Below are 70,137 nucleotides of genomic sequence, written 5' to 3'. Positions count from 1 at the left end.
TACCTTTTTTTTTTTTTAGTATTTCTTGCATTTAGTGGAACCTGGGTTTAATGCTGGTTTGACTGAGAAATAGGATAACAATACTTTAACAAAAAAAGAGAAAAGAACTCCAGGACAGGGGGAACCAATGTAGCGTCCTCCAGCTGTTATTGATTCACAACTCCCAGCATCACAAATGGTCAGAGATGATGGAAGTTGCGGCCTACAACATCCAGGTGGCATCATGTTAGCTACCCCTGCTCTGGTGCTACAGGAGGGAACCCCACCCCCACCCCAATTTCCTAGGTAGCTTGGACCAGAGTGGGATTGCTCTTGTGGCTATCTAAACATGACACCCACAATAGCAAAAACCAACAGAACCAGGCAGAGGGCCTTCTCGGTAGTGGCACCTGCCCTGTGGAAGGCCCTCCCATCAGAAGTCAAAGAGTTAAATAACTACGTGACATTTAGAAGACACCTGAAGGCAGCTCAGTTCAGGGAAGTTTTTAATGTGTGACATTTTAACGTATTTTAAATCTTTGTTGGAAGCCGCCCAGAGTGGCTGGGGAAACGCAGCCAGATGGGCGGGGTACAAATAATAATTATTATTATTATTATTATTATTATTATTATTATTATTATTATTACCTGCGGAGGTCTCCCCTTCTTTGAGATCCTGGAGAAATGGATTGTGTTCTTCTTCCCAACAGGAACGGAGGTCTGATTCTTTCAAGGAAATAGACAGTGTTAGATACCTTTGGTCACAAAACATCTTTTATCTACGAGTTCAAAGCCAAGGAAAGGGATTATGTATTGAGATGCTATAAACATGCACCACATAACTAGGAGGGGCCAGTGTGGTCCCTGCTATTACAAAGTGTGGGGTTATGATGCATTATGTTATTTACCCCATAATGTTATGCCCATAAGAAGTTCACACACACAAGAAGAATAAAGGAAGGCTGGTTAACTACTTGAAATGCAAGTGTAAATGGTTGATACCAGGGAAATGCAACATGGTTTGATTTCAGAAGACAAAACTTCCCCAAAATGAGGAGGCTGGTAAAAAAAAGGAAGTACATTTCCGAGCACAATTCAAAGTGTTGGTGCTGACCTTTAAAGCCCTAAACCAGTCCAGTATACCTGAAGGAGCGTCTCCACCCCCATCGTTCTGCCCAGACACTGAGGTCCAGCGCCGAGGACCTTCTGGAGGTTCCCTCGTTGCAAGAGGCCAAGTTGCAGGGAACCAGGCAGAGGGCCTTCTTGGTGGTGGCACCCGCCCTGTGGAACGCCCTCCCATCAGATGTCAAAGAGAAAAACAGCTACCAGATTTTTAGAAGACATCTCAAGGCAGCCCTGTTTAGGGAGGGTTTTTAATCTATATATATAAAAATGTAAAAATCTTGAAATTGACGGCCACTATGTTCTCCGTAACCGCTTGACCGATCGTCCTGAAATTTTGACACAGTGATCCAGGCCACTCCCCAAGGGTTGTAGAGGACATGAAAAACCTCAAATCACACACCTCAGCAGGATTTGAGCCGCTTTCCACCAAGTCAAACAGCGCCCTCAAGTGGAATTCCTCCCACAGTACACCCCCACCCTTCCTGTGAAATCTAAGCCACACCCACAAACCAAATGACATCATCATCAACCAAGCAAATCAAACCCCCAAGACGGCCATTATCACACCAACCACTAGGCTTTCGTTTTATGGAGGCCCCTGACAGGCCGGGGGGGGGAACCCACAACAACACACTTGGGGGCACGGCAAGGGGTTTTTACTTTACCATTTAGCACCACTACCCCCCACAAAAACCCCCACCAAAAACCCAACATTTCCAAGTGGAGGTTGGGGCCTGCCTGGGGGGTGGGGTGGCACAGACCGCAGCACGGCCTTTGATTTTTGTAGGCCCCAGCACGGCAAGGGGTTTTTACTTTACCATTTAGCAACACTACCCCCCCCCCCAAAATCCACAAGACAACAAAAATAATACCATCCTTCAAAACGTCATGATATACGCCGGTCATGGAGGGGGGGGGACAAACTGAATAGATCATGGATTGGGACACGTGGGGGCAGTCACAGGGATTAGGCACAATAACGCGCCACACCCACAAACCCCATCTCTGCCACGAGATCCTGTAAAACAGGAGGTCAAGGCTCCATTTTACATACTAGGCCTCAGGTCTACAGCCCTTTAATTACTATCCCAAATGGAGCCCTTGGGTGGGAGGTGGGGGGAGGAGGAGCCCAAATAGGTCATGGGCTGATGTAGGGTGGGGGGGCAACACACTTGGGGGCACAGCAAGGGGTTTTTACTTTACCATTTAGCAACACTACCCCCCCCCAAATCCACAAGACAACAAAAATAAATACCATCCTTCAAAACATCATGAGATACGCCAGTCATGGAGAGGGGGGACGACAAACTGAATAGGTCATAGATCGGGACACATGGGGGCAGTCACAGGGATTAGGCACAATAACGCACCACACCCACAAACCCCGCCTCCGCCACGAGATCCTGTAAAACAGGAGGCCTTGCAACCACCAAAACAGCTATTCCACCCCAAGCCCAAAGCCTCTCCCGGCGGCTGCATTAATAAACGCCTGGCAGCATTAGGCAGCCGTTCATCATTTCTCCTAACATGCACTTGGGGGCACAGTAAGGGGTTTTCACTTTATAATTTAGTGGGCGTTCTGTCACATGCGAGGCTCCGGTGGCCATTTTAAGTAAGGGCAGTTGTGCCCCTTTCAACCTAGGCTTTACCGTGTTTCTCCAAAAATAAGACACCGTCTTATACCTATTCCTAAAATAACCCCACATTGGCTTATTTTCAGGGGATGACTTATTTTTTATTACGTGTCCAGCCTTGCCTCTTCCTTGGGGCACTCCAGAACTGTGCTTATCACTATGTCTAATTTTCGGGGTATGGCTTATACTGCGCAAATGCTTAAAAATCCTGCTATGGCTTATTTTATGGGTATGTCTTATTTTAGGAGAAACAACTGATTGTAAGCCTCTGTGTCTTTTTTAAAAACAACAACAACCATGCACTTTCTCTCCCCAGATATTTGTAGTGGCCACCCCCCCCACCCCATTTACAATCCCCTACCTTCTCCTTGCCACTTCCTGGGTTTTTTATGGAACTGATAATGTGGCCCTGTTTTTAACCCTTTTGTTACTTTGTGAATATGCTGACCGAGGCCCCCTTTAGATTTGGAGGCCCGCGCCAAGTGGCCCATATGACCCCCCTCCTTCTGTCTGGGCCTGTCTGTTGCTACGGGGCTATGGGGCTTCGCTATTTGACCCCCCCCCCCGGGTTGGGATTCTTTAAGTAGTTCTCTGGGTCCCAGGGCGCATCATCACCCCCGATCCTTAATCTAAATATATAGAAATGTTCACGATGCGTGCGCAGGGGCCAATGTATGGAGACACAGGGGGGAGGGGACAACAGAGGGCTCAGACAAAAGTAAATACTGGGAAATGGAACCCAGAAACTGACAGCTCATTCTCCAAGGCTGGGGGCCAATGTAGGAAGATACCGGGGGTAGGGGCCAACACTCCCCAGGGACAACAGAGGAAAGGGTATCCTACCGAAACACAGGGATGAGCCAGGGTGGAGGGAGGAGGGGCAGGATACGTCATGGATCGGGACAGGGTGGGATGGGGGATCACAGGAAAGAACCACAGCAACGCGTGGCCGGGTCAGCTAGTGTTTAATAGATTATTTTATTTTAATATTTTGTGGAAGCCGCCCAGAGTGGCTGGGGAAGCCCAGCCAAATGGGCGGGATATAAATAAATTATTATTATTATTAATCATTCCACTTGATTTTATACTGTAGATCAGGAAAGGTACCGGGACGGCAAAGAAGACACCGGGACGGTTAATCAGCAGAGGCAAAGAAGCAGTGAGAGACTAGAAGGCTTCCTTTGAAAAACTGAAATGTTGTCCAAATGAAGAGAACAAAAAGGAACAAAAACTATGGCAAGAAAAGATGCTAGCAGACATAAAAGCTTGCTAGAAAAGACACCGAGGAACGAATAGCTAGAAACGTATCAAGGCCAACGACAAGAAGTGATTTAAACATGATTTAAGTTATTTATATATCACTAGCAGGAAACCAGAGAGTCAAAGGAGTTGTGAAGGAGGAATCAGAGATTGCAGAGAAGCTGAACAAATTATATCACAACAGAGGACCGGACCTGAATTAACCTTTGCAGGAGGCAAAGTCTAGAGAAGTAAGGCAGATAGTGAGACATGAAGTTCTGGGCCTAATAAAATAAAACTCAAGGGGTGGTCAGCTTTCTTTGTCATGACCATGTCCTGTGGAGTGTTGCACTGCTGGAAGATAAAGGTACTGCCCATTTTAGCTGTCTGTCAACACCTCTGTTCTGGAGGCAGCTGAAACCAGCATGGGGCCATATTGTGCTTCTTCAAGTGTGTTCTGAACAGTTAATACCTTGCTCGGTGCTAGCGAGAAGCTTATGCACATGGCCAACGTGCAACGGCTTGGAATTTCTGTGGCGGATTCATTTTGTTGTTGTTTAGTCGTTTAGTCGCGTCCGACTCTTCGTGACCCCATGGACCATAGCACGCCAGGCACTCCTGTCTTGCACTGCCTCCCGCAGCTTGGTCAAACTCATGTTTGTAGCTTCAAGAACACTGTCCAACCATCTCGTCCTCTGTCGTCCCCTTCTCCTAGTGCCCTCAATCTTTCCCAACATCAGGGTCTTTTCCAGGGAGTCTTCTCTTCTCATGAGGTGGCCAAAGTATTGGAGCCTCAGCTTCACGATCTGTCCTTCAGAATGGATAGGTTTGGTCTTATTGCAGTCCATGGGACTCTCAAGAGTCTCCTCCAGTACCATAATTCAAAAGCGGATTCATTTACTACGTATTATTCTCTGCTGGACCTTGCTATCTGATTTATCATCTGAGCACCTGATCAGCTCAGAGATTAATGGGGCTCCTTATTTTTCTCTGAGCAACACTTCAAAACAGATGTCAGAGGAATGAAGTAATGCTTTGAAAGAAAATATAATGAAAATGATGTACAGATGGTATTTTACGCCAGTAAAATTAGCTAAAATGTACAAAATAAATAATAAATGTTGGAAATGTAAAGAAAAAAGAAGGAATGTTTTCTCACATGTGGTGGGAATGTAAGAAAGTAAAAAAGTTTCAGGGAAATGATATATAATGAGTTGAAAAAGATGTTGAAATATACATTTATTTAAAAACCAGAAGCTTTTTTACTTGGTATTACAGGAGAGGACATTAATAGACAAGATAAAAAAACTGTTTTTGTATGCGACTACGGCAGCAAGAGTATTGTTGGCGCAGAGATGGAAACAAGAAGAACTACCAATGATACAAGAATGGCAGATGAAGTTGATGGATTACGCAGAATTGGATAAGATGACAGGGAGAATTCGAAACTGTCGGAACCAGAAGTTCTTGAAGGATTGGACTAAATATGAGAAATATTTGAAAAACAATAGTAATCAACAAATTACGCTTGTAGCTTTGCGGGAAGTTTTGTAAGGAGAAATGTATGAAATATTACAGGGATAAATTAGGAAAATGAAAATAGATGAGTGATTATTAAAAGTAATAGTGAAAGAAGGAATACAAAATGAAGTTAAAAAGTTTGGAAATCTTGAGACGTGGTTTATGGAAGTCCAAAAATATTATATAAGAAATGAATGAATGTTAAATGATTTATGGGAAATATATGTAAAAACTTAATAAAAATATTATATATAAAAAATAGATGTCAGCATAGTCAGATGAATGTATCACACATATTTTTATAAAACAATAATACATTTAATAATAATAATAATAATAATAATAATAATAATAATATTTTTATTTATACCCCGCCCTCCCCGGCCAGGGCCGGGCTCAGGGAGGCTAACACCAAATATGAATTACAATAAAACGTAATAGAAACAACCACCACCACCAAACAGTTAATTAAAATACAGCTTAAAATACAGCCTCATTTTAGTAGTAGCCCATAAATCAAGACCCTAAAGGGAGGAAACATCAGATATTCACCCGAGCCAGCTACCCATGCTGGTCCTACATGGGCCAGCAAAAAAGCCAAGGGAAAATTTATATATCAAATCCCATATAAGGGGTCAGAGTGAGTCTATGCCGAAGGCCCAGCAGAACAGCTCCATCTTGCAGGCCCTGCGGAAAGATGCCAAATCCCGCAGGGCCCTAGTCTCTTGTGACAGACCGTTCCACTACGTCGGGGCCAGTGCTGAAAAGGCCCTAGTTGAAGCCAATCTACACTCAAATGTAATTTAAAACGATGTTTTAAAAAGAAAAACAAATAAATAAAATAGATCGCTGGATCCAGTAGGCATCCATTCCAAGAGTTCACAAAGAACTTAAATTGCTGATCTTGTATCGAAAAAATGTAACTTGTCCCTTCATCAGCCTCCGTACCCGACGACCAGGATAGCTCAGTTGGTTAGAGCGTGGAGCTGATAACACCAAGCTTGCAGGTTCAGTCCCTGCATGGGATATCTGCGTATTCCTGCATTGCTGGGGGTTGGACCAATCAAGAGGCAGCAATGCTTCTCAATGCCAGTTGCTGGAAACCATAGAAGGGGAAAGTTTCTCTTGTGTTCATATCCCGCTTGCGGGTTCCCCACAGGCATCTGTTGGCCACTATGAAAAGAGGATGCTGGCCCAATGGACCACTGCACTGGCCTGATCCAACAGGCTATTCTTATGTTCTTCCTACACTGCATTATTAAATGGCACAAAGAGCGAATTCACGCCTCCAACGTCTAACAGCCAAGAGGAATAAAAAATGCATCCTTACCTAGAGAGGCCACCATCTCATAATTCTCCTCCATGACTTCCTTGTGCAGAGCTCTTTGGCCGGGATCCAGCAGAGCCCACTCCTCCTCCGTGAAAAACACAGCCACCTCCTCAAAGGTCAAGAGGGCCTGGAAGAAGAGGAAGAAAACAGAGCTTCTCCTTAGATCTCCATCATCCTCACTCAACACAGAGGGAAGCTGAGTTGTCCCATCTGTGCCTCTTCCCTCCTCCCTCCTCCCGTTGCTCTTTTGCTACCTGAGGAAGCTGCCTGGCCCCTCTTTCCATTCCATCTTTAAGAAGAGACCGTTCAGAGGGTGTCTTGGAGGCCATTGCGTTGACAGTGGAAAGGACAGAGGAGGAGGAGGTGTAAACTGGGCCACTTCTGGGGGATCTCTCAGGTGTTGCTGCGATGCACTTCAAATCAGGGAGCAGTTCTCAAGTGGTACCTGCAGGAGAGACAGGGAACAGGTGCCATGTCAACCTATGTACAGGAGGTTTATAGTATTATAAGCTGTTTCAGCCCTTAAGGGAACATTCAACATATCCAGATACACAAGTTAGTAAAGTTTTAGGGTCAAATTCAAAAACACATGTTGTTGTTGTTTAGTCGTTTAGTCGTGTCCGACTCTTCGTGCCCCCATGGACCAGAGCACGCCAGGCACTCCTGTCTTCCACTGCCTCCCGCAGTTTGTTCAGACTCATGTTCGTAGCTTCGAGAACACTGTCCAACCATCTCATCCTCTGTCGTCCCCTTCTCCTTGTGCCCTCCATCTTTCCCAACATCAGGGTCTTTTCCAGGGAGCCTCAGCTTCACGATCTGTCCTTCCAGGGAGCACTCAGGGCTGATTTCCTTCAGAATGGATAGGTTTGATCTTCTTGCAGTCCATAGGACTCTCAAGTCTCCTCCAGCACCATAATTCAAAAACATCAATTCTTTGGCGATCAGCCTTCTTGATGGTCCAGCTCTCACTTCCATACATCACTACTGGGAAAACCATAGCTTTAACTATACGGACCTTTGTCGGCAAGGTGATGTCTCTGCTTTTTAAGATGCTGTCTAAGTTTGTCATTGCTTTTTTGTCATTTTTTTTAACAATAACCTTTCAAAAACACATAAAGGTTGGTTATTGTTAATAATATAATAATACTCTGCCCATCTGGCTGGCTTTCCCCAGGCCTCGCGCTGGACTTCAGTGTCCAGGCTGAACGATGGGGGTGGAGAAGGTCCTTCAGGTCTACAGGGTCGTTTAGGGCTTTAAAGGTCAGCACCAACACTTTGAATTGTGCTCAGAAACTTACTGGGAGCCAATGTAGATCTCTCAGGACCAGTGTTATGTGGTCCCGGCGGCCGCTCCCAGTCACCAGTCTAGTTGCCACATTCTAGATGAGTTGTACAGTCATACCTCGGTTTGCGACCGCAATCCGTTCCGCAGAGCCGGTCACTCCCCGAATCGGTCACTCCCCGATGCACGCTTCTGCACGTGCGCAAAGCACCGATAGAGCGCTTCTGCGCACACACACGCTGCGCAGATCGCTTCTGCGCATCCAAGCGTTGCGGAACCCAGATGTAAACACTTCCGGGTCCGCGGTGGTTGGAAACCGAAGCGGTCGCAAACCGAGGTTTGACTGTAGTTTCCAAGCCACCTTCAAAGGTAGCCCCACATAGAGCGCATTGCAGTAATCCAAGCGGAAGATAGCCAGGGCATGCACCACTCTGTGGACACAGTCTGTGGGCACGTAGGGTCTCAGCCTGCGTACCAGATGGAGCTGATAGACAGCTGCCCTGGACACAGAATTGACCTGTGCCTCCATGGACAGCTGTGAGTCCAGAATGACTCCCAGGCTGCGCACCTGGTCCTTCAGGGGCACAGTTACCCCATTCAGGACCAGGGAGTCCTCCACACCTTCCCGCCTCCTGTCCCCCACAAACAGTACACCAGTCTTGTCAGGATTCAACCTCAATCTGTTAGCTGCCATCCATCCTCCAACCTCTTCCAGACACTCATATATCTATAGACCCCGCTTTTCGTTTCCTCCAAACAGCCATCTGGCAAACCATTTCCTGACCTTTGCAAACATTTCTGATAAAGAAAAAAGGCAACCTTGTAAATTATTGCCGGTCTCTGGTTGGAAGAAAACTGATATCCGGAGGGAACCAGGTTGCAGAAGCTCCATATAAGCTGGTGTGTGAGGTGGGAAGCTTGAGAGCACTATCAGGTCAAACCAGGACAGGGGGAAGGAGATGCAAAGTTTGGTGATGTTGGCTCCCTAGGCCAAAATCGAGTCCTCGCCATCCAGCACTCAGGAATCTCCCCAAGCCAAACACCCTCTCCATTGCTGCCCTGAGTCCCTGCTGATGGCATTTTTGTGGCCGGAAAGGATCCTTTGAATAAATATACCTACTGGACAAAGCTCAGTCGCATCCCTAGCTCCACCCACTTTTGTCTCTGGCCTTGCCCACCAATGGAAGTGGCCCCTGGAAGGCTGCCAAGGGAGCGAATGTGGCCCTCTGGCTGGAGAATGCTCCCCTCTCCTGTTCCAACCACTACATTTTACTCTGCCTATCATCCTGGCCCACCTTACAGGGTTGTTGTGCGAGCACTGCCCAAGTGGTAGGCTTTAGAACCCCTTTAACACTAAGAGGTTCCCCCTGTCAATCTGGATGTTTTTCAAGGCAGGGGAGGAGGGCAGATGAGAATGAGGCTGGCAGCCCCAGCAGAGAAATACCCTCAGCATCCCTGAGCTGATCCAATCCTGCAAGAGAGTCCAGATCACACACACACACACACACACACACACACACACACACACACACACACCTGGAGGCTTTGATCTCCCCCTCCAACAAACTCCCAAGAGGATATCTGGATAATATCCCCTTTTCGGAAAGAAAAAGCATCAAAACCTGCTGGTGGTGATGGGGATGCATGTTCTCCCCCTAATGAGCTGGACAGGGGGCATTTATTTGATTCATCCAGCCTTGAGACTATTTAGAAGGCTTTTAAGTCCCAAATCCTGTTCTGGTCAGACCTCACCTGGAGTACTGTGTCCATTTCTGGGCACCACAGTTCAAGAAGGATACTGACCAGCTGGAACGTGTCCAGAGGAGGACAACCAAAATGGTCAAAGGCCTGGAAACGATGCCTTATGAGGAATGGCTTAGGTAGCTGGGTATGTTTAGCCTGGAGAAGAGAAGGTTAAGGGGCGATATGATAGCCATGTTCAAATATATAAAAGGATGTCATATAGAGGAGGGAGAAAGGTTGTTTTCTGTTGCTCCAGAGAAGCGGACACGGAGCAATGGATTCAAACTACAAGAAAGAAGATTCCACCTAAACATTAAGAAGAACTTCCTGACAGTAAGAGCTGTTCGACAGTGGAATTTGCTGCCAAGGAGAGTGGTGGAGTCTCCTTCTTTGGAGGTCTTTAAGCGGAGGCTTGACAGCCATATGTCAAGAATGCTTTGATGGTGTTTCCTGCTTGGCAGGGGGTTGGACTGCCCTTGTGGTCTCTTCCAACTCTATGATTCTATGATCCATTTCATATCCCTGCACCAAATGCAAGGAAATTTGGAAGTCCCAGAATCCATCCCTCTGTTCAAACATGGATTGAGAAGAGGTTGTGTTTAAGTGGGGGTTAAAGACTGTTATCACCTGGTTCAATAGCCCAGTCAGCTTCCATGGACTGGGGGGAAGGGCCATTTTCGTGTTTGTGTCAGACAGCAAAATGCCTTCAGCCCCCCCAAGGAGACTGGGTTGCTCTGTGCCTGGATAGCTCAGTTGGTGAAAGTGTGGTGCTGATAATACCAAGGTTGCAGGTTCGATCCCCGGCCAGGACAGCTGCATATTCCGGCATTGCAGGTGATTGGCACCAAAAGACCCTCCGGACCCTTTCCTAGCCTACAATTCTACAAAAGGGGATTTTGGAATGTCAGGGGTGCCAACTTGAATAAAATATTTGCGGGGCAGGAAGGAATGACTATGGAACAACTAGGTTATGCAGGCAGCAACAGAGGATAACTAGAATGAATAAACCATGGAAGGGCGGGGAGGGAAGTTGATGATGTGTTGTTTTCTGCTGCTGAATGTGAAGGTGGAAACTTGTAAAAGTGAAAATTATTATAATATATTCTGAAGGAAATCAGCCCTGAGTGCTCACTGGAAGGACAGATCCCGAAGCAGAGGCTCCAATACTTTGGGCACCTCATGAGAAGAGAAGAATCCTTGGAAAAGACCTTGATGTTGGGAAAGATGGAGGGCACTAGGAGAAGGGGACGACGGAGGACGAGATGGTTGGACAGTGTTCTCGAAGCTACGAACATGAGTTTGACCAAACTACGGGAGGCAGTGCAAGACAGGAGTGCCTGGCGTGCTATGGTCCATGGGGTCACGAAGAGTCGGACACGACTAAACGACTGAACAACAACAACAGCAACAACAACATATATTGGAGGAGCAGGGAAGCCCCACTTTGCACAATCACATGACACAGTGCACACACCCACCCCACACCAGGCATCCCCAAACTGCGGCCCTCCAGAGGTTTTGGCCTACAACTCCCATGATCCCTAGCTAACAGGACCAGTGGTCGGGGAAGATGGGAATTGTAGTCCAAAACATCTGGAGGGCTGAAGTTTGGGGATGCCTGCCCCACACCATTTGAATGGCAATGCCCATCAATTTGGGGTGGTGGTGGTAGCGGCCCCCTCAAATCTTTTAGGGGGGGGGCATGGAAGGGACCTCCCTCCTCCTAGGACCTGGCTCCTCTGGGGTGGGGTGGAGAGACCACACTTTGCAACTGGATGGCCTGGATCAACGTCCCAGGGGGGTGGGCGCTCCTCCCTGCTTTTCTCCCATTCTCGCCCCTCCCTCCCAGCAATGCAAAATTACCCCCAAATATGTTGCACCTCTTTCCCTTCTTCCTGCTCCTTTGCAGGCCTGCTTCTCTTCCGGGAAAAGCGGGCTGAGACCCCCTCCCCGCCTCTCCACCCGCTGCCTCTCTAGTAGCCGGAGGTCATTGAGCCAAAGGGAGGGGGGAGATCTCCCTCTCCCTGCGAGCAGAAACCGGTGGCGCCACCACTGCCAGCTCCCATCCGCAAATCACATGCTGGGAGGGGCGGCTCTACCCCTTCGTAGCTCTACGGGTCGCCGCGTTCGAAAAGGAACCCGAAGTGTCGCTGCTATCTATGGCTTCCAAAGCTTCAGGGAGCGCTGTTCGAAGGCAGTTTCCAAGAGGGGTGGGGGGGCGGTCCTCTAAGGCGAGAGATTTTAAGAATGGGGAAGAGAGGCTTCAGAGGATACCCCTCCACTCTTTTTCCTGGTAGGGGGAGGCCGGTTCCTGGGGAGGACAAAGAGGAAAAGCGCAGAGGTACCACTGTACAGTTGTATCTCTCCTCCCCCTTTCCACTTTAGCTGTCCTTAGTTTGCTAAGGGAGCTTAGGCTATGTTAGGAGGCTGTAAACAAACTGCAGCTCCCTAAAATGAGTGTGCTTTAACTATATGGCATGTGCGATGCTTGAGAGCTTCAAGGAGCCCTCTCCCTTCCAGTGGTTCCCACTGACTGGTATTCAGAAGCATTGCTGCTGAGCTATTGGTCACTTTTGACCAAGCGAAGATGCCTAGTAGGTGCAGAGTGGGCGCCTGACAAGTTGGATCTTAGCTGGAGCTGACAATGTACAGTGTCCATTTTCAGCTTTGTAATCTTGTAAAAAAGGAAGGCACCTAGACATTCTGTTAGTGCGACTATAATCTAGGATTAAGGTGGCCACATTGCAAATAGCTTTTCTATCTGTTTCTAACACTGTCATGGTGGCTGAGCTTTCCCTCAAGTGGCTGGGAATCAGAAGTGGAGAGAGTGCTGCTGCTGCTGCGATAATTATTTATTCCATTTATACCTCCACCTTCCTTCCAAAGGAGCCTTGGTTTTCCAGCTTTGCTCAGGGCAGGGTGGTTGTTTTTCCTGCCAAGGTTTTTGAGGAGGGGCCTCGGCCAGGTCCAGGCCAAAGGGCTCTGCAGAAGGAAGTGAGGTTGGCGAGCAAGAGGAACACGGTCTCTTTGGGTAAAGCTTCCTCTCCTTCTTCGATACGGCTGAAATGTTTGGATTCCTCTTAGTATCATTAGTTACCAGGAAGGATGTTTTGCTAAGGAGGAAAGATGTGACCATTGGGGGTCTGGCTTGGCCATTCTGCCTAAGCTAAGACCTTCCTTTGCTACACTCTTCTGGTCTGACTAGGATTCAGGGTTCAAGCTTCGCTCTCCCCATTGTTAGGACGGGGAAACACCTGCCTGCTTCACTGTTTAATTTGATATCACTATTTGGTCATGTATATCTCAGGCCCAGTCCTAGGCACAACTCAGAATTATTACCCTTGGATCCCTCCTTCCTGCTATAGAACTTAATCTGCCTGCAACCTTTGCTTTCACTGTTGCCTCTAGCGCGCGCGCACGCGCACACACACACACACACACGCACACACACACAGGACGGAAAGCTGCCCACCAAGTATTGATCCTGGCAACCAGGAACTTGAGTCTTCTGGGGGCTCTAAATGAAGGAAGGCAACAGGTGTGTTGGTTCTAAATTATAGTGCAATTCTTTCCCCTTTCAGACTAGATTTAGAGGCTGCAGACAAGATAAATGCACATGATAAAGAGGAATTCTTCTAGTGCCAAACATTTTGTTATTGGGCTTTTCTCTCTGGCCAGCTACTAGGGGGTGGAGAACATTTTCTCAGGATTGGCCTCATCGGAGCAGGGGCACGCAGCTGTCTAAATCTCCACCTTGCCATAGTCTCGTTGCTGAGCTTCAATGTTCAGAGCTCAGTGGAGTGAGACCAGCCAACTCGAAGAGACTCTGAGATGCCAGCATCCAAAGTCAGGTCCAGACCTAGGGTCATAGAATCATAAGAGTTGGGAGAGACCACAAGGGCCATCCAGTCCAACCCCCTGCCAAGCAGGAAACACCATCAAAGCATTCTTGACATATGCCTGTCAAGCCTCTGCTTAAAGACCTCCAAAGAAGGAGACTCCACCACACTCCTCGGTAGCAAATTCCACTGCCGAACAGCTCTTACTGTCAGGAAGTTCTTCCTAATGTTTAGGTGGAATCTTCTTTCTTGTAGTTTGAATCCATTGCTCCGTGTCCGCTTCTCTGGAGCAGCAGAAAACAACCTTTCTCCCTCCTCCATATGACATCCTTTTATATATTTGAACATGGCTATCATATCACCCCTTAACCTTCTCTTCTCCAGGCTAAACATACCCAGCTCCCTAAGCCGTTCCTCATAAGGCATCGTTTCCAGGCCTTTGACCATTTTGGTTGCCCTCTTCTGGACACGTTCCAGCTCGTCAGTATCCCTCTTGAACTGTGGTGCCCAGAACTGGACACAGTACTCCAGGTGAGGTCTAACCAGAGCAGAATACAGTGGTACTATTACTTCCCTTGATCTAGATGCTATACTCCTATAGATGCAGCCCAGAATTGTATTGGCTTTTTTAGCTGCTGCATCACACCGTTGACTCATGTCAAGTTTGTGGTCTACCAAGACTCCTAGATCCTTTTCACATGTACTGCTCTCAAGCCAGGTGTCTCCCATCCTGTATTTGTGCCTTTCATTTTTTTTTTTTGCCCAAGTGTAGTACTGTTAAAAGGGAGAAATGTAAAATACTACACTTGGGCAAAAAATTTGGTCGGACGAACAGCAACCCACATGGTCAGATGGTCCAGGGAATCCAATGATCCTAGTGATAAGGGTCAAAGTGAGCAGGAAGCAGCAAGGTAGGGCCAGGAACTATAAGCGTTGTTTTCAGCATCTGACGGCTGGTTGATGCTCTGCTTAAGAAGGACGAAGCCAGCTGCTTCTCCTCTGCTTCTCCTTCTCCTCTGAGACCTTGAAGGCTGATCAGCTGCCGGTGGAGTCACTCTGCCTTCTCCTCTTTCAGACGATTTGAGCCAGTTTCCTGCCTCCTGGAAAGCTGTATTCTTGTCTTCAGAGGGCATGGAAATAGGAAAGAGAAGAACTCTGGAGGTGATGAATGAAGAGAAGCAGGTCATTGGTTCTGACCCCCTGATCAGATCATTGGTCCCTGCCTTGAACTCCTAACACATTCCCCTTCTTCCTTCTTTCCCCCAAAGAGGCAAAGGACAGGAGAAAGTGTTGTCTGTGGTGTCATCAGAAACAGGCAAGCAGAAACCAGGAGAAGAGGCATCCGGGAATAGAAAAGGAATGATAAGGACAGAGAGAAACAAGTCAGGGAAGAAATCGTGTGCTCTTCAGGGTGCTGATACTTATGAACGCTCAATCCCACAGAAAAATAACTAAGGGAAAGAAAAGGTGAAGTATCCAGTAGGGAGGGAAATATCGAAAAAGAAGTCAGTTGACTTCCCTATAAAATTCCATCAATGCCCCTATAGTTTTCAGTGCTTTAGATTTTACTGTATGGCGTCCTGGTCTAAGAACCATGTATGCCTACCAAAAACCACAATATTGGTCTTAGAGTAGTTTATGGATAAAACGTCCCTGCTTGCAATACACACCAAGCACGTTCAACAGATTTTTTTCAGACCCAGCCAGGGGAGGGAGTAAAGCACCAGATTATGAATTTCAGTAGGGACAAATGTAAGGTTCTACACTTAGGCCTTTGCTTTTACCTGAGAAGGAGCATGTGTGTCCCATATACCCCCTTTTTTAACATACCCCAAATCTCAGTACAGTATTCTGATGTGTGCGGATCATAGAATCTTAGAACTGGAAGGGACCCAACAGTCATCTAGTCCAACCCTCTGCAATGAACGTTTCTTTATCACATACACAGCCCAAGAAGGCAACGACAAGAATCCACCAACAGCATACAAATTGATATGGCTAACCTGATTCATAAACACCCACCCACCCCTCTCACACATGGAAACAAAGATCACCACAGCCAATCACAAAGAAACCACCATACCCTGAGCCAACTCCAACCTCTCTCACCACCAAAGAAACACAAGCGAATAGTAAAGAAAATAAGTGATGCTGACACAAAACCCCACATACATGAAGTAGAAGCATTGCCACCTGGCCCTGACCCCCCACCCACCATGCCCCCCCTCCACCTTTCCCTTTTCTTCCTAATGCAACACTAATGTCTCCACAAATGAAACTGATCTGTAGGAAATGTATCTTGGAAAAAAAAGACATTGCACACACTTTTGTCAACCAAGAAATCTTTAATAAAACATGTTAAAACAAAACAAAACAGATGGTTGTTTGAGCTGTTTGGAGGCTTGAGGGTGAGCTGGTTTGTAGCTGTGTGCTCTGCTAGAGCCCACGGTCCGAGGAGGAGAAGCTACTGCTGAGAGGAAGCCACGTTGGAGGAGGAAGTTGAGGGAAGGAGAAACCAGCATCATATATACTTAGCCGATTGCAGCTTCCAGGAGCTTGTGAACGGGAGGGGGATTTGTGAAGGCGTTTGGTGGGGGATTTGAGGGCGAGGCTTGCAGCGCTGTCTCAGAATGTGTATGGGGCATAGGAAGGTGAGGGATCTGCTACAAGGACTTGCCATACCTGTGCCACGTTTATCTTCCTGCCCGAGAATGTGCAAAAGCACACCTGCAACAAGCGCAAATTGGTTGCCTTGTTGGAAGAGAAGGTACAGCAATTTGAGGCCCACCTAGTTGCCAGACTTTGAGCTTCGGGCCAAGATGTGGAGTCCCTTGACAGAGCTGAGTGGACTGTGCTGGAACACCAACTCGGATAGGTGCCCCTACAGAGGTGGAAGATCACCCATTGCAGGAGACAAGACGCTGGAGGTATGCACAAAATCAGTTCCATGGCCTCACCTCAGACACCGTTTCTGGGCCAGAGGAGCTAGGACAGCAACTGCTGACCTCAGAATACACCAAAGTGGCTCCAAAAGGTCGTGCCCAGAATGATTTCTGCCACACACACTAGAGGAGGAGATGACTGACTTAGAGGACTCATTCTAAACCCTTCAGATGCTCCAACAACTCATATATTCTAAAACTTTGAACAAAAAATCCCAGGAAACATTATCAAATACTTTCTCAGCGTCTAAAAACATTAGAGCTGCTTGTTTTTGTTCAAGGGTTGCCAACTCCCAAGAGACTGTGATCTACTCACAGTTAAAAACTGGCAGTGATCTACTTCCTTTTTAGTGGTTCAGGACAAAGTTGTTGAACTTTTTTTAGAGAGGGGGGAAAGCCACATTTTTAGGGGTGCAGGGCAAAAATGATGAGGTTCTTTTAGGGCAGCCAAACTTGTTGAGCTTCTTTGGGGGGGAGCCAGTGATCTGCCACAGACGTCCAGTGATCTACTGGTAGATCACAATCTACGTGTTGGATGTGCCTGTATTTTGTTGATGTGGGAGCAGCCATAGTGAATACAATTCTGCCACTCTGCAGAGGTGAAAGAGAATTCCTTCTGATTCACAATACCGCCACACACAGCCTTCAACGTCTAACAAGGGACTCTGGGCAGGAAGCTGAAGGGCTTTTGGGCACATGTGGTGTGTTCATAATTTCTTCCTGTTGAGGGTTGTAGCCCAGGGAGAGAGGAAAATACTGGAAATAAACCACTGGTCATGCAAGTGGTGCTGTCAGGAAGGGTTTGACTTAAGCAAAAATCCCACCAAGACTTTGGTTGCAGAAGTCCTGGAAGGTGGCCATCACAGTCACCCTACTTGAAAACCTCTGGTGGGATTTGAAAAGGGCGGTTTCAGCATGCAAACCCAAGAATATTACTGAACTGGAGGCCATTGCTCATGAGGAATGGCCTAAGATTCTTCAGCTGCCAGAAGCTGCTGTTTGACTATGCATCTCGTTTGCAGGTCACAGGAGCAAAAAGCTGCTCTACTAAGTCCTAAAGATTCTTGCCATGAAGTGTTTGAATAAGAGTATAAGTTTGAATAAGGCAGTATAAGTTGCACTGTCAGCGGAATTTGGGGAAACCATTAGAAGCATCCGTTGTGTAGAGTTTTTTTCAATTGCCTTTCTTTGTTGGAACTCAAATTCTTCCAATAAATTCACCCATTGCCTTGCTGACTATTTCATTTCCCAGAAGATGGAAGGAGCAACAAGGAGAGATCGTCTATCTTGGAACGGATGCTCACCAACAGAGAGGAACTGGTTGAAGTACTGGGAAACTTGGAAGTGATCATGTCCTCCTGGGTTTCATGATACACAAGTGTAGTCAGACATGCACTCTGGACTTTAAGGAGGCCCATTTCCAAAAGCTTAAGGAGCTCCCATGGTCAGAAATACTCCAAGAGGAAGGGAGTCTAAAGTGGATGGGAGTTTCTTAAAGGTGAAATACTGAATGCCCAAATGCAGACAATCCAAACAAGACAGAAACGTGGGAGGCGTCTTAAAGAAACTGGTATGGCTTAGAGATCAGCTGAGAATTAACAAGGGCATGTATAAGAAATGGAAGCTGCAGGGTGAATGTCAGGCGGGCTAAAGCTCAGGCTTGCAAGAGAGCTAAACATAATAATAAAGGTTTCTTCCGCTATGTTCAAAGCAAGAGGAAGAACAAGCAAGTGGTAGGTCCTCCATGTGGAGGAGACTGAGAAATATTATTGAGTGACGAAGGGAAGGCAGAGCTGCTCAACACCAACTTTGCCTCTGTCTTCACCCCAAAAGAAAGCAGCGCCAAACCTGGTGACAACAAAATAAGCAAAGGAAGGAGCTGCAGCCCAAAATAGAAAGAAGTGGTTCTATGATTTTATAATTCTATGGTTTCTTCTTTGTGTGGATTCTTCGATGCCTAGTAAGATCACCATTCCCACTGAAGCTCTTTCCGCACTCTGTGCATTTAAACGGTTTCTCCCCTGTGTGTGTTCTTTGATGTAAAGTAAGGTGAGCACTTTGACTAAAGCTCTTTCCACACTCCTTGCACAGGAACGGTTTTTCCTTTGTGTGGATTCTTTTATGCTTAGTAAGGTCACCAACCCCACAGAAGCTTTTTCCACACTCCGTACATTTAAACGGTTTCTCCCCCGTGTGTGTTCTTTGATGTAAAATAAGGTGAGCATTATGAAGAAACCGTTTTCCACACTCCTTGCATAGGAACGGTTTTTCCCTTGTGTGGATTATTTGATGCTTGATAAGGCCACCACCCCCAGTGAAACTCTTTCCGCACTCCAGACACTGAAACGGTTTCTCCCCTGTGTATGTTCTCTGATGAAAAGTAAGGTGAGCTCTTTGAGTAAAGCTCTTTCCACACTCCATGCATTTGAAGGGTTTCTCCCTTGTGTGGATTCTGAGATGCTTAGAAAGGTCACCGCTTCCAGTGAAGCCTTTTCCACACTCGGTACACCGAAACGGTTTCTCCCCTGTATGTGTTCTTTCATGTAAAGTAAGGTGAGCGCTCTGACTAAAGCATTTTCCACACTCCACGCATCTGAACGGTTTCTCCCTTGTGTGGATTCTCTGATGTTTAGAAAGGTCACCACTTCCAGTGAAACTTTTTCCGCACTCGGTACATTTGAATGGTTTCTCCCCTGTGTGGATTCTCTGATGCATGCTAAGGCTTCCGCCATGGCTGAAGCTCTTTCCACACACCGTACATTTAAATGGTTTCACCTCTCCATGAATCCCATGAGCTCGGCAATGCATTTTTAATTGTGATTTATATCTAAATATTTCACCACACTCTGTACATTTGTTTTCTTTGTGATCTTCCTTTGAGATGAGGAGTTCATGGACATCAGGGTCCTGAGAACTGGGGGGTTTCTTTTTCGCTTTCTTTGACCTGTTTCTTTCACGATATGGGGTTTCTATTTGATTTACAGACATTTCTTTTGATGCTTCGTGCTCTGAGTTTTCTGACGATGTCTCCCCACAATTCTCATTGTTCTGCCCACTGCCTGTTTCAGGGGAGGGAGAAAAAGGAAATGTCACTCAAACGGCAAGCAGAGTTCTCGTTATGGATTGAGCCCAGTTCTCTGCTTCTCTGATTTCGCCATTTTCAGAATGGCTGGGGCAACACAGCCAGATAATAATAATAATAATAATAATAATAATAATAATAACCACCAGAAGGCCCTCGGTACTGGACCTCAGTGTCCGGGCAGAATGATGGGGGTGGAGACGCTCCTTCAGGTATACTGGACCGAGGCCCTTTAGGGCTTTAAAGGTCAGCACCAACACTTTGAACTGTGCTCGGAAACGTACTGGGAGCCCATGTAGATCTTTCAAGACCGGTGTTATGTGGTTATGTGGTCTTGGCGGTTGTTCCCAGTGGGGTAAAAATAAAATCATCATCATCATTATTATTATTATTAAGCATCTTCCATTTCTTCTCTTCATGCCCAGCTGAATCTGAGGTTAGCTTCTGAATATCCTACAGTCTCAAGACAACAGCACAAGCCCCTTCCTGCTCTATCTCCCACCTGCTTTCACTAAGCACAGGTGTGTCTCTTTGCCTTCCTCCTTTGATGCAACTGGGGTTGGAGTTGGGGGAGATAAGACATGAACAAGGCTGGGGAAGAGATCAAGCAGGGAACCAACCTTGGCTATGGTTTTGGCTGCGGTCAAAAGACACTTGTAAATCTGCCAGGTACTCAGCCAGTACATCTTGTTTTCCTTTGATAATTGATAAAGCTTACAAAAAAAAAATCTCATTCAAAGGGAAATCGGAGCATCTCTTTCTCTTTTTATTTGGGAGGAACATATCACCTGTTGCTCACTGTCCAATTTGATTCAGGTAATTAGGATTTCTGGACCCAGGGTGGTGCTGTGGGTTAAACCACAGAGTCTAGGGCTTGCTGATCAGAAGGTCGGCAGTTCGAATCCCTGCAGTGGGGTGAGCTCCCGTTGCTCGGTCCCAGCTCCTGCCCACCTAGCAGTTCGAAAGCACATCAAAGTGCAAGTAGATAATAGGGACCGCTCCGGCGGGAAGGTAAACGGCGTTTCCGTGCGCTGCTCTGGTTTGCCAGAAGCAGCTTTGTCATGCTGACCACATGGCCCGGAAGCTGTCTGCGGACAAACGCCGGCTCCCTCGGCCTATAGAGCGAGATGAGCGCCGCAACCCCAGAGTTGGACACGACTGGACCTGATGGTCAGGGGCCCCTTTATCTTTACCTAATTAGGATTTAGATCAGGGTTACTCAGCCCTGCATCACTAGTCATTATTTTTTAGAATAGGAATGCTGATATTTTATCAGGTTTTTATGTCATTAACCTCACTGATCTCCTTTTCTGATGAAGTTTGATTAAGTTATATGGAAGAAATGTATTTTCCACGTGCTGGAATGCTCACCCTTGTACACTGGACTGATACGACTAACTTCCTCAATGTGGCAGAAGTTAAAGGAGGAATCAAGCTGAAAAAGTTAACCGTCAGCTCGGTTTCTGCTGCGCAGAAATCAGGTGTAGATTTGTCCTCCAATCAGAGCATAATTGTCACACCTTCAGATCCCCGAGTGAAAACACAACCTACCGGCTGATGTCTCCCCTTCTTTGTCATCCTGGAGAAGCTGCTCTTGCCTTTCTTCCCAGTACGAACTGTGGTCTGATTCTTTCAAGGAAAGAGAGAGCGGTTACTTTGGACCGCAAAACATCCAGCCATTCCCAGTCAAGCAAAGCCTACGACCTCAAACCCAAGGAGGACAATTCCGATCCCTTATTGACTAGCAAAAGGGCTCAGCATAAAACATCTGTTGCAGGGATGACGCTGCAGAACTTAGCGAAGCGAGCTGTCTTGATTTGGACTACAGCAGCTCAAAACACAGAAAGCAAAAACCAGCCCTTCTTCCTCATCCACAGCAAGCCAAGGCTGTGGGGTACCGTACTTTAATTCAAGCCACTGCAACATTTGTGTGCTCATAGAATTGTAGAGTTGGAAGGGACCTCGAGCGTCATTTAGTCCAATGCAGGAATCTTTTGCCTGATGTGGGACTCAAACCCATGACCCTGAGATTTAAGAGCCCCATGCTCTACCGCAGGCACCCCCAAACTCAACTCCCATCATCCCTAGCTAACAGGACCAGTGGTCAAGGATGATGGGAATTGTAGTCCCAAAACATCTGGAGGGCCGAGTTTGGGGATGCCTGCTCTACCGACTGAGCTAATGGAGGTGAGGGAAAATACTTTCGGAAGCCGAACGTCTGACGGGGCTTCTGAACGTTTTGGAGGCCGAACAGACTTCCGGAACGAAATCCATTTGACTTCTGGGGTACCACTGTAATAGTATTAATAATAAATCTTGAGGTTACATGCGAAAGCGGAAGTTTTGCAACTGTTTGCTCTTAAGCAAGCATCCCCAAACTGCGGCCCTCCAGATGTTTTGGCCTACAACTCCCATGATCCCTAGCTAACAGGACCAGTGGTCAGGGAAGATGGGAATTGTAGTCCAAAACACCTGGAGGGCCAAAGTTTGGGGGTGCCTGCTATTAAGGCTCCGCCAAATGTATCAGTTTTCTCTGGGAACCACAGGTGGGCAAGATGTTATTAACGCTAAGATCTTGCTTGTGGGCTTCCCCGCAGACATTTCCTTGGGATGAACAGGATACTACCAGGAACAGGACACTGGGCTGGACCAGTTACTCCTCCACTGCATGCAGAAATATGTTTCCGTACCCAGAGAGGTCACTGCCTCGTAAATCTCCTCCATGACTTCCCTGTTCAGAGCTCTTTGGCTTGGATCCAGCAGAGCACACTCCTCCTCCGTGAAATGCACGGCCACCTCCTCAAAGGTGACCAGACCCTGGAAGAAGAAGGTATAGCTTCTCTTAGATCCCTTCCATACTCGACACAGAGGGAGGCAGAGTTGCCTCTTCCCTCGTCCCGTTGCTCTTTCCCTACCTGTGGGCGCTGCATGGCCCCTCTTTCCACTCCTCCCCTAAGCGAAGAAGGTCCAGGTTGCGCCTATGACGCCACTTCGCTGCCTTTGGAAGGAGATGGAGGATAAGGAGGCAGAAACTGGGCTGCACTTCAACCAAGGGAGTAGCTCTCAAGTGGTCCCTGCAGGGGAGGGGGGAAATTTCATCCTTTATATGGGAGCAGGGTGGATTTGATTTAAATCACTAGTCAGTACCTCGGTTTAAGTACACAATTGGTTCCGGAAGTCTGTACTTAACCTGAAGCGTGCGTAAGCTGAAGCGAACTTTCCCATTGAAAGTAATGAAAGTGGATTAATCCGTTCCAGACGGGTCCGCGGAATACTCAACCTGAAGCGTACTTAACCCGAGGTATGAGTGTAATTGGTTCCGGAAGTCCATACTTAAACTGAAGCGTACTTAACCTTAAGCGAACTTTCCAATGGAAAGTACAGTGGTACCTCTACTTACGAATAACTCTACTTACGAATGTTTCTACTTACAAATGGAGCTCCGTCCGCCATCTTGGATGCGGTTTAGATAGGTTTCTTTCTACTTACGAATTTTTATATAGGGTTGCTTCGACTTACGAATTTTTTCTCCCAATGCATTCCTATGGGATTCGACTTACAATTTTTTTCGACTTACAATTTTTTTCGACTTACAATTCCCCCCCCCCCCCGAAATGTGCGTTCGGAATGCATTAAATTCGTAAGTAGAGGTACCACTGTAATGGAAAGTGGATTAATCTGTTCCAGATGGGTCCGCAGAGTACTTAAACTGAAAATACTCAAACTGAGGTGTACTTAAACCAAGGTATGACTGTAATAATAATAATAATAATAATAATAATAATAATAATAATAATAAATTTTATTTATACCCCGCCCTCCCCAGCCAAGACTGGGCTCAGGGCAGCTAACACGGGATAAAAACTAACTAGCTGTACTCAGCCACGCGTTGCTGCAGCTTAGTCTGTGACATTGAAAGGAAGGGAAAAGGAAAGTGGAAGTTCCCCCGGCTGTCACCATGTTTCCCCGAGCCTTGAGCAGTACCGGCACCCCCATCTGTCCCCTCCCCCTCCCCCTCCTCCTCCTACTTCATCATGGATGCCCCCTGTCCCTGCCTGTCCGCTGTGCCGTTCCCATGTCGTCGGTGGTCGAAGCTTCGGGGTTGGGCTGCCTCTCGTGTCGTCGGCAGGTCCAGTGGAGGCAGCGTCTGTGACCGGGGGGTCGGCGGCTGTGGGGCCCAGGCCCAGTCTGGCTCTGGAGGCGGCATTGTTGGTGTCGGATGTGGGATCGGGGCCCGGCCTGACTCTGGAGACAGCAGCGGCGCCGGGTTGCCTCTCCTGCTGTCAATGGTGTGGGCGGAGGGGAGTTGTAGGCCTGGCCTCGGTCTGCAGGTGATGTTGGTGGCAGCGGACGTGGGATCGGGGCCCGGCCTGGCTCTCGAGGCAGCGGCTGGAGCGGCGGTGGGGCCCAGCCTGGTGAGGTAGGAGGAGGAGGGGGTGTGCGATGTGTGTGGCGTCTGTTGCTTTGACGTCCACTCGAAGGCGCTATATTTTAAACAGAAAATCATGTTTATACCTGTCTCAGGTATGAAATATATATACTCTGAGTTTATGCAAACAGTTTATGCAAACAGCATGCACACGAAAGCTCATACCTATGGCAAACCTAGTTGGTCTCTAAGGTGCTACTGGAAGGATTTTTTAATTTTGTTTTGACTGTGTCAGACCAACACGGCTACCTACCTGTACCTAGTGTATTGGACTGGAACGTTGTGTCCCAATTTCAATGGAATCGGGTAAGCGTTTCGGGGAAAGGTCATGAGCTACAAACATGGACCTTTTACATTTATATATATATATATAGATTGATTAAAATACAGCTTAGAAACAAGATTAAATAAACATTAAAATGCAGCCTCATTTCAATAGGAACTCAAATCAAAAACTGTTTGGGGAAGAAAATGTCAGATCTTCATCAGGTCAACTATCCAGACTGATCCTACATAGGCCTGAAAAAACCAGGGAAGACCCCAAATATGAGCTCCATCACAGAAGGAAAAAGGAAAAAGGAAAAAAGAGAGAGGGGGAGGGGGTTAAGTTGGTTCCAGGCCAAAGGCTATGCAGAACAACTCTGTCTTACAAGTAAGACTTGATTTAAATCTTTTTTTGCAGACAGACTCATTCTTGGTGGTATAATCTTAATATTTACAACCAGATAAAGGTTTCATTTTTGGAATAATAAATTCTCAGAGTAGTTTTTACAGTTATATCAAAAATTACTGATTTGGTTATACTATTAGAAATACATAGACTGATAATTATGATATTATTGTGAGGTTTAATAAGTTACCTGTTTATATTTGAACTTTACTGCTGTACTTTATTGGAAGGAGAAAAATAACCATTTCCTTAATAGCAATTTAAACAATTTATTTAACTAAATCAATAACATTATAGCCTATGTATCCATGTTTTAACATTAACTGATGTGGTAAACAATTTTTTTTAAAAAAGAAAAACATAGACATGAAAAACTTAAAACAAATCCTTATGTCCTGATGAATAGCCTTTGGACTATAATGGAACTTAAATAGAAAACTATCTTTAGAAAAAGTTTTTCCCTCCAAAAGCATTTTATTTTAAAGATGCAATTTAAATTTTAAAAAAATTCAAACTACGACCCCGAGATTAAGCAGCACAAACAATTACGGTAATTATTGAGGCCTAGGGGGCTGGGCCCACACTCACCAGCCCCACTGAAGAGGCTACTCATTGAGGCCGGAGGAACATCGCCCGGCTATTGTTTTATTGATTTAATATGCTGTAAACCGCTTTGAGCTTTTTTATTAAAAATATAAAGCGGTATATAAATATTTGTTTTTCTTATTTATTGAATTTGCATACTGCCCTAAATCTGCAGGTCTCGGGGCAGGTACAGCATAAAACCACAAAATACAATACAAAAACAAAAAACAATCCAATAACCTCCCCAACATATTTCAACAGGAACTTTGGAACTTCCTGCCTATGGATATCAGAGAGGCGCCTTCCCTGCCCGGAAGTGGTCTGCAGACAAACACCGGCTCCCTCGGCCTATAGAGCGAGATGAGTAAAGGTAAAGGTAAAGGGGACCCCTGACCATTAGGTCCCGTTGTGGCCGACTCTGGGGTTGCGGCGCTCATCTTGCATTATTGGCCGAGGGAGCCGGCGTACAGCTTCCAGGTCATGTGGCCAGCATGACAAAGCCGCTTCTGGCGAACCACAGCAGTGCACGGAAACGCCGTTTACCTTCCCGCTGTAGCGGTACCTATTTATCTACTTGCACTCTGACGTGCTTTCGAACTGCTAGGTTGGCAGGAGCTGGGACCGAGCAACGGGAGCTCACCCCGTTGCAGGGATTCGAACCGCTGACCTTCTGATCGGCAAGCCCTAGGCTCAGTGGTTTAACCCACAGCGCCACTTGCGTCCCAAGAGGTTTATAAATTCTGTTAATTCAGGCACGTCCAACAGGTCGGACGGGTGTGGTAGATCACTGGTAGATTACAGTCTCCCCCCAAAACAGCTCAACAACTTTGGCTCCCCTAAAAAAAAAAAGCTTAACATTTTTGCCCGGCACCCCAAAAAATGGGGCTTTCTCCCTAAAAAGCTCAACTTTGACCTGAACCCAAAAAAAGGGGGTAGATCACTGCCAGTTTATAACTCTGTGAGTAGATTGCAGTTTCTTTGGAGTTGGCCACTCCTGTGTTAAATGTAGAAATCTCCTCCAGCCCCTGCCTTGACTCATCAAGGAATCTCACTTGGCCAGTTTGTCATTGTCTTATTACTCACCCGCTATTATCTCCTCCAAAGGCTGTTTCTATTCTTTTGAGTTGGGGGCTACAAAAGCAGAGGGGGGGAATCCTCTGCTTCCTTCCTCTGTAACAAAGATTTAACTCCCCCACCCCCACCAAGCAAGGCCTGGGTTGATATCTACAGAGAGGTGAAAGCAGCTCCAGAGAGGATCTGTTGCAGAGTTGGAAGGGGGGGCACCTCTGCAGGAAATCTAAAGCATGCATGGCAGAGGGCAGAATCTATGCGGATTCCCAGAGGGAAAAGCGGGGTGGGGTGGGGTGCGTGACGACACTTCCCTGCAATGGCCCAGCACCCAATTCTCACAGAAGCCAACCAGGTGCCTGTGGGAGACAAGCAAGCAGGATTCGAACACAAGGCCACTCTCCCCTCCTGCTGTTTCCAACAATTCAGAGCACACCGTCCCAGGCTGGCAGCCCATTGATATGCCTTACCTTCCCATGAGTTTGTCTCAATTCTCTTTCAAAGCTACCCAAGGGTGGCCCATTAATGCCAAGATTTTTGTTTTTTGGGGGGCACAGAACCTCAGTTTGCTATGTGTTTTTAATTGATTTATAGGACAGACCCTGGCTATGTCCAGGAAATTCCGGAAGTATGGCAGCCCTACTAGGGAACAGATAAAAATTGTTTATGCAAGCTACCCCGGTTGCAATTAAAATTAATGGAATATGCAGAAATGGCAAAACTCACTAGAAGGATAAGAAATCAAGGAAAGATACTTTTTAAAAATAGAACGGGGGAAAATTATCGACTGTTTGACGGCACATTGTAAACAAATTAAAACATCAGCAGGACTGATATAAACACGTGCAGTAAGAGACAAGGGAAAGGGAATAAGGGGAAATCTGCAAATATGTTTGAATCGGATATGCAGTGATAAAAAGATCCTCCGCAGAGAGGTGGGGAGGGAAATCGAGGGGAAGGTAAATTAAATTTGTAAAGATTCCGTTTTTTCTTGTTTTGTAAAAGCTGTAAATGGAAAAAATATTAACAAAATGAAATTAAGAGTTTCATGCTCTACCTACTGAACTAAATAAAAATAATAAAAACAAATTATTTGTACCCCGCAAATCTGGCTGGGTTTCCCCAGCCACTCTGGGTGGCCTCCAACAAAATATTAAAATACAATAATCTATTAAACATTAAAAGCATTAATGTTTTAATGTTTAATAGATTAATGTTTCCAGCAACTGGCATTCAATGTGGGGCACCAGAGCACACCCTCCCAGGCTGGCAGGCCATTAATAGCCTTACCTTCCCATAAGTTTGTCTCAATTCTCTTTCAAAGCCACCCAAGGGTGGCCCATTGCTGCCCTCCCCCCCGGGGGGGGGGAAGCGAGTTTCACAGCCTGACTCTGCACTGCATGTAGCTAATCAAAGAACCCTAAAGTTGGGAGGGTCCACCCCCCCAGGGTCATCTAGTCCAACCCCCTGCAATGCAAGAATAGTTAGCCTGGGGGTGAGGATCGAACACGCAACCTTGGCCTTATCAGCACCACCCTCTAAGCAACTGCGATGCTTTAGCCGAGATTCGTGCATTGCAGCGGGTCAGACTAGATGGCCCTTGGAGGACCCTATCGTTTTTATGATTACTGAAACTTCCAACTTGCAGCTTTTTTTGGGGGGGGGATCCACCAGTTCAAGCATTGCGGGAGAGGGAGAAAAACGTTTCCCCTCCATGCCATGCTTGGTTCTACAAACTTCTCTAAGCTGCAAAGTCCCAAGACGTGGCAACCTTTCTTCATACCCCCTCCCCCCCAAAAAATTCCCCTCCCTCCTCCTCCTCCTCCCCCGGCTGCCCGGTTTGCAAATATCCCCAACCACCCAAAGTATCTCTCCCCAAAATATGTTGCACCTTTCTGAATTCTTCCCTCTGCAGCCACCTCGCCTCCTTGCCAAGGTCTCTCCTCCTCACGTGGCTGCAGAGACCGACAAAGATAGCGCCCCTCCCGCCTCCTCTGAAACTTCCTGCCTCTCTAGGAAGCCGAGCTCCTTGTCCCACGTGGGGGGAGGCGGGGCAATGGGTCCCCAATAGACACGGAAGCTCATACCAATGACATAGAATCCTAGAATTGGAAGGGACCCCCAAAGTCATTTAGTCCAACCCCCCTGCAATTCCACCCAACACTGGGCTTGAAACTACAGGTTGCCATATTTCAAAAAGGTGATATTCTGGATACATGGGTGTACTGTAGCCAAGATTTTTGTGGGGGGGTGGGTGGGGGTGGCGCAGAACCTCAGTTTGCTATGTGTTTTTTAATTGATTTATAGGACGGACCCTGGCTATGTCCAGGAAATTCCAGGAAAAAAATGTTTATGTAAGCTACCTCGGTTGCAATTAAAATTAACGGAATATGCAGAAATGGCAAAACTCACTGTGAGGATAAGAAATCCAGGAGAGAGACTTTTTAAAAAATAGAATGGGAAAAAATTATCGACTGTTTGATGGCACATTGTAAACAAATTAAAACATCAGCAGGTCACGCGCAGTAAGAAACAAGGGAAAGGGAATAAGGGGAAATCTGCAAATATGTTTGAATCGGATATGCAGTGATAAAAAGATCCTCCGCAGAGAGGTGGGGAGGGAAATCGAGGGGAAGGTAAAATAAATTTGTAAAGATTCTGTTTTTCTTGTTTTGTAAAAGCTGTAAATGGGGGGGGGGATTAACAAAAATGAAATTAAGAGTCTCATGCTCTACCATGTGAACTAAATAAAAATAAAAATATACTCTGGCTTCTGCTCAGATTGTATAAATCTTTCGCCTTTTACTAAAGATTTCTGTGGGGAGGAGCGTTTATGAGTTCGTAAATAATTTTTTGAGGTCCTGCTTCGGTAGGAAAAAAAAAACCTAAATAAAAACAATAAAAACAAATTATTTGTACTCCGCAAATCTGGCTGGGTTTCTCCAGCCACTCTGGGTGGCTTCCAACAAAATATTAAAAATATGATAAAACATCAAACATTAAAAGTTTCCCTAAATCTCTTTAAGTATATAAGTAACTGGCAAGGTCTGTTACTGCAACCTGTTTGAAATAGCTCACCTACGGTACCTTAATATACAAGAATAACAACAACAACAACAATTTCAGTAAAACAACAACAACAACAATTTTTACACCCCACCCAACCGGCTGGGTTTCCCCAACCACTCTGGGCAATAATAATAAAAATCAAACGTTAATAGGAGTCTGTCCTGTTGCTGCCATGTGTGCCAAAGGATAATGTACACAAAACAGGATGCCCAGCTAAGCTATCAAGGCCGGATGACTGTTTTGTCTGATGCTAGCAGTCTGACGCAAAGAGCAGCAAGATAGTCAAGGCTGCCTGAGTCAGCATGTGTTTATGCATAAGACCTGACACAGGAAGATCCTTATATGTACTTGTGACCCCCTTGCGTGCGTAACCCCCTTGCGTGCGCACATTTACAGGGAGGGGGAAAGGAGCCCAAAGAAGTGTATAAGAAGCTTTGCAATTTGTGTTTCTCTACTCTTGTCGTGAGCTGATCACCTTGAGTCTCTTATTAATAAGAATTAAATTCTTTCTCTGAATTCAACCCCGGTGTCGTTATTGACTATCTCTGTCCTGCCTCGGCGCAACTTAAAGGACCCTTAGTAGTTGATAAGGCTACAGAGAACTTATTTCTTTACTTGTCCTCTTGAATCTTCCAACATTCAACTCGATCTAGTGCCAAAGTTCTAAAACCTTCCCCAAACCCAATTTCTCCTTTGACCCTTTGCACTTTTCCAGGTCTCCGTAGCAGTTGAAGACTACAAAGGAGGAGGTAGAGCTTCCCTTTGAGTAGAGAGCAAAGATGGTGGAACAAAACTCAGCTGGCCTTGAAGCAGGAGGGAGGCCCTGATGCCTCTGAGACTGGGAGCAGTGGAGGATTCTGGGAAGGACCTGTGCAGAAGATCCCAAGTTCGGGAGAAGCTGGCACAGATGTTCGCCGCCAGCGGTTCAGGGAGTTTGGCTACCAGGAGGCCGAGAGGCCCCGAGAGGTTTGCAGCCGACTCCACATTCTCTGTCATCAGTGGCTGAAGCCGAAGAGGCGCACCAAGGCTCAGATGCTGGACCTGGTGGTCCTGGAGCAGTTCCTGGCTGTCCTCCCCCCGGAGATGGAGAGCTGGGTCAGGGAGTGCGGAGCCGAGACCAGTTCCCAGGCAGTGGCCCTGGTAGAAGGTCTCATCCTGAGCCAGGAAGATGCCAGAAAGCAGGAAGAGGAGGAGCAGGTGAGAGAGAGACTTTATCCTGGTACTGTTTTATCCTAGTACAGTGGAATCTCGGTTTATGAACACCTCGGTTTACGAAATTTCAGTTTACGAACGCCGCGGACCCATCTGGAACGGATTAATCCACTTTCCATTACTTTCAATGGGAAAGTTCGCTTCAGTTTATAAACCAATTATGAACCACAGTTTATGAACCAACCAGTTTTCCGGAACCAATTACACCCATGCTTTGGGTTAAGTACGCTTCAAGTTGAGTACTCCGCGGACCCGTCTGGAACGGTTTAATCCACTTTCCATTACTTTCAATGGGAAAGTTCGCTTCAGTTTATGAACGCTTCAGTTTATGAACAGACTTCCGGAACCAATTGTGTTCATAAACCGAGGTACCACTGTACTGCAAAACAGCAGAAAAAAATGACCAAGAAAATCCTGTAATCCCTACTCCCACAACTTTTGACTGCCCCATTCCTAAAGGCTCTTCCCCTTATTTATGCCAAAAATCATGTGACATTTAAACTTACAGTAATTTTTTAGTTGCTAATAGCATTTTAGTGATTTATGTTGTAAACCACCCTGAGATCTTTGGATGGAGGGCGCTATGCAAATTTCATAAATAAATGATATGAATAAATAATTGTTCTACTGATGATTTGTCAACAGTAAGATTTATACTGTACTTGGTATCTACGTTTCTGTGCACAATAATTCAAAGTGTTGGTGCTGACCTTTAAAGCCCTAAATAACCTTGCGGACTGTGGATTGGTGGGAGCCGGAAAAGAGAGAAGCCCCAGGAATTTGTGTCTCAAGCGGGTGTTGTCCCCTCCAAACAAGGCAGAAAGCTTACACGTACCAGGCGTGGGCCTGGCACGAAGAAAGCCTTTAGGCTCTCTACCTTGATATTGTAGATAAAGAAGGCTGATCGCCGAAGAATTGATGCTTTTGAATTATGGTGCTGGAGGAGACTCTTGAGAGTCCCATGGACTGCAAGAAGATCAAACCTATCCATTGTGAAGGAAATCAGCCCTGAGTGCTCACTGGAAGGACGGATCCTGAAGCTGAGGCTCCAATACTTTGGCCACCTCATGAGAAGAGAAGACTCCCTGGAAAAGACCCTGATGTTGGGAAAGATGGAGGGCACTAGGAGAAGGGGACGACAGAGGACGAGATGGTTGGACAGTGTTCTCGAAGCTACGAACATGAGTCTGACCAAACTGCGGGAGGCAGTGGAAGACAGGAGTGCCTGGCGTGATATGGTCCATGAGGTCATGAGGAGTCGGACACGACTAAACGACTAAACAACAACAACATTGATAGGGGGCCAAGACAGTCCCACTCAGTGCACTGGCTCTGGAAGGCCATGGATGCTGACATGACATGGGAACTTGAGATGGCCCCTTAGGTTTTCATGAGAGCACCCCAGAGCCACTGCCTCCCAGTGTAAGACAAGAGAGCTTAAATTATTCAGGGGTCAGCAAACTTTTTCAGCAGGGGGCCTGTCCACTGTCCCTCAGACCTTGTGGGGGGCCGGATTATATTTTGGAAAAATAATAATATATGAACAAATTCCTATGCCCCACAAATAACCCATAGATGCATTTTAAATAAAAGGACACATTCTACTCATGTAAAAACATGCTGACTCCTGGACTGTCCGTGGGCTGGATTTAGAAGGCGATTGGGCCGCGTCCGGCCCCCGGGCCTTAGTTTGGAGATCCCCTGGCTTAAAAACTCTTTCCATGCAAGGCGGGGGGGGGGAGAGATAAAGAGGAGGAACAGGTGAGAAAAAGAGAAATTTCATCCTGGCGGTTTCAAGGGGCTGGGATTATATCTCCCCCCCCCAAAGCCCCCAACAAAGACCTATATTTTTTTTTCTGAGTGTCATCCAGACGTCCCACCTACTGCAATATGTAGAGCAGGCCTACTTGGGGAGATTGTAGGACAGCTGAAACAGTTGCTGCTGCTATATATATTATATATGTGCAAGCAGAGGCCCTTTGAACAGAGAGAGAAAACAGAGAGAGAAAACTGTGAAGTGTTTTGTGGGGACATTTGAAGTGATTGCGTTGATTTTGGCAGTCGGGGTGTGTGTGCATGATATCTGCTGGAGGGGCAAAATCCCCACCCCCAATACCTTTACATAAATTCCTGCTACAGGTGGAAATGCAAACTGGGAACCTTCTGCAATAGCAGAGGAGGAAGGTAAGGGGCTGCCTGCACGGCGGTATAGGTTTGTAGCCAAAAAGGCCCATCTCCATTTGGGGGCAAGTTGGGGGTGGGTGCAATCGAGACCCGAACCCCCCCCCCCAACTTTTCCTCCCAGCATGCTCCTCTCCTCTTCCTTTAAGTGTCTGGTCTTTTCTCCTTGCATACTGGACCCAAAATGCACTCACTCGCCAGTTCCCATGCAAATATTTTTATTTTTATTTTGGTTGTGGTAGGGGAGGCTGTACATGGCGGGGGGGGGAGGGCAGGAAGTGGGCGCTTCATGGCCTCTCTAGGCATCCGGCTCTCTCTCCCTCCTTAACCCTGTGTTGGGTTACTCTCCAAAAGGGGGGGGAGAGGAAAAGTGGGGTAATCTTTGCACGATCCCCTTGGGAAAACAAAAACAAAAAGCAACAAAAAAAGCAAAGGGATTTTTTTTTTTTACTTTTTGCAGGCCGTGGGCTTTCTTTTTTCTCACGCCCCTGCTGGGCTTCTCTGCATCTAGCAGAATCGCAGTTAGAAAGAATTGCAAACGGAATTGTAATGACTGCAAAAATGGGGGGGGGGGGAAGAGATCAGCATTTTTGCAAATCATAATTGCAATTCTGTTTACAATTCTTAACTGCGAGGTTTGCCAAACCTCTTTCTTTGCTTTCTTCGGGCGAGAGAGCGAAGAAAATGGGTTAATAAGGCGGCGGGGAGGGGGGGGGAAAGTCGCCTGCGCTTTCCTAGACAGGCACCGAGGAAGAGGAGGAGGAGGAGGAAGCGGAGACGGGAAGGTCACTTCCTCCCCCTTTTTGGGAAAGTTGGGAGGGGTCTGGTGAGTGAAATGGGGGAACTGGGGGGCGTGCGGGTGGGGGGGTGGGTGGGCCGGAGGAGGAATGGTGGTTCTTTTTGGGGTCGGGGAAGGTCCTGGAGAGGAAACGGGGGCAAGAGCAAAGTGGAGGGGGGAGGGGAGGGGAGGTTGTTCCTGGACCTTTTGTGTCGCAATCGCAACACGGCCGCAATTGCAGCGCAGGAGAATCTATTTGATCTCCCCCCACTCCCCCCCCCGCACCCTCTCCTGTAATCGTAATCCGGGAAAGAAAAGGTCCACGCAGGTTGTCGCCTCTTCATTGGACCTCGCTCTTCCTCCTTGTATGATGCAATCTCTTGACTCCGCGGGGGGGGGGGTGTCACATCTTTTGTGGGTTTGGGGAGACCCTCACCCCCACCTCCGGGGTTAAGACCAGAAATTGTCGGTGCATCTTCGGGCGGGGGAGCCTCAGATGATGCGGACAGATGGGGGCGGGGCGGGGCGAGCCACGTCTGGCCCCCCCCCCCGTGGGATCTGGGGAACGCAAAGCAGGCCGTGTGGGGCAGGAAAGAGGGGAAAAGGCACGCGGGGTGGGGGGTGTCACTGGCAAAGCGCCTGCGTTGCATTATTATTTTTATTATTATTTATTATTATTTATTACTACTACAGCTATCTGCATTATATTATGCCCTGCTTCGTTAAATTACACTCTGCATTGTTAATAGTATTGTTGCAATGTACATTATTGTTATCGTGTTCTGGAGCTGGGAAGGCACCCCAGCGGTCATCAAGTCCAGCCCCCTGCATTGCAACTGTGCTCTGCGTCACTTTGCAATGTTATTACTTATCATTCATAATAACGGCAATTAGACCAGTGAATGGTTCGTTACCCTGACGTCCCCATGCGACTTAACGGGGACGGACGGACGACAAATTGGAATGCTTTAACTGCCAGCATCAGACCTACTAGACCATCTAGCTCAGTAGTGCCTGCACGGACTGGCAGCAGCGGCTTTCTGGAGTTTCAAGTAAAGGTTGACTTTGTCACCAACCTGTGGCCCTTCAAAGGGCTATGAGATACACCTCCCATTTTTCATAGCCATTGGCTGCTGGATCAAGTCCAAAATCCTGTTCTCACAGCGGCCAAACTTGTGAGCCCCAGAAATGTGTATTGAAAACCACATTTATTTATTTTTAATTTATAGTGGTTGGCATTTTTCAAAAAATAAAAATAAATTGGTGTTTTTCAGAGACATACTGTACTAGCTCCGGAACAGTGCAGCAGCCAGTAACACACCGGTTGCAAAGTACTGGCTCCCCGTCTGCTTCTTCTGGCCTGAATTCATAGTGTTTGGTGGCAACTCACGATGCCTCCGGAAAAACCCAGTTCCTGGGATTCTGAATAGGGGGGAGTACTGACGGTTTGTGGGGCATCCCATAATGGTTACACAGCTTTTGCCACTGTGAGAACAGAATGTTTGGGCTGGGTGAACCTCTGTTTGGGCAGAGCCAGCTGCCTCAGGATTCTTCTGATATATTATAAAACCCTAGAACCGTGGAGTTGGAAGGGACCCAAGGGTCATCTAGTCCAACCCCCTGCGATGCAGGAATCTCAGCTAAAGCACCCATGACAGATGGCCATCCAACCTCTGCTTAAAAACTGCCAGTGTTCTTCATGTACATTGTTGGTACTTCAGGATGAAATATGCATCATGTGTTTTGTTGCGCCTAGGAAACGTCAACCCAGTTTAGTCAGTCATGGCTCTGGCTCAGTTCAGGCAGAACCAGATGCACCCCATTTTCCCTCAGAGCACAGAGGCATGGCCTGATTGGCTCGCTCTCCTCTCAGTGCTTCATCCCATTGGCTGTCTCTTGTGCCTGTCTCATTAGACCAAATGGGGGACCAAATGGGGCTCTTCTCTTCAGACCACAGAGGAGGCCCGGGCCTTTGGGGCCTTGCTTCCTGATTGGTTCGCTCTCCCCTCAACGCTCCATTTTGTTGGCTCTCTCCCATGCCTGTCTAAGACCAGCTTTTCCTGCTGTTTCATCTCCCAGGGTGCCCCAACTGCCATTCCCAAAATTAAATAAAATTGACATTTTCACCAACCGTACACTCAAAACAACTGCAGAGCACCCATTTTTCTTCCACTGCTTAATAATAATATACAGTAATAATAATAATATATCTGGTTCAGTTTCCCCAGCCACTCTGGGCGGCTTCCGACAAATATAAAAGCATAATAAACCACCAAACATTAAAAACCTCTCTGTTACAGGGCTGCTTTCAGATGTCTTCTAAAAATTGTGTCATTCTTTATCTCCGGGTCATCTAGTGGGAGGGCTTTCCACAGGGGGCCCACCACCCAAAAAGCCCTGTCCCTGGTTCCCTGTAACTTCGCTTCTCGCAGTGAGAGAACCAGCAAAAAACCTCAGTGTCTCGGGTTGAGCGATGGGGGTGGAGACGAACCTTCAGGTATACGGTGGTACCTTGAGTTACAAACACCTCAGGTTACAAACACTTCGGGTTACAGACTCCGCTAATCCGGAAGTAGTGCCTCAGGTTAAGAACTTTGCCCCAGGATGAGAACAGAAATTGTGCAGTGGCGGCAGCAGGAGGCCCCCATTAGCTAAAGTGGTACCTCAGGTTAAGAACAGTTTCAGGTTAAGAACGGACCTCCGGAATGAATTAAATCTGTAACCAGAGGTACCACTGTACTGGGCCAAGGCCATGTAGGGCTTTCAAGGTCAGCACCTACACTTTGAATTGTGTTCAGAAATGTATTGGGAGCCAATGTAGGTCTTTAATGACTGGCATTATATGGTCTCAGCAGCCACTCCCAGTCACCAGTCTAGTTGCTGCATTCTGGATTAATTGTAGTTTCCGGGTCACCTTCAAAGGTAGCCCCACGTAGAGCACATTGCAGTAGTCCAAACGGGAGATAACTAGAGCATGCACCACTCTGGTGATACAGTCTGCGGGCAGGTAGGGTCTCAGTTGGCGTACCAGGTGGAGCCAGAAGGCCCTTGGAGTTGGACTGCTTGCACACTTCTGGTTGCAGGATCCTGGCTTAGATGGCTATCAGGTGTGATCCAGCAGCTACGCTCTTCTTAAGTTCTTCCTTGGGGAAGCTGCTCTCATAATAAAAATAATTTTATTTATACTCCGCCCTTCCCAGTCAAGACCGGGCTCAGGGCGGCTAACAGCAAGGATATCGACGCAAGTATAAAAGAAACAATTCAGTTAAAATGCAGATTAATACAATGTTAAAATTCAATTTTAAAAATAAAAATCTACAAGTAAGATAAAACCATTATAAAATAAAACCTTAGGGGAGGGTGACCCCGGCGTCAGACTGCGTCAGTCCAAAGGCCAAGCGGAACAGCTCTGTCTTGCAGACCCTATGAAAAGATTACAAATCCCGCGGGGCCCTAGTCTCCTGAGACAGATCGTTCCACCAGGTCGGGGCCAGTACTGAGAAGGCCCTGGTCGACCAGGGTCCACCTGGTCGAGGCCAGTCTAACCACCTTGTGACTCGGGATCTCCAGTATGTTATTATTTGTGGACCTTAATGTCCTCTGCGGGGCATACCGGGAGAGGCGGTCCCATAGGTACGAGGACCATGTCATTGGTTTTAAACCATGTCCTTGGTTTTACAGGCTCACCAGGGAAGCCTTGGCTGCAGAGAGTGCCAGTTGCTGTGACGGAAGCAGAAGCCTTTTGTGGTCGGGATCTCTGAGCGATCCAGCAGACTCTCATCTGTGAGACCAGAGCAACAGTTGAGTGGGGAAGCTGTAGGATCTTTCCCTGTCCCGCTGCCTTCCTCTGTCACAGGGGCAGGAGATGGAGGGAGGTTGATGGTGGGTGGGATGAAAGAGGACCAGGAAATATCTGGAGGTCAGCGTCTGGTAAAGGGGTTCTGCTTTAAGATTCCAGCTTTGCATGCGTGAGCTGGTCTTCAGTTTTCTGTGCCGGGAGTGAGGATGGCATCCATAGCTCAGTTGGCAGAAAAGCCCCTCCTTAGGATCCCATTAAATGGGTGTCATTTAGCAGAGCTGGAAGAAGCCAGTTGGAGGAGAGGGTTTTTTCCTGGGGTCTTTCTGGGGAGTAGGGGGTGGGGCAATGAACATGGTACACCCCATCAAGTCAATTTGGAAGGGGGTGTAGGATCTAAAGACTCCTGCTCGCAAAGCCTTGGCAGAGAGAACAGCGAGCAGAAAACTTTATTTGCTCCCACCGGTCACACAGAGTTATTATTATTATTATTAATACTAGCTGGCCCTGCACGCGTTGCTGTGCGTTAGTCTGTGAGATGGCGGGTAATAGGTCCCCTTCAGATCCCCCTGAGCCTCAGAGTCCCCCTGAGTCGAGGCGAGATACTGTGGAGAGGGCAGGTTTCATCCCTGTGTTTCATCCCACCCTGTTCTGACCCATTACCTATCCCTGCCCTCTATTCGGGGCCCCATCCCCCCCAGGCAGGCCCCTACCTCCACTTGGCAATGTTGGGCCTTGTTGCTGCAAAAGGCCTGTTTTCAGTTGGTTTGGCCCTCATGGATGTATGTGAGTGGTGGATCTCGTGTGGAGGCGGGGTTTGTGGGTGTGGTGTAGATTTCACAGGAAGGGAGGGGGTGTAGGAGGAGGAGCTGAGGGAATAACGCCACTTGAGGGCACTGTTTTAGTTTGTGGGAAAGCAGGTCTGTACCTGTGCAGGTATGCGATGTGAGGCATCCGAGGTTCTGCAAACACTCGGGAAGTGGCATGGATCGTTTTGTCCAAATTTCAGGGCGATCGGTCAAGCGGTTTCGGAGAAAAGTGGAGCCCACAGTTTCACCATTTTTACATTTTTATATATATAGATTGATTAAATTTGTATACCGTCCTCCATCCGTAAATCTCAGGGCGCTTCACAATATAAAAATACAATATAAAAAAACAGTGGAAGCAACATTTATATATTTATTTTGTAATATTTACACATTGCTTGATTGAAAGGGGGGGGGAAAGCCTCAAGGCAGTTTACAAAAAGAATAAACCAGTAAAATCAGCAATAAATATCAATAACAATAAAACTAAAAGCCATTGAAAAAAAACCTTTTTAAAGCTTTCAAAAAGAATTAAATGAGAAACTAGAAACAGATTAAAGTACATGTCAGCATCCTCTGGCTCTTCGGTTTCTCTTTTCTTTTTCCTTTCCTTCAGAGAGAGGCATCAATTGAATTGCCAGGAAACCCGTTGACCTTGTGAGACAGAGAAGGAGCAAGAATGAAAGTGAAGTTGGAGCAAGGAAGTCCTTTGGAGTCATACGGGGCTCCGCTTGAGCACGAAGAGAAGTTTAGCATGCAAAGCCAAGCAGGCGACGAATCTGGGAAAGGGGCAGGAGGAGCCCCTCACGCCTTGGAGGCCAGGGGCAGCGGGGAATTATGGGTAGGAAGTGTGCAGGAGTTCCTGGGCGGAGACACAGTCTGCTCAAAGGGACCATACCAGCGTTTCAAACATTTCCGCTACCAGGAGGCCGAGGGGCCCCGCGAGGTCTGCAGCCAACTCCACGACCTTTGCCGCCAGTGGCTGAAGCCGGAAAGGCACACCAAGGCCCAGATCCTGGACCTGGTGATCCTGGAGCAGTTCCTGGCTGTCCTCCCTCCGGAGATGGAGAGCTGGGTCAGGGAGTGCGGAGCCGAGACCAGTTCCCAGGCGGTGGCCCTGGCCGAAGGCTTCCTCCTGAGCCAGGCGGAGGGGAAGAAACAGGAGGAGGAACAGGTGAGTATTTCATCTTGATCTCGGAGTTGAAAATGCCCTCCTGATTCCCCCTCTCCAAACCTCATGCACAAACCTCACTAACGCTCAGGGCCGGATTACCAAATAGGCAGAGTTGGCACTGGCCTAGGCGTCCTACAACCTCCTTGACCTAAATCATTTTTGGGGGGGGGGGGAGCAAGATTTTTATTGCCTAAGGGCCTTCACAGGGTTTTATCTGGCATTGCTAACACCCCCCACCGGACGTCATCGTCATCACCACCATAATTTATTATTTATACCCGTTTCCCCAGCCACTCTGGGCAGCTCCCAACAGAATATTTAAAACACGATAGAACATCAAACATTAGACATCCCCACTCCCACTAATCTCTTCACTCACCAACACCCCCTCCCTCTCCCTTCCCCCCTATAAAATTGTTTTATTTTAATTTCTTCATTTCAACAATTTTTATTGGTGGTTCCCAAACTTATCCCCCCCCCCGCGCCACCATACACACCTTATTTCTATAATCACACGCCCAGTGCGCCCCCTCCCTATAAAAAGCATTCTTTAGTGTAGCGGTTTGCACAGCCCGCCAGGGAAGATAAGAACACAATAAAATAAATGGGCAATAAAATTCAAAGCAATTCAAACCCTCTGCAATGGCAGGATCACAGCTTAGAAAGACCTCCCCTCTTCCAGGCGTCTGAAACACTGTGGAGCTACCGTATTTTTCCGTGTATTACATGCCCCCGTGTATAAGACTCCCCCTATTTTGGGGGACTCCAAATTCAGAGTTGTTGAGCTTTTTGGGGGGGAAGGTTGCCCAGAGTTGTTGACCTTTTTTTTTTACAGGAAAATCGCTCAACACTGCATCGATAAATATACCTATCCCCACACCGGCAGGAACAGCCAATCGCCAGCACTACAGCCAACAATAACACGCCCTATAGCCGCTGATAATCTCCGGCTCGCGGCAGCAGTCAATCCCACGTCCCCACTTTGCACTATCCGTGTATAAGATGCCCCCCAATTTTTCAGATGCTTTTTTTAAAAAAAGACCTAGTCTTATACAGTGGTCCCTCGACTTACGAATTTAATCCGTTCCGAATGCACATTCGTAGGTCGAAAAGTTTGTAAGTCGAAAAAAGCGGTTCCAAAGGAATGCATTGGAAACGGACAAATTTGTAAGTCGAGAAAACCGCATCTAAAATTCGTAAGTCGAGAAAACACCATCTAAAATTCGTAAGTCGAGAAAACACCATCTAAACCACAATGGTTTTCCTTTCGGATGTCAAAAAAAAACGTAAGCGTGCGGCCATTTTTTTTCATTCGTAACTCGAAATTTCGTAAGTCGAGTACTTCGTAAGTCGAGGGACCACTGTATATGGAAAAGTATAGTACAGTGAACCTTCAGGTTACGTAATCTTCGGGTTGCGAAAGCGGCAAACCCGGAAGTATATTCTTCTGGGTTTTGCGGCTCGCGCATGTACACAACGCTCTATCGCGTCGCATGTTGGTTCAGATGCAGCGCCTCTGGTTACGGATTTTTTCGGGGTGCGGACCCCCAAAACGAATTAAATTTGTAACCAGAAGGTCCACTATGCTTCCAGTCACTGTGGGTAATGCACTGGAGCAGTAGAGGAGTAAAAATGGTCACACTCTTCTTGGGCTCGCATGTTCATAGGGAATTTTTCTTCCTCCGCAAGATTCCTGTGACCTTTGAGGAGGTTCCTGTGCCTTTCACCAAGGAAGAGGAGGAGGAATGGGCTCTGCTGGACCCAGGCCAAAACGCCCTGCCCAGGGAAGTCTTGGTGGAGGACTTTGGGAATCTAGCCTCGCTAGGTAAGTTTTTGCTCTTTTTAATCTTCTTTAAACGTATGTTCTTCTTGTTCTCTTATTCTATATGTTAAACCTGCAAGCTGCACATATTCCATCAATTTGCCATTCTTCTTTAGTTAAGACTTTGCTCGTTTTCCATTTTTGGGCCAACAAAACACGGGCCATGGTAGTGGCATACACAAATAGTCTTTTTTGACACCTGGGAATTTCAGTCTGCGTTATCCCCAACAGAAAGGACTCTTGCTCTCTATTGCAAGTGCAGATTTCACCGGGGAGGTCTGTGGGCTTGCCGGAGGGTGGCGAGGGGCTGCTCTTGAGCCTCTGTGGACCTACTCCATTATCTTCTGGCCTGTCAGGGTTTCAGGGTCTCTTCACAAGTAGGAAAAAATCTGTACTTGGTGGTCCTGAATCTTCCCAACGAGTAGGTGGCTTTCAAGTTGGGGTTTTCATTCCTTGTGCTGAGATGTCACTGACGGGCCACCCATGGGTTCCGGGATTAAAGGAGAGCAGTCATGGATCAGGCCAATAGCCCATCTAGTCCAGCAGTGGCCAAGCACATGCCTGTGGTAAACCCACAAGCAAGGTTTGAGGAGAAGGTTGCGCTCCTGTCATTTCCAGCAACTAGTATTCAGAAGCCTAGGGATGCGGGTGGCGCTGTGGTCTAAACCACTGAGACTCTTGGGCTTGCTGATCAGAAGGTCGGCGGTTCGAATCCCCACGACGGGATGAGCTCCTCCTGCTCTGTCCTAACTTTTGCCAACCTAGCAGTTCGAAAGCATGCCAGTGCAAGTAGATAAATAGGTATCGCTGCCGTGGGAAGGTAAACGGTGTTTCTGTGTGCTCTGGCACTCGTCATGGTCCTCCATGCACCAGTAGCGGTTTAGTCATGCTGACCACATGACCCAGAAAACTGTCTGTGGACAAACGCCGGCTCCCTCGGCCTGAAAGCGAGATGAGCTCTGCAACCCCAGAGTAACCTTTGACTGGACTTAATCGTCCAGGGGTCCTTTTCCTTTACCTTTACTCAGAAGCATTGCTGCCTCTAACTGTGGAGGCAGAGCATATATTATTATTATTATTATTATTATTATTATTATTATTATTATTATTATTGCCACAAATTATTAAATTATGTACAGTCCTTCATCAAGAGACCAGTTTGGAGATGGTATTTAACACCAATTAGATCAAATCAAATAAGCAAGGAATACAGTGGTTACAGATGCTTCAGGTTACAGACTCCCCTAACCCAGAAATAGTACCTCGGGTTAAGAACTTTGCTTCAGGATGAAAACAGAAATCGTGTGGTGGCAGCGGGAGGCCCCATTAGCTAAAGTCTCAGCTTAAGGACAATTTCAGGTTAAGAACGGACCTCCAGAACAAATTAAGTTCTTAACCCGAGGTACCACTGTATTCGGAGTTATGTTTTAGGGGATGCCAGAAAACAGGGAATTATGTTCACATGTGCTGGGGTGTGTTGTTGTTGTTTAGTCATTCAGTCGTGTCCGACTCTTCGTGACCCCATGGACCAGAGCACGCCAGGCACTCCTGTCTTCCACTGCCTCCCGCAGTTTGGTCAAACTCATGTTCGTAGCTTCGAGACCACTGTCCAACCATCTCATCCTCTGTCGTCCCCTTCTCCTTGTGCCCTCCATCTTTCCCAACATCAGGGTCTTTTCCAGGGAGTCTTCTCTTCTCATGAGGTGGCCAAAGTATTGGAGCCTCGGCTTCACAATCTGTCCTTCCAGTGAGCACTCAGGGCTGATTTCCTTCAGAATGGATAGGTTTGATCTTCTTGCAGTCCATGGGACTCTCAAGAGTCTCCTCCAGCACCATAATTCAAAAGCATCAATTCTTCGGCGATCAGCCTTCTTCCAGCTCTCACTTCCATACATCACTACTGGGAAAACCATAGCTTTAACTATACGGACCTTTGTCGGCAAGGTGATGTCTCTGCTTTTTAAGATGCTGTCTAGGTTTGTCATTGCTTTTCTCCCAAGAAGCAGGCGTCTTTTAATTTCGTGACTGCTGTCACCATCTGCAGTGATCAAGGAACCCAGGAAAGTAAAATTTCTCACTGCCTCCATTTCTTCCCCTTCTATTTGCCAGGAGGTGATGGGACCAGTGGCCATGATCTTGGTTTTTTTGATGTTGAGTTTCAGACAATATTTTGCGCTCTCCTCTTTCACCCTCATTAAAAGGTTCTTTAATTCCTCCTCACTTTCTGCCATCAAGGTTGTGTCATCTGCATACCTGAGGTTGTTGATATTTCTTCCGGCAATCTTAATTCCAGCTTGGGATTCATCCAGTCCAGCCTTTCGCATGATGAATTCTGCATATAAGTTAAATAAGCAGGGAGACAATATACAACCTTGTCGTACTCCTTTCCCAATTTTGAACCAATCAGTTGTTCCATATCCAGTTCTAACTGTAGCTTCTTGTCCCACATAGAGATTTCTCAGGAGACAGATGAGGTGATCAGGCACTCCCATTTCTTTAAGAGCTTGCCATAGTTTGCTGTGGTCGACACAGTCAAAGGCTTTTGCATAGTCAATGAAGCAGAAATATTATGTCTTTCTGGAACTCTCTAGCTTTCTCCATAATCCAGTGCATGTTTGCAATTTGGTCTCTGGTTCCTGCTGGGGTGTAAATATGCACAATTCTTTTTGGCAAAGGGTGTTTATGGAGATAACAGAAATCACTGGGTTAAAGCTGACTGAAAGACCAGAGGTAGCATTATTTTCAATTTACAATGGGGTGGAAGTTACGCAGGCTATCAAGGCCTTGCTCACAAATTTATTGACAGCTGCATGAATTACGATAGCTAGGAAGTGGAAGGGGCAAGCAGAATATAGAGTGAAAGAATGGTATAAAGAGGTGTGGGATATAGCCATTAATGATCAATTAACGTGTGCCATTAAGGTAAGACAAGGAATACTCAGGAAAAATGATTTTGAGGAGATGTGGAGGGTGTTTGTAGAATTTGTCCTGTTAAAACGGAAAGGGATCAAACCATCGCAAGAGGTGTTGAATTTTTGGGAGGTTGGATAGTTACAATGGAATGGTCTCAGTGGAGGGGTACACATTTTTATCCTTATTTATTTAGGATTATTACTTTGTCAAAAAGTGATAATAATAATAATAATAATAATAATAATAATAATAATAATAATAATAATAAGAGACCACAGGGAGGTTTACAACATAGCCCTTGAGGGTAGTAGTCATCAGTAGCCCTATCCTCAATAAATTTGTCTAATTCTCCTTTCAAGCCAACCAAATTGGTGGCCATCACTGTAACAATTGCACTCCAAAGGAATCCAGCAGGAAAACACTTGTAAGATTTTGAGTGCCATTTCCCTTAAAGAAGCAGAAACCAATTTGAATGGAGATTTTGTCCACATTGCTGCTCGGTCTTCCTCATCTTTTTTCCAACCTAGTGGTTCTTCCGAAGTCTTTGGCAGGGCCAAGGAAGTAGAACCACACATGTATTAATTTTTTAAATAATATATATTTATTGATTTTATAAAAACACAACAGAAAAACTGGAAGCAAAAGGAGGTTGTAGAAGAGTGGTGGTTAAGTTTATTATATATTAAGATTTAGTTTAGTGTTATTATTGTATTGAATTGTAAGACCTAACTAGAATAGAATTGTATTTTGAGATAAGTATAAGAGATTTATAGTATTGATAAGTCATTAAGAGTATTAATAGGTTTAGATAAACATTATAAAGATTAATAAAAAAAATTCCTTCAGTAGCACCTTAAAGACCAACTAAGTTTTTATTTTGGTATGAGCTGTCGTGTGCATGCACACTTCATCAGATACGACAGCTCATACCAAAATAAAAACTTAGTTGGTCTTTAGGGTGCTACTGAATGAATTTTTTTATTTTGCTTCGACTCAGACCAACACGGCTACCTACCTGTAATTAAAAAGATTGGAATCAAGATTTGGAAAGTACTAAGGAAGTAATATAAAGAAACATAGTTGGGAGGGAATGGAAGAAGTCGATAAAGATTTGTGATATAAGATTGATTTGATATCCTTTTTTATTCTAATGTTGGTATTTTGTTATGCTGTGTATATTTTGTGTTTTTTCTTTCTGTTTCACACATGTATTAATTTGCCACACCACTGGGTTGGGCTCAAAGGTTCCTTCTCGCCTGTTTCCTTGACTGTCTCTCTTTTCCAACAGGTGATGGATGGCCCAGTAAGAACAACAGCAGACCCTGTAAGAGAAGCAAGCTTCAAGAAATGGAAGAGAACTTCAGAAATCCCGAGGAACCGACAGAACAGGAGGGAAACCAGATGGAGAAGTGGCTGGATGAACCAGTCGCTTCCCAGGGCGAAAACGTCCGCGAAATCGTGGTTCAGCCGGAAAAATCAAGAGGAACAAGAAGGAATGCCTGCCCGGCGCTTGTGAAAAACGCCAGTCACAAATCAGACGTTAACGGCCACTGGAAAGTTCACGTGGAAGAGAAGCCGTACAAATGCATGGAGTGTGGGAAGAACTTCAGCCAGAGCACTCTCCTTAGGTTGCATCAGAGAATCCACACGGGGGACAAGCCCTACAGCTGCTCCGAGTGCGGCAAGAGGTTTTACGACAGGTCTCATCTCAACAGCCACAAAAGGACCCACACAGGGGAGAAGCCGTATAAATGCCTGGAGTGCGGGAAGAACTTCAGCCACAAGGTCAACCTTACCTCCCACCAGAGGATCCACACGGGAGAGAAACCTTACAACTGCTCGGACTGCGGGAAGAGCTTTTGCGACAAGCAGAACCTTATCAGACACCAAAGAATCCACACGGGAGAGAAGCCGTATAAGTGCCAGGAGTGTGGGCAGAACTTCAGGCAGAGGGCGACCCTCACTTCGCACCAGAGAGTCCACACCGGGGAGAGACCCTACCAGTGCTTGAATTGCGGAAAGTGCTTTTTCAGAAAAGCGGAGCTGAACAGACACCAGAGGATTCACAGCGTAGAAGAGAGGCCTGTCATTTCTTGGAGCGTCGAAATGGCTTCCGACGGGGTGTCGATTTTATGTCCCATCAGAGAACTGGCACAGGAAAACCAGCCTATAACTCCCGTGATTAAACAAGAACAGTATTGCTAAAATAAGAGTCCCTGCTAGTCTTCAAAATAATTTGCATGAGAGAGACACACACACACTAACACACTTCCCCCCTCCCCCAATAAATGTTTGGGGGTGTGGAAAGAGCTTCAGCTAGAGCAGAACATATAACGTAAAGTATGCATACTGAGATCTCTGTGAGGAAACAAAACTTTTTATGCAGATCGCGAGCAAAGAGTTGGCGTCCGATTCCTCGGCTTCCGATGTGTAAATCTCTCATGTGCCTTACTGAGTCCTGTCATCACTTGCGAAAGCTGACTAGTCACCCTGCTTCCTCTGTGCCTATTTTCCTATTAAAATATACGCATTTGACGCAAAAAAAAAAACTTCTGTCCATTGAACTGTAGTTCCTTCTGTGCTCTGCCTCTCCAAGCAATGCGTATTAAGACACATTTCGCTAACTGAGAGTTGTCGTGCTTTTTGTAACTGGAATGGTGGACTTAAATGATCCTAGAGTTATCCCAGTTTAGATACATTGAGGTTCCAGTTCCCAGATCCTGGTGTTGCTGGCTAAGAGTGAGTATAGGCGAAGAAGGGGCTCACGGCAGTGTGAATGCTGTCCTGGAAGCCCCCAGTTTTAACGCCTGCTTCCTGCTGCATAGCAGCAAAGCCAATACTGGAATATGCTACAGACATTGACTAGCAAAGGGATGGACTTTCTGCCTGCAACCTACAACAGAGTGAGGCTCACTAAGTACATTGGTCAGGGGTGGGGAACCACAAGCCTGGGGGCCAAATGCGATCCACTGGGTGTCTCTTATCTGGCCCCTAGGGCTCTCTTAAGTTCACACCCCTTGCTGGCTCTGCTTTGCACCCCCAAGTCAGTGGAACCCTAATTATGCGTTGGATTTGGGCCAGAAAAAAAGGAGAGGTAATAATAATAATAATAATAATAATAATAATAATAATATATTATTTCTACCCTGCCCATCTGACTGGGTTTCACTCTGGGCGCCTTCCAACAAAATATTTAAAATACAATAAAACATCAAACATTAAAAACTTCCCTAAACAGATGTCTGCCTTCAGATGTGTTCTAAAAGTCAGATAGTTGTTTATTTCTTTGACATCTGATGAGAGGGCGTTCCACAGGGTGGGTGCCACTACCGAAAAGGCCCCCGACTGGTTCCCTGTAACTTCGCTTCTCGCAGCTAGAAGGCCCTCAGCGCTGGGCCTCAGTGTCCAGGTTGGACGATGGGGGTGGAGACACTCTTTCAGATATTATTATTTTATTAAAACCAGCTGTATATACCACTTAATCACCAAAGACTGCTAATATAAAATATTAGTTTTTAAAATGTTGGTTGCCATCCATCTGTTTTGGGAGAGGTCAAGCTGTTGGAAGGTTGCAGCGCCTGCAGTGGCTATGGAGACCAACATGGGAGAGACATGTTTTGTTGCAGCTGGGGCAGATGAAGGCACCCAGTTGTGCTGCTGCAGATGCACAAATGGCGTTTCTTCTCTCTGTGCTCCTCCCACCCATTGTTCCTCTTCTGGTAACTGCTACGGATGCACAACTTAACTGCCTTTCTCCAGGCACTGTGGTCGTCTGCAAGGGATTCCAACATGGCGGGGCTGATTTTGTCTGCCTTCATGTCACATTTGCAGACATTTTGGTTAATGCAGTTGGTCTTCCAATGGGTCTGGCGCTTGAAGCCAACTCGCCCGTAGAGCACGGCCTTGGGGATCCTGCCATCTTCCATTCTGTGGACATGACCGAGCCAGCGCTAATCAATTGAAAATATTGGTAATTTGACAATACCATTCCATTGTAACTATCCAACCTCCCAAAATTTCAACACCTCTTGCGATGGTTTGACCCCTTTCCGTTTTAATAGTACAAATTCTACACACGCCCTCCCATATCTCCTCCTCAAAATCATTCCTCCTGCGTATTCTCTGTCTTACCTTAATGGCACACATCAATTTATCATTAATGGCTATATCCCACACCTCTTTATACCATTCTTCCATTTTATATTCTGCTTGCCCCTTCCATTTCCTAGCTATATTAATTTGTGCAGCTGTCAAAAATTGTGAGCAAGTCCTTCCTAGCCTGTGAACCTTCCACCCCATCGTAAATTGATAATAGTGCTACCTCCAGACTGGGCAATCCTAAAGGAGAGCGACCCTAAGAAGGAGGGAGGGTACTGGTCAATTTTTTAATTACAGGTAGGTAGCCGTGTTGGTCTGACGTAGTCGAAACAAAATAAAAAAAATTCCTTTCAGCAGCACCTTAAAGACCAACTAAGTTTTTTACACGAAAGCTCATACCAAAATAAAAAGCTTAGTTGGTCTTTAAGGTGCTGCTGAAAGGATTTTTTAAAATTTTGGGTCAATTTTTTCTTTGTGCTGTATGGTGTATACTCTACTTTTCTACTGACAAAGGTTTTGTGGAAGAATGGAAACCGTTTTTGGATTATTTAAAGAAATTATATATATTATACGGTGAACACGTGAGAAGGATTTGAACCATGAGCAACAGAAGGGATTGAAGATTATAGTAGTTTCGTTAAGGTTTAAGAGATAGAAAAGAGGGATGCAGCACAGGGAGAGAAATGGAAGCGCTATGGAAAAAAGGGGGTGGGAAGTCGGGGGGAATATTTAATTATGTATTGAAATATGTGCGTGAACTTTTGGAAAACTTAATTTAAAAAAATATCACAAAAGTATACTTTATTTTTCTCACCAGCTGAAACTGTTTTAAGTCCTTTTGGAACAAATATTGTATGGAGGAAGCCATGACATAATGCCTCGAAGTTGGGCATGTAGGAGGAGCCAGGACAGACATTAAAAACCATATTAAATAATAATAATAATAATAATAATAATAATAATAATAATAATAATAATCCCTTTATTGTCATTGTACAACCTGTGTACAATGAAATTAAACGAGCCTCCCCCCCCCAACACTCAATCTCTTATCGAACAACACACCACCTCGCAAGTCAATTTCACTATGTTATTTTCCGTTCAGCAGCCTAACAGCCCATGGATAGAAGCTACTTTTTAGGCTGTTGTTACGGCTGATTATACTTCTATATCTCCTGCCCGAGGGTAGAAGATTAAAGAGGCAATGCCCAGGATGTGAGTCATCCCTGATAATTTTTCTCGCTCTCCTAAGGCAACGATCCCTTGCGATGTCATCTAGCCGACTCAAGGGACAGCCCATGATACCATGTGCTGTATTCACCACCCTCTGTAGAGACTTTCTGTACTGCTTGTGTAAAAATATTTTTAAGGTGCCGGGGGGGGGGGGTGTTCAGGCTGGAGCCCCAGTGCTAAGTTGGTGTTAAGAAAAGAAAAGCTGCTCAGAGTTAACAGCACTTCCGAAAGCAGATGAAAAGGTAATCGACCCTTCAGAGGGTGAACCTCAGGTGCTCAAACAACATCATGCTCAATCAGGGCACCAGGGAATGGACAAGACAGGCTCTCCGTAGCCCTGGGGATATTTTACGCACCAAACTTTTCAGATACAGTGCAAGAAATTAGCTCACCTTGCCATTATGCCTAATGCTTCGTTGATTGCTTTCACAGGCAATTCCTGGCTCAGTCCTTGGAGCTTTGGTAAGAATAAGAATTTAATTATAAGGGACAGAAGCATTATAAGGGACAATAATAATTATAAGGGACAGAAGCCTTGGCAACATTCCAGAGTCTCTGTGTCGCTCGTGGCGCAGGTGCAGAGCGGAAGAAAAACATGTTTATGGGATCTCACAGAAGTGTCTCCCTGGTGTCGACATGGCCATTAATGGACAAAGTACTTTCATAAAAATGGGGACCAATATACATACTCTTTTACGATATATGTGTGAAGAAATGCCAAGGAATGATTTCAGAACATTGTGAGTTCATTAAACTACTGTATTTTCCTGCGTATAAGACTACTTTTTAACCCAAGAAAATCTTCTCAAAAGTCGGGGGTCGTCTTATACGCCAGGTCGTATTATTTATACGGCGAGCATATCCCAAACTCTATATTTTAACTGGAAAAGTTGGGGGGTCGTCTTATACGCCCAGTCGTCTTATACACCAGAAAATACAGTACTTATAGGGCTGCCATACGCCATACAGGTGTTCACTTTTGAAAAACGGCAACCCTAGTTTTGGCAAAGCATGAGGCTCTTAATTGTGGGTTGGGGCCCCTGCAAGATTCCTCGTGGCCCCTTCCAACTCTTCAGATTTCAACAGTTGTTGCAAGCGTTTTGAGACCAGGGGGCCACATTCCCTTCTGCATAACCTTCAGGGGGCCACATGTCAGTGCCAGGTGCAAAAGTGGGTGGAACAATAAATGCACATCTTACCTATGCAAAGTAGCCTAGCTCCTCCACACCCACCCACCCTGTTATTCTCCATCCAGCAAGGCAAGCAGGGAGCATTATCAGAGCACCAGGACACATATCCGCTGAGGAGTGGCATTCAGGAAGGGTTCAAAACAGGGCCAGTGGCAAGATTGGCTAAGGAGTGGTGTGTGGCCTACAGATAGCTCTGAGGGCCAGATGGGGAGGCTTGGAGGCCCTTTGGCCTGAGGTTCCACAGCCCTGCTTTACTGAATCAGAACATGGAATAATCAAGATCAATATGGTCAGTGCTTCTTTTCTTAAAAAAATGTTTAGGGGTACTCTCATTTTCCTACTCATATTGAAATACTGCCCCTCAATGAGACCAAACTTGAATTCACAAAAAGTCTAGGGGTATGCATACCCCTGGCGTACCCCCAGAAAGAAAGCACTGGATATGTTAATATCTGCTTTGACTCACAGGCGTGAAAAGAATTGAGTGTTCGTTCTGTAAAATTAAGAACAACAACAATTTTGTTTTCAAGTAGGTAGCCGTGTTGGTCTGACACAGTCGAAATAAATAAAAAGAGTAAAAAATTGTCCAGTAGCACCTTAGAGACCATCTAAGTTTGTTCTGGGTATAAGCTTTTGTGTGCATGCACACTTCTTCAGATACCAACAATTTTATTATTTAGATAATTTGTTATATGTTGTTGTTGTTGTTTAGTCGTTTAGTCGTGTCCAACTCTTCGTGACCCTATGGACCAGAGCACGCCAGGCACTCCTGTCTTGCACTGCCTCCCGCAGTTTGGTCAAACTCATGTTCGTAGCTTCGAGAACACTGTCCAACCATCTCGTCCTCTGTCGTCCCCATCTCCTAGTGCCCTGCTCTGCCCAGAACTGCCTTGCCCTTCACTGTTTTATCTACCCCCTCCCCAAGCAACAAGCCTTCAACCTTCCCCTCCTCCTCCTCCTCCTCCTCCTCCTCCTCCTCCTCCTCCTCCTCCTCCTCCTCCTCCTCCTCTGTTTCATTGTCATTCCCTTTCCCACAACATTCCCATCAATGTGGAAATGTCTGCCTGGAGCTCCCCCTCCAGAATAACACTCCCTTCTTACTCCATCCAGTGGAAACATTCAAGGATTTTTCTCAGGAAGTGAAATGAAACAGGGGCAGGGGGGAAATTGAATATTTTTGGGGGGTGGGGGTTTAGAGATGACAGTTGATTCTGGCCAAATGTGGACCTAGGTCCCTGTGTATATGATCTGAAGGCTCAAAATGTTAACAACACCTTGCTGAGGCTGAAGAGAATAAGCAGAGGCATAAATACAGGATGAGGGACAACTGGCTTAGTACACCAGAAGCTTAACATGAGTCAACAGTGTGATGCAGCAACTTTTTTATATATTAAATAATAATATTGATTACCTTCCCTCACTGTAAGGTCCTGGGGTGGCTCACAACAATTTTAAATACAGCATTGAATTTTATTTTTTTTAATTATACAATTAGAAAAAAAGATGATAACAAATTTTAACTCTAATAACAATAATGCTGAAATCTTAGTCTGCTTCAACAGTAGTGTTCAGATCAAGAGAAGTAATTGTTCCACTCTAGGTAAAAAGGTAAAGGAGCCCTGGATGGTTAAGTCCAGTCAAAGGTGTCTATGGGGTTGCAGTGCTCATCTCGCTTTCAAGCCGAGGGAGCTGGCGTTTGTCCACAGACAATTTCTTGGGTCATGTGGCCAGCATGACTAACCCACTTCTGGTGCAACGGGACACCACAACAGAAAGCCAGACCGCACGGAAATGCCGTTTACCTTCCCACTGCAGCGGTACCTATTTACTTACACTGGTGTGCTTTCAAACTGCTAGGCCAGTGTTTCTCAACCGCTGTTCCGCGGCACACTAGTGTGCCGCGAGACGCTGGCTGGTGTGCCGCGACGTGCGGCGACGAGAAGGGCGATTTGCATTGTCACGTGCTGACAGTGCTGACCCGCCGGAAAGCAATATTTCTCCTCCTCTTTCCCAAAGCTCAGTGCAAACGAGCCTGGTGGCCGCCAATACACAGCGCTGACCCGCCGGAAAGCAATATTTGGCAAGTGTTTCTTACAGTCATAATTATAATATAGGGCGGCACAGAGTTAATTTTTTAACTTTTTTAATGGTGGTGTGCCTCGTGATTTTTTTCACGGAACAAGTGTGCCGTGGCCCAAAAAAGGTTGAGAAACACTGTGCTAGGCTGGCAGGAGCTGGGACAGAGCAATGGGAGCTCATCCCATTGCAGGGATTCAAACTGCCGACCTTCTGATTGGCAAGCCCAAGAGGCTCAGTGGTTTAGACTACAGCGCTACTCATGTCCCTAGTCCCACTCTATTCTGCCTTGGTCAGATCTGGAGTACTGTGTCCAGTTCTGGGTGCTATAGTTTAAGGAGGATATTGATGAGCTGGCAGGTATGCAGTGGAAGGTGACCAAAATGACTAAGTGCTTTCCCCTGACAACCCCCCCCCCCGATGGTCAAGCCTTTCTCCCAGATCAAGGCTCATGCTCTGTCGCCATTTGCGGAAACCAGGAAGACCAGACACTAAGATAACAAATTGAATAAAGAATGGGGAAAATTTATAAGTTCCTTAAAAGAACACTAAACAATTAAAAACATTGGCAGGATTTAAAAAACAATTGCAGTGTAACAAGAACTATGGTAAGAATTGAGTTTTAAGGAAATATGGAGAGCATTATACGATGTAGTTGGATAAGAACTATGGAACCCATAGGAGGGGTGGAGGGAAGTCTAGGGATTCAGAGAATCCTATGTAAATATGATTATGATTTACATGTGAATGCAAATGTTAAATGTAAAACTGAATTAAAATATTGATATAAAAATGGGTCTGGAAACTAAGCCCTATGGATAATGGTTGAGGAGTTGGGGGTCAGGGACTGGGCAGAGGAGGAATGGGGGAGACCGCCTCCCCATCCTGACCCTTCCAGGGAGGAGGAAGAGGAAGACAGTATAGATTTACAGCAGGGGGTTGGGGGAAGTCACAGCTCAGAGGCAGATGAAGGGAAAAGTTGGGAAATCATGGGAGAGCCAGACCAACACCCAGCCAACACGTCATTAGTAAGCGTTCCAGACCCTCCATCTCCCAGAACCCGGCGAGCCTTAGAAGTAGGAGAGCAAAGAGCTCAAAGACAGAGGGCATTTAGCGGCACCTGTAGAGGTGGTGATGATGACGACGAATGAGGAAGTGGGAGAGATGGGGGCTGGAGATTCACTTGGGCTGGAGATTCACTTGGGACAACCACCATAGCCTCTCTGTGTAAAGTTTGAAATAGAAAAAGAATGTAAGAAATTTTTCCTTGTCTTTATATTTTTCCTGGGCAACCAGCCAGGAACCACTGATAGTATCCTAACATTGGATATGTTTAGTCTGCATAGAGGCCTACATTTGTTATTTTAATTTATACTCACTCCCATGCTAGAAAAGGCATTGTATAATTAGATGGTTATTTTATAAAATCAAGAAAAATAACAGGAGTGACAGAGGACATCCTTGTTCTGTTCCATGACTAATTACAAAATGTTGGTAATGTGAATTCCCTGTGATCTATGTGATCTATATCTTCCAAAGTTTTTACAAATTTTCAGCCAAATCCAAATTTCATAACTACTTCCATTAATGTCAGGAGTCCAGGTTCCCAGCTTGATAACACAGAAAGCGTAGATAATTAAAAAGGAGGATTTATTGCAAAAACAAACAGATAGCTCTGGGCGGCTCTAACGAAGCCACCAACATTATCATTCAAGATGACACTTCTGAAGACTTCTTTTGGTGCCTACAGAATATATTGAACGGTCGTCCCTTACGTCTCTTGTTTTGCTTCCTGACTAGCAACCCTCCCATTCGATGACTCCTCGGACTTATTGGATCAGCTCTAGCCTCTTCATTTTCCGACAGACTATCACTGTGTTTGTTCATGCCTGTTTGTGTTCCAGCCCTCTCTCCGTCGTTCCCTTGGCAACTGGCATTCCAAGGGGCAGGGAAGTCTCCTCTTACCGCTATTCAGCCTGCCTCAGATCTAACCCTCTCTACATACATGATCAAATGCTTAAAAAAATTATCAGGTGAGAGGGTAATGATTTTTTAAATTGAAACATTATTTTTCAAGAACATCACTTCCCTACATTCTTGAAAAGTAATATTTTCAGAATCAGATGCTATCTTTGGCTTTTGCTGTCAGGTGCTCCTTTGTGTTCAGATCAGGTCTCAGCACAATAATGTAGCATTTGGGAATAAAGATGCAGCCCAGGAGCCCAGCACTGGAGGCCAAGATGGAGAAGACCTGCACAGCCACCATGTACTTCCCCTTGGTGCTCAGGTAGGTGGGCACAAAGGACACCCAAACACTGCAGAAGACCAGCATGCTGAAGGTGATCAGCTTGGCTTCATTGAAGGACCCAGGCAGATTCCTGGCTAGAAAAGCCACTGTGAAGCAGATGGAAGCCAGGAAGCCCATGTAGCCGAGGGCAGCATAAAACATGACCACAGACCCTTCGTTGCATTGCAGAATAATTTCTCCCATCTGAGAGTGCATGTCAGAGTCTGGGAATGGGGGAGAGGTACCCAGCCAGATGGTGCAGATGATAATTTGCATACTGGAACATGAAAGGACAATGGAGTGGGCCAGACTCTTCCCCAGCCATCTCCTCACTGTGTTCCCTGGCTTGGTGGCCAGGAAGGCCAGAACCACCGTGATGGTTTTTGCCAAGACAGAAGAAACAGCAACAGAGAAGATGATGCTGAAGGCCATTTGTCGAGGAAGGCAGGTCCCTTTCCTTGGCCTCCCAATGAACAGGAAGGAGGACAAAAAGGAAAGCAGGAGAGAGACGAGGAGGATGTAGGAGAGGTCCCGGTTGTTGGCTTTGACTATGGGAGTTTCGCTGTATTTAATGAAGATTCCTAAGACAAAGCTTGTGGTTAAGGCCCCCAGTAGGGCAAGGGAAAGTAGGATAATCCCTAGGGATTCTTCATAGGCTAGGAAGGTGATATGCTTGAACACACATCGATCTTGGTCCTTGTTTGGATGCTGATTTCCTGGGCATTTTTCGCAATGGTCTGCATCTGCAAGGGAGAGAGAGAGAGAGAGAGAAATGTCTACTACACTGGATTCAGCCAAGCCCTGAGCAATATCCAGTCTCTTGGGAGAGATTCAGTTATATACCAAGTAAGTGTGGGACAGCCAAAGATCACTACAGGTATTTAATTAGGTTTTTCTAAACATTAGCTCTACCCTTGATGAAATTTGGAACAGATTCCAGGGCTAGAGATCCCCAGCTTGGTCTCTGGCAAGTTGGGCTGCTTGGAGCCCCCTATACCAGGGCCAAAAGGAGGATCAGGGGTCTGTGCAGAAGTCTAATATCTACCCTAAGTCCATAACAGTCTGCCTACTTCAGGTAAAGGTAAAGGACCCCGGGACAGTTAAGTACAGTCAAAGGGAACTATGGGGTGCAACGTTCATCTCAGGCCGAGGGAGCCGATGTTTGTCCACAGTCATGTGGCCAGCATGACTAAACTGCTTCTGGTGCAAAGGGACAGCATGACGAATGCCAGAGTGCATGGAAACACCATTTACCTTCCTGCTGCAGAGACACCTATCAATCTACTTGCACTGGTGTGCTTTTGAACTGCTAGGATGGCAAAAGCTTAGACAGAGAAACGAGACCTCAGCCCGTCATGTGGTTTCGAACTGCTGACCTTCTGATCAGCAAGCCCAAGAGGCTCTGTGGTTTAGACCTCCCTCCTTTATATTTGATCAAAGGTATTTTTGGAGTAAGGATGAGTAGTAGGGCTAAGGAGTGGGATATGGGTGGGCAGGCATTTAGTGACTGAGAAGTTTATATCCTGCTTTCCCAATCAGCTTACTATAGTACATTTTAGAACAATATCATAAACTATGATAATCAAAACAGATTGATGATGCCGATGCTGATGCTGATGCTGATGCTGATGCTGATTATTATTATTATTATTATTATTATTATTATTATTATTATTATTATTATTATTTGAATCACCCAGTTCACTCCCACACAGTGGTTTTGAAAGATTCCTGACTGAACCATTCTCTCTTCCCCAAGGCCAGCCTTTCCCTTGGAGTCACCCACCTTCCTGAGTGGAGATGGTCCCTTCTGCACAGGGAAGACATTCATAACAGCAAAGAGGCTTCCCTTCCTGAATCACCTTGACGGATCCAGGGCGACAGCTTTCCACACACCTGGAAGTAGGAAGGGTCTAGGCACAAAGACAAAGAGTGTCAATGAGAATTGTTGTTTGAGGCATAGTATGTGGTCATCTGCTGTAAGCATCTGGTCTATAGCTTGAAACTAAGCATTTCCCATCACTGTCTATTAAATGAATTATGCATGATTAAATTAAGAAAAAAACCAAGCACCTCCATTAAATAAAGTTCTGTATATGGGACACTGATATAAATAAATACATGTAACAACAGAAAAGCAATGAACCCCACTTTTCCCATACACAGAGTTTAGCAGGAAGCCTCCTTTGACACCCAGCTGAGCAGAGGAGCTGTAGGAACTACCTTGAACAACAGCCCAATGCTGGAGTCGAGAAGCAATTGAGGGCAGCAGCCCACAGAAGAGGGAGCACTTATTAGGGCTCAAAGAAAAGACAGCAAAATGACAGGCATGATTCCCCCCTCCCCGCCACCTGATTGAGCCACTCAGGCCACACAATGGCATCCTGGTCGATGGAGCACTTCAGGTCTGGGGATCCCTGTCTGTCGATACTCCCAAACTTCACTCTGAGGACGGACTTATTGGGGAACACTACCCAGTTCACAATGTCCAAGTCGGCTGCCAGCTCCCCGTTCTCATCCAAATACATTCTGTCCATGGAAGAATTGTAGAACGGGGCATTTCCAAGGAAAGGGTGGAGCTGGAACAGAATCAAAGATGAGAACATTTAGAATACAGGAAAACATACTAACAATTCACTTCCCCTTTGCTTAGGGCTGGTTGCAGACTCAAATAGTAATGGAGGAATCTTGTCAATTTTGGTTCATACTATTATCTCTCTCACACACACCCTAATATTAAATTCAGTTTTATTAATTTTTTTTAATAATGAAAAACTCAGAATTATTCAGTATTTCTATGTGATTTTCTCCAAGTAAACATGTTTTTGAAGGATGCTGCCCTCTTGGATTGTTTCGGAAAGAGTGAATTAGGTACGTTTTTCCTTTAAAGGCAAACTGAATGAAATCTCTAATACACTGGTGCCTTGCTTAACGAACGCCCTGTAAGACGAAATTTTCCCTTAAAGAAATGATTTTTCTAGTGGAGGTTGCCTCGTTAGACGAATTCATTTTATGAAAAATTTGTCTAGCGAATCACGGTTTCCCATAGGAATGCATTGAAATTCAATTAATGCGTTCCTATGGGCAAAAATAAAATAAAATTCAATGCATTCCTATGGGATTCGCTAGACGAATTTTTCGTTATAAGAATAGACCCGTGGAACGAATTAAATTCGTCTAGCGAGGCACCACTGTATGGGCTCCAGCAGGGAAAGGCAGGAGCTTGGTGGAGGGAGCAGAGAGCCAGAGCAGAGTCAAGCGGGTGTCAAAGGAACAGAGATTAGAGACAGCCTGATCAATGTCATCTCCCCTGCCAAAAATAATTCCAACTTGTGGGGAAAGGAGAATTGGGCACATGATGGGAGCAGTTGCTCGGGGCCTGTGCAATAAGGCAAGAATAAGAATAGCAAACAGAAATGAAAAATGTATATGTATTAAGGAAGGATTAAAATGGAAAATGGGTAATGTGTTTTGAGGCAGGCTGGAGAGAGAGAGAGAGAGAGAGAGAGAGAGAGAGAGAGAGAGAGAGAGAGAGAGAGATTTGCTTATACAGTAGGTCTTTTTGAATTATTTAATATTTTCAAAGATGCCGATCCTGTGCTGGACAGCACAAGACATTGGATAGGTATATCAGATGTCTATTTGATGTTATGTAGAAAGTTCTACTAGTTGAGCTTGAATAATATTTCTATGGGCCTGGACAATAATTCATTTCCAAAAGGAGTCAGTTCTTATGCTTCCAGTCACTTCAAACTGCAGAATATTCAATATCTGCAACACTACAACCGATTGTCATGCTCAGTTGAGACATCTATGAAGGGAAAGAAAATACCTGCCATGGCTGTAGCCTTTGAAGTCCTGTTCTCCCATTAGCCCTCTGCTTAGATCTAGATGAATATGCAGCATTTAAGGCACGAGCCACGGCTTGGACAGTGTTGTAGATCCTGTAGCTGTCTAGAGAGAGGATTCTTTCCAGATCGTCTTGGGGAAACATCTCCAGTTTCTCTCTCTCTCTGCACCTTGTCCAGCCTTTCACTGAGGATGCATGCTTTGAATAGGAACAATTAAAAGCACCCTCCCAAAACCTCTTAATACCAGAGAAAAGGGGTAGAAAATCACTGTTTTTTGTCCTTTTGCTTGTCTCAGTGAAGAAGGAAAATATACCATGGATGTGTTGGAAAGATATGTGATTATATATCAGCTCCAGGGAGACATCCCACATAACTGTTGTGATGACAATTTCCCCAACAATGGACATCATCACTTTGTCAAAAATCTGTTGTATAATGAGTAGTCCATTTATGAAACAAGTCATTTCCCCATAGTAAACAAATACATGCACTTGTCTCCATTTGCGGAATGGAAGAAAATCCATTTTTACCGCATTTGTATTCAGTCCTGGAATGCTTTGTGAGATAACAACACAGACACCGCTCTTGATGAGCACCGGCGTCAAGCTCTTCAGGAACCTCTCTCCATTGTTGGTGTCTGGTGCAAAGAGGCCAATCAAGGTCCATCTGAAGTGCTGGAGCAGCTTGACAATCCCTGGGTACAGGGCTTCTTCTTTGGGGACCATCCGGTAGAAAAAAGGAAACTGCCTCTTATCATTCAGAACATGAGAGACAAAAGCATAAGTGACCTGGGAAGAGAAGGAAGATGTCACAGTGGCCTGAGTGGACTACTTCAGAGTAACGACGCTACGCAGCTCTGCATTTTATTCTTTTATTGGTGCTGCGTATTTACAGTGCTGAAGTCATTGCTATTTACACGGAGTGATGTGGTCAGTCAGTATCAGAACCTCCAAGTGACTTTTGGCGCGTCTTTCCCCAGCACAAAAGTCTTGGAAGCCCCATCCTCTTTCCCCTCCTCTTCCGGCGTAATTCTGGAGTTGGGGGGATGGGTCTCCCCCCCTTACTTCCCCCTTCCTGTCCCACCTGGGACCCTGGCTCCGCTACCTTGCCTGAGCCTCGGACCCGACTTCCTGCTTCCCCACTGGAATCGGAGCTCCCTCTGCTTTCCCCTGTGGTCGGTGATGGGCTTGACCTCAGGAGGGGAGGGACTTCGCGATATCCCCTGTCCCTCACATCCACCCCCCTCCCAAGCTCCCCTTCTCCCCTCCCCAGGTCCCCCCCAGGTGTCGGTGACGACTGGAAGCCTAAGAACTCAGTGCTTTCCGAGCCCGTTGGTGTGAACACCTCCGCCCAGTCCTGCGAGGCTCCCCCTTCCGCCTGGGAGGGCTGGAATCCCAAAAATTCCGTGGCGTCCGAGCTGGTGGGGGTAAAAATGTGCTGCCAATCTGCTTCTGCCTCTGACTGTGTGGATCTCGGTGACACCCATATCTCGTCTCCCGATTCCTCAAACTCCGCTTCCCAACGCCATGGTGAGCTGCTCTCCCGTGCCTCCTCCTCCTCCCCCTCCCTTTCCATGTGCCAGGGCTTGGGTCTGTGGGGAAAGAGGGCGTGAAATTCTTCCACCAAGAATTCCTCCTGTATCTGAGTGGCTGGGACCCATTCATTCTGGGACGGTGGAGCATCCTCCCATGCCATGAGGTACTCCAGGCCCCCCACCCCTCTCCGTGAATCAAGGATGGCCGTGGCCTCATTGAATTGCTCCCTGCCTCCCCTCTCCCCCCCTCCCTCGGGGGTTTGTTCGCTGTCTCGGAGCCTGCTGCTTTCCCTGTACGGCGACAGCAGCGATCTATGAAACACTGGATGCACCCTCATATCCTCTGGCAGTGCCAGCCTGTATGCCACCGGGTTGACCTGTTGCGTGACCGTGAAGGGGCCCAGCCGTCTGGGTGCCAGCTTTTTGCACCTCCCTCTGGTGGGAAGGCCCTCCGAGGACAACCAAACCTTGTCCCCCACCCTGATGACCTCCCCTTGTCGCCTGTGGCGATCTGCCCCCTTTTTGTACGCTTCCTTGGCCCTCTCCAAGTGTTCTCTGAGCTGCTGGTGCACCGTCTCCAGTTCCTCTGCCCAATCCTCAGCCTGTGGGCCCTCCTCCTCCTCCTCCCCCTCCCTCTCTGGGAAAGATCTGAGGTCGCGCCCGTAATTGGCCTTAAAGGGCGACACCCCTGTGGAGACGTGCACTGCATTGTTGTGGGCAAATTCTGCCAGTGGCAGGCGATCCACCCAGTCCGTTTGCCGCTGGCTGACGTAGCATCTCAGGTACTGCTGCAGAATGGCGTTGACCCTCTCTGCCTGTCCATTGGTCTGCGGGTGTCTAGCCGTCGACAAGCTGACCTCCACCTGCAGGAGGTTCATGAGCCGCCGCCAGAACCTGGAAACAAATTGGCGGCCACGATCCGAAATAACCCTTAAAGGTAATCCATGCAGTCTGAATACGTGATCAACAAACAGTTTGGCTGTCTCTTCTGCAGAGACCGCCCTGGCACACGGTATAAAGTGGCACATTTTGGACATGAGGTCCACCACCACCAACACTGCGGTCTTGCCCCTGGAAGAAGGCAGATCTGTGATGAAGTCCATGGACACCACTTCCCACGGCCTGTGTGGTGTGGCTAAGGGCTCCAGCAATCCAGCTGGTGCTGCTCTGACCACCTTTGCCCGCTGGCAGGTGTCACAGCCCCGTACATAGTCTCGAACATCTTCCCTCACCCCTGGCCACCAGAAGTGTCTCATGACTAGGTGAGCGGTTTTGTCCCTTCCAAAATGACCCGCCGTTGGGTTGTCGTGCATCTGCTTGAGGACCGTACGTCTAAGCTGGGTGGTGGGCAGGTACAGTGCACCCTTGTAGAAAAGCAGCCCCCTGCGTTCTGCAAAGTCCTTTGCCTGCTCCCTCCCCCCTCTCAGTTCTCTGAAGATGCGGTTGGCAAATTCATCCGCTGCCGTCAGTGCTGTGAGTTCTGCCTCGCTCACCACTGCTGCTCCGCAGGACCATGCTGACGGGGGGAAAATGTGCCTTGGTGCTGGTGGCGCCTCCTCCTCCATGTACTCTGGCTTGCGGGAGAGGGCATCCGCCCTGACATTCTGCTCCCCCGGGATGTAGTGTATGGAGAAGTTGAAGTTCGAGAAGAACTCTGCCCACCGTATCTGCCGCTGGTTGAGCACCCTGGCCGTTCTCCAGAACTCCAGGTTCTTGTGGTCTGTGCACACCTGGATGGGGTGCTTGGCGCCCACCAGGAAGTGTCTCCAATGCTTGAACGCCGCGTGGATCGCAAGAAGTTCTTTGTCAAACACCGTGTAGTTGCGCTCGGGCTGTGTCAACTTCCTGGAGAAGAAGGCACAGGGTCTCCACTCCCTGTTGGCGTCCAGTTGCAACAAAATGGCGCCCACAGCTTTATCAGAAGCATCTGTCTCAATGCGTAGGGGCGCGTCCTGGACCACGTGGAACAGGTTCTGGTCCGAGGCGAACACCCTCTTGAGGCTTTCGAACGCTGCTTGCGCCTCTGGTGTCCACCTGAACTTCTGCTTGCCTCTCAGGCAGTCAGTGATGGGAGCCGTAACGCGAGAGAAGTTCTTGATGAACTTCCTGTAGAAGTTGGCGAAGCCTAGTAGGCGTTGGGCATCTTTGCGCGTCCTGGGGCTGTGCCAGTCCAGGATGGCCTGCACCTTGTCCTTGTCCATCGCCAGCCCCTTGTCTGACAGCTTGTAGCCCAGGAAGTCAGCCAAGAGCATAAGGTCGAACAGATTCCTCACTGGCCTTGCAGACAACTTCATTGTCCAGAAAGTGGGAGAAGCAACAAGAGGATCAGCCATTTTAGATCTGGTCCTAACCAATAGTGATGACTTGGTTAGTGGGGTAGAAGTGGCAGGATCATTAGGTGGGAGTGACCATGCTCTTCTGGAGTTTATTATCCAGCGGAAAGGAGCAACCAAGCATACTAAGGTCCAAATTCTAGACTTTAAGAAAGCCGACTTCAGAAAACTTAGGGAAACGCTGGGTGAAATCCCATGGACAGTAATACTAAAAGGGAAGGGAGTTCATGATGGTTGGGAGTTTGTTAAAAGGGAGATATTAAAAGCACAACTTCAGGCAATACCAATGAGACGGAAACATGGAAGGTGCCTAAAGAAGCCAGGCTGGCTATCTAAAGAACTTTTGACTGAGTTAAGATTTAAAAGGGATATGTACAAAAAATGGAAAAGGGGGGAAATCTCCAGAGAGGAATTCAAACATATAGCCAGCACGTGTAGAGACAAAGTCAGAAAAGCTAAAGCACAGAATGAACTCAGGCTTGCCAGAGAGGTTAAAAGCAACAAAAAGGGCTTTTATGGGTATGTCCGTAGCAAAAGGAAAAACAAGGAAACAGTGGGGTCACTCAGAGGAGAAGATGGTGAAATGCAAACAGGGGACAGAGAAAGGGCAGAACTCCTCAATGCCTTCTTTGCCTCAGTCTTCTCCAAGAAAGAAAACAACGCCCGACCTGAAGAATATGGAGCAGATGATTCAGCAGGGGAAACACAGCCCAGAATAAGTAAGGAGGTAGTACAAGAATACTTGGCTAGTTTAGATGTATTCAAGTCTCCAGGGCCAGATGAACTACATCCAAGAGTATTAAAAGAACTGGCAGAGGTGATTTCAGAACCACTGGCAATAATCTTTGAAAATTCCTGGAGAACAGGCGAAGTTCCAGCAGACTGGAGGAGGGCAAATGTTGTCCCTATTTTCAAAAAGGGGAAAAGAGAGGACCCAAACAATTACCGCCCAGTCAGCCTGACATCAATACCAGGAAAGATTCTAGAGCAGATCATTAAGCAAACAGTCTGTGAGCACCTAGAAAGAAACTCTGTGATCACTAAAAGTCAGCATGGGTTCCTGAAAAATAAGTCATGTCAGACTAATCTGATCTCATTTTTTGACAGAATTACAAGCCTGGTAGATGAAGGGAACGCTGTGGATGTAGCCTATCTTGATTTCAGCAAGGCCTTTGACAAGGTGCCCCATGATATTCTTGTAAAGAAGCTGGTAAAATGTGGGCTAGACAATGCTACCATTCAGTGGATTTGTAGCTGGATTACTGACCGAACCCAAAGGGTGCTCATCAATGGCTCCTCCTCATCCTGGAGAGTAGTGACTAGTGGGGTGCCACAGGGTTCTGTCTTGGGCCCAGTCTTGTTCAACATCTTTATCAATGACTTGGATGATGGGCTTGAGGGAATCCTGAGCAAGTTTGCAGATGACACCAAGTTGGGAGGGGTGGCTAACACCCCAGAGGACAGGATCACACTTCAGAATGACCTTAACAGATTAGACAACTGGGCCAAAGCAAACAAGATGAATTTTAACAAGGAGAAATGTAAAGTACTACACTTGGGCAAAAAAAATGAAAGGCACAAATACAGGATGGGAGACACCTGGCTTGAGAGCAGTACATGTGAAAAGGATCTAGGATTTTGGTTGACCACAAACTTGACATGAGTCAGCAGTGTGATGCAGCAGCTAAAAAAGCCAATGCAATTCTGGGCTGCATCAATAGGAGTATAGCATCTAGATCAAGGGAAGTAATAGTACCACTGTATTCTGCTCTGGTCAGACCTCACCTGGAGTATTGTGTCCAGTTCTGGGCACCACAGTTCAAGAAGGATACTGATAAGCTGGAACGTGTCCAGAAGAGGGCAACCAAAATGGTCAAAGGCCTGGAAACGATGCCTTATGAGGAACGGCTTAGGGAGCTGGGTATGTTTAGCCTGGAGAAGAGAAGGTTAAGGGGTGATATGATAACCATGTTCAAATATATAAAAGGATGTCATATAAAGGAGGGAGAAAGGTTGTTTTCTGCTGCTCCAGAGAAGCGGACACGGAGCAATGGATTCAAACTACAAGAAAGAAAATTCCACCTAAACATTAGGAAGAACTTCCTGACAGTAAGAGCTGTTCGGCAGTGGAATTTGCTGCCAAGGAGTGTGGTGGAGTCTCCTTCTTTGGAGGTCTTTAAGCAGAGGCTTGACAGCCATCTGTCAGGAATGCTTTGATGGTGTTTCCTGCTTGGCAGGGGGTTGGACTGGATGGCCCTTGTGGTCTCTTCCAACTCTATGATTCTATGATTCTATGATTCTATGATTCTAAGTCCACCTCCTTGGTGTGAAACTTGCACTTCTCCAGCTTCACATACAGGTGGTTCTCCTTCAGGCGCTGCAACACCTCCCTGACATCCTTCACATGCTGCACTGGGTCATTGGAATAGATAAGGATGTCATCTAGGAAGACCAAGCAGTTCTTGAAGAGTAGGGACCCCAGGACGTGGTGCATGAAGGCCTGGAAGCATGCTGAGCCCCCTTGCAACCCGAAGGGCATCACCAGATATTCAAAAGAGCCCAGAGGCGTGAACATCGTGGTCTTCCACTCATCGCCTTCCCGGATCCTGATCAAGTTGTACGCCCCCCTCAGGTCGAGCTTGGTGAAGATCTTGCCCCTGCGTGCTGCTGTCAGCAGATCATCCACTCTGGGCATAGGGAAAGCCACCGGTTCCGTCATGCTGTTCAGCCGTCTGAAATCCACCACCAGGCGGCGCTGTTGTGTGTCTTTCTTGTCCACCCAGAAGACCGGGCTGCCCCCTGCTGCCTTGCTTTCTCTGATGAACCCCCGCTTGAGGTTCTTGTCGATGAAAGCGCGCAGATCCTCCAGTTCCTGGTCTGACATGGCGTACAGCTTGGCTGGGGGTATAGTTGCCCCGGGCACCAGGTTGATCTGGCAGTCAAAAGGCCTGTGTGGGGGTAGGTGGTCGGACTCCGCTTCGCTGAAGACCTCCTGCAGGTCCCAGTACGGCTTGGGTATCGCCTCACCCCCTTTGACGTGCATGGTGGCCACCGTGGCTATCGGAGGCCCCTCCCCTGGTTGGTGCTGCATGCAATGTTCCAGACAAAAGTCCGATCCAAACGTGATGCATCTCTGGTGCCAACTGATGGAGGGGTCGTGGCGCGCCAGCCAGCTCATGCCCAAGACGATGGGGGGGTCTGAGATGGTGGTGACGTTGAATGCCAGTGTCTCTGAGTGCCTTCCCACCGTCATTCTCATGGGGGGGGTTTGATGAGTGATGGCCCCTCCCAGCAGCTCTCTGCCGTCAATGGTTGCCACGTGCAGAGGAAAATCCAGCTGCAGAAGCTGGATCTGGTGCTCTTCTGCAAAGTTCCTCGAGAAGAAGTTGGCGGACGCCCCACTGTCAATTAAGGCGAGGACCGTCAGCGGATAGCCATTTGGGAGCGTTAGCGTGACTTCTAGAACCACTCCTGCTCTGGGAGGGGTGGGCTGGCTCTGCTCCTCTCTGTGCGGGTGGGCGGGCTGGGGCTGTTGTCTGCTGACTGTGCCTGGCTGCTGCCCCTTGTCTCCTGCAGCCAGGCTTTCCCGTTTCCCTGCTGTGGTGCTGCGTCAGTGGGGGAGGGCACCACCGTTCCCGCCTTTCCTTGCCACTCCCTGCGATGTGGGCAGTCTCTGACGAGATGCTGGGGGGAGTTGCAGAGAAAGCAATTCCCGCCCTTTCCCTCCTTGCGTCTTGGCGCCGCTGGGGTTTGAAAAGCCCGCGCGCGCGCGCTATCAATCTGCATGGGTTCCTGGTCCTGGCTGGCCCCAGGCGTGGCTTGAAAGGGTTGTTGGGGGAGTGGCTTCTCCTGCGACCGTGGGAACCAAGCCCTCTTTGCGCGCGTTGCTTGCTTGTTGCTCCACCGGGATTCCTGTCTCACCCCCACTGCCAGAGCCGCTTTGCTCAGCTGATCCATAGTACTGGGCTTTGGACCTCTCGAGAGCTCATCTTTCACCTCCTCGTGCAAACCCAAGTAGAACGCCGCTTGCATAGGAGGCGACTCTAGTTGCCACCCCAGTCTGTGCACCAGCATGGTGAATTTCGCCCAATATGCGCGAACTGTCATATTTCCTTGGCGTAAATTATGAAGCTCCTCCTTGGTCTGGTCCATATGACTATCGGAGGAATACATCGTTTTCAAACCTTCTAGAAATTGTTTGACATTCTTCATGCAAGGATTCTTGGTTGCTATTAACGGTCTTAGCCACTCCCTGGCTGCCCCGGTAAGGTGCTCCACAATAAACGCTACCCTGTGCTCATCATCAGGGAACTCATTATGGTGCAGCTCAAGAGCATACACGATTTCAGTCTCAAAGCCATGATATTCCCTCGGGTCTCCATTGAACTTGCTTACTAGGGTCCCGGCTCTCCTTCCTGGCAGCACTTGGATTGGGGGGGTCCCTCCCGCCTTGGCTTTCTCTGCATCCAGCTTGCTTTGGAGGTCTACCGCCACCGCCCTTAATTGTTGCTCCCTTTCCTGCAGCGCTCTCACCTGTTCCGCAAGTTGTACCCGGTCGTCCTGCACCTTCTTGGTCTCTTCTTTAGCTGCCTGTAATTCCCCCTGAGCCTGCAGCGTCAGCTGCTGCAGTTCTTCCTGGGCTTGCTCCGCGATCTGCCGCCATCTCTCCGCCTCTGACACGCTCATCCCGGCAACTCCAAAGTAGCCCCAAAAAAGACTTGGAGGTTGCTGTCACAGTGGCCTGAGTGGACTACTTCAGAGTAACGACGCTACGCAGCTCTGCATTTTATTCTTTTATTGGTGCTGCGTATTTACAGTGCTGAAGTCATTGCTATTTACACGGAGTGATGTGGTCAGTCAGTATCAGAACCTCCAAGTGACTTTTGGCGCGTCTTTCCCCAGCACAAAAGTCTTGGAAGCCCCATCCTCTTTCCCCTCCTCTTCCGGCGTAATTCTGGAGTTGGGGGGATGGGTCTCCCCCCCTTACTTCCCCCTTCCTGTCCCACCTGGGACCCTGGCTCCGCTACCTTGCCTGAGCCTCGGACCCGACTTCCTGCTTCCCCACTGGAATCGGAGCTCCCTCTGCTTTCCCCTGTGGTCGGTGATGGGCTTGACCTCAGGAGGGGAGGGACTTCGCGATATCCCCTGTCCCTCACAGAAGATTTGAATCTTGTTTGATTTCAGATCAAAGCCTAAATATTTCTAAGCCCAACATGGGATTGGATAGGTCTTAGGAAGGAGGAAGATCTATTGCAAGGGCCCTTTATTGGGAACAGTGATTTCATAAAAGGATTCCTGGTAATATCATTTTTTTTTAAAAAAAAATATGCCCCTCATTAATCTCTAGAAGGAAGAATCCCAGCAGGAACTTCAAAGTTTCATGTGTCAGGCGAACATGCAACAGGAAGCCTCAGGCCTAGTGAGCCAGAAACAAATGGGCATTTAAATTACTTCATCAAGGGAGACTTCTTCAAAGTCAGGATACAAGAAATCCTTTTCCCAATATCGAATTGGGGTGGCCACCCACAGAATGGCAAAACCTGTCTCACAATCTGATTAGAATTATTTGAGAGTGTCAAGAAGCACATAGATAGAGATGCTATTGATATAGTGGACTTGATCTTTCAAAAAAGCTTTTGACAAGGTAACTCACCAAAACTTCACAGATACTCTCATGGAGTCTGAACCAGAGATAAAATGGAAAATAAAACAGCCGATATCATAATGGTATTTATACCTCTCTCCATTCCTACCTGTGGGATTTTATAGGCGCCCAACACATTTGAAATCTGGATGGAATTTTGAGAGTCAGACCCTTCGAGAACAGCCAGTAAGTTCGTCTGTTTACCACAGCTGTAGTTTGGAAAGTTCAGCTGCCCAATTGACAGCATGTCTAGCAAAGCATCATATGTCACCCTTCCATCAAAAAAGTTCTCATGGATGCTGTAGCCCAGGGTGATGTTGGGTAACAGCTTTTGATTCTGGTTGATCTCTTGAATGGCAAACAAGAAGGAGAGGAGCTGCCAGTACATTGTGGGTGCTTTCCTGGAAAGAAATATATACATGCCAGCACTGTAAACATTCCCCTGTCCCCTTTATGGTTGTCTGTTTTAATTTTGCATTTGCATTTACTTATTTATTGCTAGCTGCTTGGAAGAACTTCTTGTTAAAAGGACAGCATGGAAATGTCACAAACAAACAAACAAACAAGACCCCTGAAGTAACACCCAAAATTACTTCCCCAATCTTACAACAGTTTATAACCATTGCTGCTGTTATCCCCATATTACCACCCTTTTTATTAAGATGTTTTCCACTGTTTGTCAAGATGTGTGTGACTAGTGTAGGGCAGCATATAAATTCAAATAATAATAATAATAGTGCCAGGGGGTTGTTTAAAAGGGAATATAATACTGTGATTAAAAGATCCAGAAAGTACTATCATAATTACACTTATCCTTATCCTTCCCTTCTGTAAACACCCTTATCCTTCCATTGTTTACAGAAGAACTCTGCAGAATCTGCCCAAAGGCTCATCTCTTCCAGCATCCAGTTCTCAAGGTGGCCAACCAGATGCACATGCAAAACTGAGAAGCACAAGAGCTCTTCCCCTACATGAGATTCTCAGTTATTGGTATCCAGAGGCATAGAGCCATTGTGACTGGTAGCCACTGAAAGCCTAATCATCCACAAAATTATCTGCCAGTGGGATTTTCTTATGTTATTAAAGGCAGGTACCAAATAATGAGAAAGGCCCCAGAAAATAACTGGAGATTAGCTGTACCTCATGGAAATGGTAGCAAGTGAAGCAGCAGTAACTCCACCCCCACAGAACGTCTTACCAATAAAAGCTGGTGGAAGGACAGTGGTTGAAGCCATGAGAATGAGACATAGTATTTGTGGCAGAGAGGACCCCACTGATGAGGTGGTCCCCTGGCCTGAAATAATTACGTGAATCTATCCCGTCCCTTTCCAAAGACAAGAGGCATTTTGTCTGCAGTTTCCCACAGCCTCCAAAAGGCAGTAGAAGCAGTAGAATGAGGACCATCTTTTTCCTCCCAGGAACAACCACCTCCTTCATGACTGCTCCCTTACAAAGATATAGAAGCCTTGTGTTGTGGTGGTTGCAATATGCAATAGCTTTCTTCTTACTAACAGAGTCCTGCAAAGGGATCACATCTGAAGTGGAGAGAAGTCAAGCCAACCTCATTCTGGTACAGTTATCATCTGTCCTAAATCTCAGCCCTCCCAAGTTTTGGGTTGCTCAGGAGGCATATATCTGCCAGACCTCTCTGCCTCAGATCCATGACATC

The 70,137-nt window shown here is 46.8% G+C and overlaps 4 protein-coding genes and 1 non-coding gene across 6 annotated transcripts in view; 2 read left to right on the top strand and 3 right to left on the bottom strand.

Annotated features, from left to right (window-relative positions):
- LOC118081128 (zinc finger protein 850-like) overlaps nt 1–6,974 on the bottom strand; it is a 14,165-nt gene extending 7,191 nt beyond the window's left edge. The window contains exons 1-2 of the mRNA XM_060269019.1: nt 6,829–6,974; nt 628–705 (exon numbers count right to left, since the gene is read on the bottom strand). Coding sequence (XP_060125002.1) covers nt 628–705; nt 6,829–6,862 — 112 coding nt within the window. The 5' untranslated portion in view covers nt 6,863–6,974. The remainder of the gene's footprint in view (nt 1–627; nt 706–6,828) is intronic.
- An 8,963-nt stretch (nt 6,975–15,937) lies between these two features.
- LOC118081306 (zinc finger protein OZF) lies at nt 15,938–28,441 on the bottom strand. Of its 2 annotated transcripts, XM_035107771.2 has the most exons (5): nt 28,360–28,441; nt 22,632–22,790; nt 22,407–22,533; nt 21,268–21,345; nt 15,938–19,693 (listed from the first exon to the last, which is right to left on the bottom strand). In XM_035107771.2, exons 2-5 carry the CDS (start codon nt 22,644–22,646, stop codon nt 18,558–18,560), a joined length of 1,356 nt encoding a protein of 451 aa, XP_034963662.2. In that variant the 5' UTR covers nt 22,647–22,790; nt 28,360–28,441; the 3' UTR covers nt 15,938–18,557. The 2 variants fall into 2 exon arrangements, with proteins under 2 accessions (XP_034963662.2, XP_060125253.1); XM_060269270.1 differs by lacking the exon at nt 28,360–28,441 and having other exon boundaries at nt 22,632–23,327.
- A 788-nt stretch (nt 28,442–29,229) lies between these two features.
- LOC118081621 (U5 spliceosomal RNA) lies at nt 29,230–29,345 on the top strand. Its single transcript, XR_004692092.2, has one exon. It is a non-coding gene; the product is annotated as a U5 spliceosomal RNA (small nuclear RNA).
- Nucleotides 29,346–33,663: 4,318 nt separating this feature from the next.
- On the top strand, nt 33,664–47,326 carry LOC132591278 (zinc finger and SCAN domain-containing protein 31-like). The gene is made up of 5 exons (XM_060269200.1): nt 33,664–33,756; nt 37,390–37,508; nt 38,930–39,487; nt 41,177–41,312; nt 45,511–47,326. The coding sequence occupies exons 3-5, from the start codon at nt 38,993–38,995 to the stop codon at nt 46,425–46,427; spliced, it is 1,548 nt and encodes a 515-aa protein (XP_060125183.1). The 5' UTR covers nt 33,664–33,756; nt 37,390–37,508; nt 38,930–38,992; the 3' UTR covers nt 46,428–47,326.
- A 7,586-nt stretch (nt 47,327–54,912) lies between these two features.
- On the bottom strand, nt 54,913–57,643 carry LOC132591317 (vomeronasal type-2 receptor 26-like). The gene is made up of 3 exons (XM_060269430.1): nt 57,458–57,643; nt 56,893–57,019; nt 54,913–55,849 (listed from the first exon to the last, which is right to left on the bottom strand). Exons 1-3 carry the CDS (start codon nt 57,641–57,643, stop codon nt 54,939–54,941), a joined length of 1,224 nt encoding a protein of 407 aa, XP_060125413.1. The 3' UTR covers nt 54,913–54,938.
- Between the last annotated feature and the right edge of the window lie 12,494 nt (nt 57,644–70,137).

Source organism: Zootoca vivipara, chromosome 2, assembly GCF_963506605.1.
Source record: "Zootoca vivipara chromosome 2, rZooViv1.1, whole genome shotgun sequence".
Classification (NCBI taxonomy): Eukaryota; Metazoa; Chordata; class Lepidosauria; order Squamata; family Lacertidae; genus Zootoca; species Zootoca vivipara.
This window is presented reverse-complemented; position numbering and strand designations above follow the sequence as displayed.

Coding starts and splice junctions, on each gene's coding strand:
- LOC118081306 (XM_035107771.2), bottom strand. Junction 21,346..22,406: donor CGAGGCAGTGACCTCTCTGG/GTACGGAAACAT, acceptor TTTCCTTGAAAG/AATCAGACCACAGTTCGTAC. Junction 19,694..21,267: donor AGAAGGGGAGACATCAGCCG/GTAGGTTGTGTT, acceptor CCCCTGAAACAG/GCAGTGGGCAGAACAATGAG.
- LOC132591278 (XM_060269200.1), top strand. CDS start 38,993: ATGAAAGTGAAGTTGGAGCAAGGAAGTCCTTTGGAGTCATACGGGGCT. Junction 39,488..41,176: donor AGAAACAGGAGGAGGAACAG/GTGAGTATTTCA, acceptor TTCCTCCGCAAG/ATTCCTGTGACCTTTGAGGA. Junction 41,313..45,510: donor TGGGAATCTAGCCTCGCTAG/GTAAGTTTTTGC, acceptor CTTTTCCAACAG/GTGATGGATGGCCCAGTAAG.
- LOC132591317 (XM_060269430.1), bottom strand. CDS start 57,643: ATGGACAGAATGTATTTGGATGAGAACGGGGAGCTGGCAGCCGACTTG. Junction 57,020..57,457: donor GGCCTGAGTGGCTCAATCAG/GTGGCGGGGAGG, acceptor CTTTGTGCCTAG/ACCCTTCCTACTTCCAGGTG. Junction 55,850..56,892: donor GACCATCTCCACTCAGGAAG/GTGGGTGACTCC, acceptor TCTCCCTTGCAG/ATGCAGACCATTGCGAAAAA.